Below are 60,948 nucleotides of genomic sequence, written 5' to 3'. Positions count from 1 at the left end.
CTTACCAACATGGGCATTTTGACATAATCTTTGTGTGAACTTGTCCATTCAAGCACAATACTTCAGAGAGAGCTTAATATTTGTGCGTGTTCTGAGGCGCAGGTTTGCGCGCTTCTGATGAGCGCACACACTAATCTTCTCACAGCGCGTGCGAGTTCGCATCCTCTGGCTCCTAAATGTTTAAACTGGCAAAGCTTACCGTTGAACCGCGGTCCTAGCGGTTTCTCCGCGGTCCTTTCTCCAGTTTCTCTGAATCTTTTGATGATGTTATGCACTGTAGATGATGAGATTTGCAAAGCCTTTGCAATTTCACATTGAGGAACGTTGTTTTTAAAGTATTCCACAATCTTTTTACACACTCTTTCACAGATTGGAGAGCCTCTGCCCATCTTTACTTCTGAGAGACTCTGTTTCTCTAAGACATCCCTTTTATAGCTAATCATGTTACAGACCTGATGTCAATTAACTTAATTAGTTGCTAGATGTTCTCCCAGCTGAATCTTTTCAAAATGTCTTGCTTTTTCAGCCCTTTGCTGCCCCAGCGTGCCAACTTTTTTGAGACCTGTAGCAGGCATCAAATTTGAAATGAGCTCATTTAGTGGATAAAAGTGTCAAATTTCTCCATTTAAACATTTATGTTCTTTATGTTCTATTGTGAATAAAATATTGGCTCATGTGATTTCAAAGTCTTTTAGTTTTCATTTCATTCGAATTTAAAAAACGTCCCAACATTTCCAACAATTCGGGTTGTATTAGCATGCATATTACTAGCATATTGACTGTTTATTAGTATTTATAAATCACATATTAATGCCTTATTCTGCATCACCATCCCTCTTACTCCATACCTAAAATTACAACTACCTTACTAACTATTAATAAGAAGCAAATTAGGAGTTTATTGAGGCAAAAGTCATAGTTATTAATAGTGAGAATTGGTCCCCAATTATACTTATAATGCTTTATATTTATTCTATACAATAAATTCAGTTTGAGACAGTCTGCCATGCTTCTAAACCGCTCTGGGTTAAAGCAGGGTCAGTGTTTATTTGTGTGTAGGTGCGGATGTGGGAACAGTGATGCAGGTTCTGCTACATGTACTGTGTGTAACTGGGTGCCAGTGGAGAGAGCAGAGCAGCAGAGAGGGTGAGAGAAGTGTGCTCATGAGGTGTGAGTGCTGGTGTCAGCCTCAGATGAGAGCAGAGGTGTGATGCTTGTGTAGACGTGAGAATGACTGGGTCACTGGAATGAACATCACTGGACACTCTGACCCTGAGCAGAGGTCAGCCTTATGATGGATGATCTTAAACATTTCATTTTTTCAGTGGCTACCTGTCATGATAATAATGTAATTGACCTTTGTCAGGGTCGCATTTTGTTTAAGTTTTGACAGGAGTGAAAATGAGGCTGAGAGTGATAAGAGTACAGTGTATTTAATGGATTTGTACTATAGTTCATCAACATGCCAATTGTTTATCTGGGAAATCATCTTCCCTAAGAAACTTTCAGTAGACAAACAGTCCATGAAACAGTTTTGAAAGTTGTGAGTTTTAAAAATGATGTGATCTAACTTTATACAGTATGTACTATTGGGAAGACTGTAACATTGACATAAAGTTCAATATGGCATCTGCCCTGACTAAAGTCTATGATAATCTAATAATGTCATCCAGGTTTTAAATCAAATATACAATTTCTCTGAGATGAAATTTTTGCACACAAAAGAAGAAATGACTCAAAAATGAACATTCATTCATCATTTATTCACCGTAATTATCCCTGTAATTATCACTATTTAGTTATTTCTGTGGAACACAAAAATAAATGTTCTGAAGAATGTTCGTGCTGCGCTTTCTTATACAATGAACATATATTGTAACCATTCCAAAGAGAATGAAAAAAGTATTATAAAACTACCATAAATGTAATCCATATAACTTGCATGATATATTCCAAAATCCCCTGAAGGTTTTTGTGAGGAACACATAATTTCAGCTCTTCTTTGTGAGTAAATTCCGGTTAACTCTTAACCTCATTATTGTGGCTTTAAAGTTGAAAGTATTGCTTCCACATCTGTGTTATAACACATATAAAACTAGTGATCTTTGATGTCATTGATGGCACATGTATGAATAGCTGTAGTCACCAGATTTTTGAATGAACCATTCCATTCCGAGCCTTACTGCAGATGGCTAAAAACAGAAATAAATAAAAAACATAAAATAATCATTTCAAACATTATCTGACAAAAAACTAAATGATAATAAACCATTAGATAGATTTTTTGTGTTCATATGGTTTAAAAGGATCCTAAAAACAAAGGATTTCAACAGTCATTTTGAGCAGACGGCCTGCCCCCTTTTGGATGTTTTTCTAATTACATTAACTTCATTCACTACATTGGCTTTGATTCAGCTTCAGGGCTCTGTCATTCTACTGTTAAATGAATGAAGAATGTGGATCAGTGAGGTTCAGAGTTGAGAAGTGAGAATGTTGGTCTGATGTGGGAACACTGAGGCTGGTCCTGGAACATGGACGTGTGGATGTGAGAATGACTGGGTCACTGGAATGAACATCGCTGGACACTCTGAGAAAAGGTCAGCCTGGACCATGAAATATTTAGTAGCACTGTTTTAAAAATGTTTTACTGTGAGTTTTCTGAATTAGTGGTACATTTATTTGATTAGATACAGTTTTGTATTTATGTTGATTCAATTAAACAGACCCATTTAAATTTGTTTAAGAGTGAAAAGGTCATAATTTTATTCACAAGATGTTGGTAACATTTGTTAAACATTCTAAATTGCACTTTTTCACTAGTCAGATGACAGGAGACATGCATCAGTAGGTAAGGAAACAGCTCTAGTTCATTTGTCGGGATCAAGAGTCAATAGGACTATTTAACTTATATAGGCAACTAAACTAATCTGAAATGCTTATAGTTGCACTAAAATGTAGTTTTACTGTAATAAAAAGGTTTTAATTGACAATGCATCTAAAGAATCTTCTGTAGCTAATAATAATGCTATGGGATAATGAGGAATGTTGGCCCTTTAGAGGACTGATGAGGATCTGTAGCTTTAAGAAGAGCAATAAACACTGAATGCTCAAGCACTGTATTTAATGCAATAGTTTAAGGTTTGTTTGAAACTGACAATATTGTGAACACTGAAGTAATACTGCATCAGTCAAGTAACTATTTAAATATAAAAAGGCAAGTGAAATATTTAAAAAGAAGACATTCTTTGATTTATATAATGTTGTACATAAAAGTAATTTGTTTTTAATTAATTTTTTACTTTTACGTCAGAATACAAACTGCAAAAAAATGTAAAAGGAAGACATATACAAATGCATACAAAAATATTTTCCAGTTATTTCCTCATGTAGTTTAAATGAAGTTTAACAAGTGAATTTATTCTTTAAAAAGGCAAGTGAAATATTTCTAAAGGAGGCATTGCAATAGCAGTGTGTTTTTTTAGTAAGTCTGAGATGTGAGAAATCGGTTAACATTTAAATAAGCCAAGGAATTTCCTCTGAAATAATCCATTACGTGTATTTTGGAATTTACCAGTGCTGTGATCTAAATGATTAAGTCAATCTTGGCTTGGGGGAAAGGTTATGTGCCGGTCACTGCATTATTAAAATATTTTTAAATATTACACCAATCAATCAATCAGAACATTAAAAGAAATACTTTTTAACACGGTTTGTTAGCGAGCTAGACGCTAACTTTAAAATAGACTGTTTAAACTGACACTTTAGTGTCATGTATTAGTCACATATCAGTTGATATTTTTCATAAAAAAGAAAGACAGAAGAAATGTATTTGACTCTGCAGTACAAGAACAAGACAAAACAACAAATCTTCACTTAAATAAATAAAGATCTTCACTTTTGTTGAATTCTTGGGGAGAACTGATATATAATGCGTGCTCTAACTAATCCATTTCTTGTTATTTTAAATTAAAGATTCGTGTTGACTTGCTTAAAAAAAACACATTGGTCAGGCTTGGGGAGCAGTGGGCTGGTGATTACTGACATTCCTGACCATGGGGGAGAAGATTTTTAAGAGCTGTTAGTGGCAGGGGGTTTCCAAGACTCTGAGATCAGCAAATGTTAAAACAGACTGGGACTAGACAGACCCCCATAAGCCAGAACACTCCCAAATGAACAGAATAAACAACATACCACCCTCACTGTCTGCTGCTCTGTGCTTTAGAGGATCTGTCTATCTATCTATGCTATGATCCTTTAAATTACTTTAATTAGTCTAATCTGTGGCCTATAGAATAGACTCGTTTATTTTACATAGGCCTATCTCATGTCTTTGAGGAAATTAACTCTTTCCCATCTATCTGTAAGACTACGTTTGTCCGTCACATCGTTTTCTAATTAAATTAAAGTGAACGACAACACAACCGTTAATTGATTCATTGCATTATCTATTATCTCAACTGTATGTTTAAGCAATTGCTCGCCGTTATCTTGAGTTGAACATTTGTGCCTTTTGCCTGACTCGGGTCAGTTTGCTGGCGCTATAGGAGGTCGGAGTAACGCAGTCTAGCAAATTTGCTCCTCCAAATGGAGCGTCGAAGTCCATCAAGCCCCTATTAGGACCTCATTAAATTCGCTTAGTGAGATATTTTGCACCCTTCTTAACGGGCTGAAGCGTGAGCGCGTGCTTTTAGACAAACAGCGCGAGACGCCCTCGAACTGACCGCGGATCGGCTTTAGTTCTTAAGCTTCTGGTGACTCCTGCAAGTCTTACAAGTTTACAGCTGTTTTAAGATCAGTTTTTGAAGGCAATAACTAAAGGAGCCACAGACAGCAGAGACGGGTCCATTAGAAAATCAAAATAAAAGTAGGGTTAGGCCTACGTCATTAAAAATATATTTTAAGATAAAGATTTTAAACATTTTGGCTAATTAGGCAAAGAGAGTGACGTTAAATGTTAACAAACTGTTACAATCTTAAGCTAAAAAATAGCCTATAGGTCTGTGTTGAGTAGTTATGCCTTTAAAAGAATAGTTTACAGGTATCCCATGCTACTATGGTGTTTATTATTATAGCCTAATAAAAAAAGAGATTAGAATTTAGAGAATACATTTCGGTTTTGCAGTCGGTTGCTGTACAAAATCAAAAACGGGTAAAAGAAACCTAATAAAATTCAATATGTTTTTATCGATTCATTTTATTTACATAATTTTAACAAGAATCCAGGAGACAGAACTTAAAGTCTAAAAAAAAAAACTAAAAAAAGACTAATATAGCCTACAGAGAATTAATAATAACGTTGTATTTCCCTATAGCCTATAGTAAGGATAGGGCACACGTTTTGGGTTTTATGTTGCCTATGATTTGATCACGCCTGCGTAGACCTAATTAATGTAGCCTCGAAATCTTATAACTAACTAACTAGCCTATATTATATATGGCTCCACTCCTGTGTCGCCCCCCGTCGTCTTTCTCGCAGATGGTGTGTAAGTTTGCCCCTCCGTGTTGTTGCAAAAACCTCACAGTACCAGATTTCTCACCCTCACGCTGGGGCGCACTGTTTATACAACTGGAGAAGTCTTCACACCAAAATGTCCATAGCAGTCTCTATCCCCATCATTTGGCAAACAGCACCAAACCCCCTCTTAAAACAACCTCAGATCATTTGGCGACGGCACCATCCTCCAGACCCGCCCCTGCAGCTCCAGCTCCATAAAAACCCCGACAGCGACTCTCCTTCATTCATTCGCTTCCCTCCGGAGGATAACGACTCATCCAAGGCGTCCATCGCTCGGCGATCTTCCAAAACAGGATTATTTGGGAATATCGCCCAGCAAAAAAAGAGAAATGAATTCCGTGTGCGTTGCCGCTCCTCTTTCCAATACAATGAACACTGACATCCAGTCTAGCAGGTGAGCATTCTATTCTATTCTATTCTATTCTATTCTATTCTATTCTATTCTATTCTATTCTATTCTTTATTTATTTAGAGGTTTACCTGTTTGATGCACATCTAAAATATTCCTGTCATTCGATCCACAGCCCATCTTCCCTGTGGAGACCGTGGCTCATGACAAGAAAGGATGCACAAACTGAACGCCGGAGAACCAAGTTGGCTTGTGTAAGTTTTTTTTCCACCACTGCAGTTCTGATATTTCAATAGAATTTCCATCTGTTGGCTATAGGAATGTTATTAAGCTCAGATAACACATGATACAGTTATGAACTCCTGTAGTGCTATTTATTAGGCTGCGGGTTAATTCAACCTAACAGCACAGAAAATGTCAATTTGTTGTATGGCATACAGGTTTTTTTTTTTTTTAGAGCAGCAGGTAGCTTTAGAGTGACAGACAGGCATGTGGTGAGCATTAGGCAGCAGATTGTGTGACTGCGGAGGTGTTTCGTTGACACCAAGCCATTCAGTGACGCAAAGGCAAATTGAGCAGCTCTAGCGCTGAGACACTTAGACATATGGCACCACTGTCTGAGTGTGAACACTGAGTCTGTGCCCAGAGACGAGGTGTAGGGGAAAACAGCTCTCAGAGAGCAAGCGATCACTTGCCAAGATTTAAGCAGACACCTCTAGGTTTGGGAAAGGGAGTTGGAGCCAGTTTCCCACAAACACGTTAGCCTGACACCCTCCATGTCACAGCTTTTGCATCCTGCCCAGGGTGTTTTACACCCACGAAGCTGGCAGTGATATCACCTCATAAACACTGGACAGGAAGCATTGTTTGAATTGTGTTTCGTGCATGTGGTCTTACACGTCTTTTCTCACTCTTTCCAGCCTTACTCCAGGCCAGAAGTGCCCAGTAACACTACAACAGATGGCAAAATGCAGTCTTTCCAGCACCCTGTCAGGTCAGTCAGCATTTAATTTGGTTTTGTTGTACAATGGTTTTGTTTTATAACATGCTTTTATTTTGGCTCTAAAACCCTAATCCGTTCCAAATAAGGCTTATTTTACCATGCAAAAAAAATGCATTTGCGTAGTTTGTATTTACCCATTTATTTCTTCATACTTTAGACTGTATTGGCCCAGATCGAAATCCTACGACTACCTCTTCAGCGATGGCGAGACCCTGCTCAGAAATTTCCCGGTTCAGGCCACCATAAACTTCTACGATGAGTCAGACAGCGAGGAAGAGGAGGACAGCTGTGATGAAGATGATGACAGCGACGCTGAGGAGTGTCTTAAACTTAACAGTCACTTCACTAGTTACAACTGAATGTTCATCCTTCTTTGCAACGGTGACTATACACTGAGGAAAAGATCATAAATTTAACATCAACACTGGATAATGCCACATCGCGCTCTATTAGAGAAGTTGTGCCATCTATAATTCAGTACATGGACATGGTGTTTCTTATGAGCATCTAGAGCACAACCAGAGTGATTTTACTGATTGTTTTATGCAGGAAACATCAAATACATGAATGCAGATTCAGATAAGTCCTGCATAAAAGTAATTCCTGTTAAAAACAGTGAAAATGCAATCCCACATTGGGAAATGTTGTTTCAGAGCGATCTCAGGGTTCTTACCTTCTTTTGTATATAAAAATATATTTGTATTCTATTACCCGTCCCTAATTTAATAATATGATTTATGTACATTTTATGTATATATATGTATTTATGGCATATTTTTTTTACTTTTGTACTTTTGATCTAAAATAAAATCTATATTTAAATGAGTGCAAACCTTGTCTGTTTGGGATTTGTGCTTCTGATAAGTCTCTTTTTTTCTACTCACTTGAGTCCTTTGATGTTCTCTGAGCCTATCTGTTGACTAGAAGGGGTTCTGCTGTTTGTCCAGGTTTCAAACAAAGGAGCTTTGATAAAGGACACTGTCTGCTATGACAATGTCCCCTTAAGAATGTTGGATTTTCAAGATTGGACTCTTTCTGTTAAAGTCACAGGTCAGCAGAGACCTGACTTGATAGCTTTGCTACTTTTATAATAGGAGAAAAGGCAGTTTCTTATTGGAGGACATTAAAGTGGTTACACCTACCAATGGGCCAGAAAAAGATCAGAACAGTCAGAACATGTTGTCTATGGAAAGCCTCTAACACTTCTAAGATATATATTTGTTCAGTACATAAAATCCATAAAAGTGTTATTGTATACTGCTATGAAACCCTTGAGAAAAAGAACGACATGTTAGCATATTTAAAAAATGAGCAATTATTACAGAAATAATAGTACATGCAATTTCATAATGTACTCCCGAATGTACTAAGCATGCAGTTTAGTACATTTAAAATGTATTAACTTTGAGTTAACTTTTACTAACTGTAAGTACTTTATAAGTGCTTTAGTTTTTTTTTAGTTAACAAAAATAAAAAACATAAGATTATTAAAACATAGTAATTAAATAATTTTCACTTTCTACAAGTGTACTTAAGTGTGTAGCGAAATAGGGTTATACTTTAAGGTGTCCTTGTTACAGTGTAATTATACATTTAAGTACTGAGTAATATTAATTAACTACATGTACTATAGGGTTAGGGTTAGGATTAGGGTTTGGCTTCGGGTTACTTGCATGTAATTATGCATAATTTATTATTATAATAGTAAGTACATGTAGCGTGTGTAACAAGGACACCTTAAAATAAACCATTACCAAATATACTAATGAATGTGCCCTCTCTTTAAGTACACTTGGGAACTTTTATTTAATTAATTTAAAAATGATCTTTTACAATTGCATGTACACAAGTGTGCATTTAATACACTTATGTGCACTTATTTTTCAGAAGAGAAAGAGTGAGTTTAAAACTGAGAAACACATTACAGCATAACAAGAGTTACATCAGGGGTTTTCAACAGGGGGTCTGTGACCCCTAGAGGGACTTTGGTGGTACTGCAGGGTGTCTATGGGTTATTGTACATAGGATAGGCCTATGTAAATAAATATATAAATAAGTTCACTTTAGCTAAGTAAGCTAAGTTCATCTAAATGTAATGTATATGACTCATTAATGATTATTTTAATGGCTTGTGAGCATCATAAAGTATGTAAACTTATTAATATGTTACTTCAATATTATATGTTGGCTATGGTTACAATGCAATGCTTAATTTCTATAATATGCAGCAGGGAATACCTGCTTCATATCTCTGTTCTCGATGGTCCCTGGACTGAAAGCCTACCGCTTAGCCTACTCCTCCATTACAGTAGTGCATTAATAAAAAAATAAAATAACAATGCCAGGGAATGCCAGAGAAATTAGCTTCAGTACGCAGTTTGCTATGTCTAATTTATCCAACATGTTTTATTTACTAGAAATGCATGTTAATGTAGGCCACTATTAAGACATTTAGGATGGTACAGCTTAATTTGGTTGCTACATTTAAATGTGAGTTTTAAGGTCGTTTTGCAACCTTGTGGCTTACAAAAATCGGCAAGAAAGAGTTAAAAAAGGAGCGGTTCAGCATTGTGGGTAATGCTGTCTTTTAACTCAAGGCGTGGCATCGAGAGAGACCCCTGACTCTTTCATCCTCTTTCTCAAATTAAAATGTCACTTGATGGCACTCCGCGTCCATAACGATAGGAATAAAACATTAATGTCTGGGCATAAACATGCAAGGGTTTCTAGAAACTGTGTCGGAGAAGTGTATACGTGTGCACAGACAGACTACACTACCCAGCTTATTTTTCCCCATTCCCCAAGAAGCATGACTTTGCGTGTACGAAATCAACGGTAAAATTTCATTGGACAATCAGGGGGAATCCGTGACTCCTATTGGTCCATCCGCACGTCAATCAAACGGCATCCGTGACTGCTGTGAGTGCTCTCTAGCTGGAAACAGGGATGGAATGGACTAGCAATTGCAACAGCCTGGAAGGTAGGCTTTATTATTATTTTGCATCTCCCTCTAAGTTACAAATGTACACATAATTTTGTATTGTTCGTAGGCAACTAAAAATGTCGCTATGTTTATAAATACATCTTTAATCGAACTGAGAGCCCCTCTGAGGAGTCTGTCAGCTGCTATAGTAAAACTGAATATGTGCCACTTATTATTTTATTCGCTTTTAAGACAGCAATTTGCCGTAGGAAATGTAACTACATCAAGCTGTTTTGTCAATATTTTCTAAAAACACTTGCACTTTGCATCTAGCATTTCAAGTATGCGTTGTATGTCTTATTTTTCTTACTCGTGTTATCTGTTATTTTTTTTATTCGATGCGGTTTTTAGACATCATTAAACTTGAAATTGCGTTGGAATGGTATTTTTCGTGTGCGATAAAGCCATAGTAACTTGCGAATTAAATTAATTCGTTAAGGAGTGATCTCGAGTGATATAAATTTAGCTCGCGCGTCTCTCTAGCTACCCTCTCCGTTACTATGGGAACCTCCTCCCCCGCCCCTCCTCCTCCTCCATCAGCATATTTTAGACGGGCAAGAGATTATATAGATTTATATAGTAAAGATATCAGCTTCATGATTGCAGTCTTTTTTTATATGTAATATTTTAGAATATTTAAGGTATGCCAATAGCCTGGAGTTCACATTTGATTCTCACAGTTCATTTGTTGTTTTGTCTGTCATTTGATAAAAACAAATGGCTAATTATGATGAATAACATCAAGTGTGCACATAAGAAAACTTTTTCCAACCCTTTAAATGCATTTTTTCATCTCCACAGGTCAAAATACTTCAGATTGAGTTCTCTTGTGGTAGTATGGCAGCAGGTAAGGGCCAGTTTTCAACAACTTCATCATAAAATGTTGAAGTTGGAATAGGGTCCATTCATATTTCTGTCTGATCTAAAAATAGTGCAGTAGTTCTTGACACGCCTTGTTAAATGACATAAAACCTTGATGTAATAGATGATGTGTCAAAGCTCTTTGGGTTCCTTAGGCCCTTCTTGAAATGTGCTGCACTCATTTCAGCATTGATATTGGTGCCTATTAATTTAGTCTGCATGAAATAACCCTATCTATTTTCTAAATGTGCGTTATAGGTGAACATTTTTGTGTGAATATGCTTCAGTTTTTTATTGTTTTGACTTTGAGATGCAGAGTGATAAATGGATGGAAAATGATGATCAGAATAATAATAATAATAAAGATTTTTCTATCAGTAATTGCAATAAATAACAAAAAACATTTTGAGTAAATGACAGGCCTAATCCATTGGCAAATGCATGAACTGGCAAACATACGTATATTACTCACAGGAACAAACAGAGAAACACCTTTGCCCCCAATAAAACATACAGATGTCTTCCGATCTTTCAGCGTTCCTAGATGGCAAGGATGCAAACTCTCTCCTCAAACGTTTTCCACGGGCTAATGGCTTCCTGGAGGAGTTCCGGCCAGGCAACATTGAGAGGGAGTGTTCCGAGGAGAGCTGCAGCTTTGAGGAGGCCAATGAAGTGTTTGAAAATAAGGAGCGAACGGTAAATCCTGTCTTCATCAGCAAAAGATGTAAACAAATTAGATTTCCTGTGTTTGTTTGCTTTTTGTTTGTCAATGCAATTTAATATTAAAGGGGTGATGACATGGATTTTTTAATTATTTTAATATGTTCCTTGATGTTTACTTACAATATTAATGAAGTTTTTGCCCAAAAAAACTAATAAATATGTGTAAAAATTATTATTTTCAACCCTCATTCTGAAACTCTCTCTGAAGCAACCTGCTTTTAAGGGGCGTATCCTAATCAGCCACTGTTATGATTGGCTAACGTCATCGCATAGGAAACAGTATCAACGCCCCCTCGCTATTGCGTTATGACAACATGATCAAAATAAAACAGTAATTTTCAAACAAAGCATTATGAAATAATTTTCTTATGGATTGTGATGCAGGTGCAGTCAGATATAGTACCGCTTCATCTTTCAACAAATGTTTGTTTGTGAACTCTCCATGACACTGTGCCTCATTTACAAAACAAAATGTTCCGACCAATCCCCTGACATGATCTGGGATGCCAATAAAAATAAACTATCCACTTGTTTCTTACACTGGGATCCTTCTGATATCTGTACAGAGACGCGAACGAGCTGTTTAACCCAAACGTGAGTGTTACGTGTCAAGTCGTTAAGCGACTGAACTCCAGTGGGCATGGTCTATGGTAAGAAGATGACTATTTGTTAATGCCTTGCTCTGGAGGCAGTGTTTATGCACACGACTACGCCCAGATAACATCACTTTGCCCCTCGGATCCAAAACGGGCTGCTTTTGGAGCTTGATTAAATAAATGCTTTGTTTACAATGAGGAGGACATTTTAAGCTATGGAATTTTGGAGGATGTTTTAATGATACAAAGACCTCTTATATTCTAACAGATCGAGGCAAATTTGATTTCTCATGTCATGACCCCTTTAATGCAAGTCTACTGCTTTACACATACAGATTGTTCCTTTTAGAGAGGTTGTCAAAATACCAGCAAATCAGTTTCAGCAATTTGCTGAAACAGTGCCGTATTATTAGAGTGAACAATATGTGTGAACAAGCACTTGCCAGGTTTGGATGCATTTACGTAAGAAATCTGCTGTCACAGAATTTGAGCCAGCTGCAAAGTTCTTGTGAACGAAAGCAATTACTCCACAGTCCACACGCTTTACCGACAGGCAAACATGACATACAGATCTATAATTCATAAGAGGGTGTTTCTATTAGGTGTTACTTTTGGCCCTGTAGACTTTTAGAAAATGAACTCTATTATTACTTATTTTTGTAATTTCTTGGACATTTTTTTTTATCTCAGGTCCATTTCCATCACATTGTCAATTACATTTTGTGTTTAATGGCATTCTGTGGTGGAAAAAAAGCAATGTGTATCACATTTTACACTTTTTTTTACAATAAAATGGCCTAATGACTAGCTTAGCTAGCATTTATGTATCCTAAATATACACAATTTATTAATATTAATATAGTTTATGTTCATAATTTTACTGAATTACAGCTTTAGTGATATCTTAGTTTTTTTCACACACATTTTTATTGACACTGTTGTCTCCTTGGTAAACAAGTATACTAACTGATTTAAAATTATTAAGACTAAAATAGAGTGCAGTTGGGTTTTAGAAATAAAAATCCTCTAAATCTAAAATCAATTTCCTCGATAGGCAAACTGGTAAAGAGAGACCGAGTATGATTTTCAAGGTTGTTAATTGATGGTATATGCTTTTGGTGAAGCCATCTAGCATTATTTTAACATTATTTTAAAAAGATTTAACAGCAGAAAATAAAAAAAGTAAAAATAACATTGGTGGAAAAGATGGCAAAACTGTGGAATGGTGTTATGGTGGTGGTGTGTGAATGCTAGCAAGAAGTATAAAACACAGAAGGCCACTGCAATTTAACAGTTTCATGTGTGCAAGTGGCTTATATCATTTATCACTTCATTCATAGATGGAGTTCTGGAAAAACCGCAGCATCTACACAGTGAACAGCAATGCTGATTCCCGCTCAGAGCGCCCAGACACTGTGTACATGGTGGTGCCTCTACTGGGCGTGGCTCTTCTCATCATCATTGCGCTCTTCCTCATCTGGCGCTGTCAACTGCAGAAGGCCACGCGCCGGCGTCCGGCCTACACCCAGAACCGCTATCTGGCTAACCGGAACGCCCGCAGCCTCCCGCGCATCCTGGTGCACCGTGACCCTCCCTTGCATTCAGAGAACTCTCATGCCAATGACAGGCCCAGCGTGGTGGTCAGCAGTGGCGAGAGGGGCGGGGCTTCGGTCACGCCCATCATCACAGACGCCCATCATCACACCAGCCACTCTCAGAACAATCGCTCCCTGTATGTACAAGATTCGTCTTTGTCCGTGGCTTCCCACCTGTCCGGGGCGACCCCACCGCCATCCTACGAGGAGGTTACGGGACACTTAGAGAGCAGCAGCGATGAGACGACAGCCCCTTACAGTGATCCTCCACCCAAATATGAGGAGATAGTGCTAGAAAAGTGAGAGCTTTCATAAAAGAGGACACATATAGCTATAACCAAACATTAGGGATGCACTGGTTCCCAAGCACTCATCCTGATGTGGCTCTCACTCTGAACAGAGTGTGCAGGCTATGTATGTGACGGTCTCCTTGTGTCGTTGATCGGTTTGTGGGCTGCACTGGTAAACGTGGTTGTTTTTCAAGTCGCAAAGGGTCCTCCTGCCTTCACACTCATGCAACCTTCTCACCATTTCCATGTACCTTTTCACTCCTCCTTCGACCTCTCACACCACAACCCATGGCGGCAGTGGCTGCCCTTCAGAAAGAAAAATTATAGAAGTAAGTAAAGAAGAGATATATCCCTCACCGAGAGTTGCCAAGTTGTGCGCTGCATAGTAATCGCATCAGGCATCAAGCTTCGGAGCCTGCTAGGAATCGAAAGGAGCGTTCATGCGGGAAAACACGATGATGTGCCAAATCTAATTGGTGTATCGTAGAAATGTTCAGACACACTGAATATTTATAGTGTGTGCGTGCTGTCCTTTCTTGTGTTCATAAAGTCATGATTTCACCACATATACTAATTCCTGTGAAACCTTATACCAGCGGTATCTCTGATCCATGCCAACGTCCTTAGAATTAGTAATACACTCTTACATGTAAATTGTAACACTGATGGGGACAAAACAAATGCAACACACAACATCTAAATCACATATCTGTAAAATTAAAGACCGTTGTATGGAAAATGCACTCACAGGTATGCACACAATTCGATTGTTTATAGACACACAGAAATGTACACAGAATGTAATGCGTTTGTTTCATGTGGAGCTAGGCCTTAGAAACATGTAAGGATAGTCAATCAAATCGTCTACTCATGTTGCTTGTGATTTTACGGTTATTGAGAGATTTTACCTGTAACGCTGTGCACACACAATCACTCTCTCCCAAAACACAAATGCACAAAAACTCACACATAAAAAAACCTGTTTGGGGCCCAATCATTGGGTAATACAACATTCCAGGCCCTCGATTTTCTTGTTTTGTTGTTCTCCCCGTTGTTCTCAAACTGTTTACAATGTGTTTTATTACCCTTTTTTAATAATAGCGTAAAAACTGTGTGAATTTGTACAAAACTTTCTGTGGCTTTTGACTTCACCAGGTGCTATACTGTACTATAATGCTGCTTGTTCTCACCTTGTTTCCCTCCTCATCACTATCTCTCTGTGTATACGGCTTGTGCTCTAACTAGTCAACCAAACTGCCCATCTATTACATGCAGCTGAATCATGTTTTCCAGCTCAGGTTTAAGCCAATGAACTGCTGCCATTGTAGTAAATGTGTAAATAATCTCTCACACTGCCAACTTTTGAGCGACTGGGATATTCGACTGATCAAGGATCAATGAAATGCAGTTATTTGCGCTGAGGGCGTAAGATTTCCTTAAGCAGATTTCACATCGTTCACTCAAATTAGCCGCTTTGACCACAAAATTTCGCAAATGTGACCAGACTTTAGCGCTGTGATGGGAATATCGCTGTATCAATCCAATATAAATGTAAAAGTGACATTGCAAGGCGTCAGTGGGTTGTTGGGCAAAGCACTAAAATTAATAAAGCCTTAATATAGTTGTGCTGAAATCACTGTATTATAAAATGCTAATGCAAAAAAAGTTAGAACTGTAACATGACCAAACGCTTTCATCCAAACAGTAGATCGAACAGATCGAATATATATACAAGCACAGTATTTGAAAGATGCACTGGGGAAGTGGGGTTTGACCTTGCTTCTGCTCATTGAAAATGAAGGAATTGCAAACTGCTTACTTGGCTTGGGGCTCGACTCAGGTCTCTTGGGCCTCTTACTCCAGCCGCAACAATCAATCCCACAATGCCCTGACAGACTGTCTTTTGCTCTGATGGAGCACCCAGCTCAGTAGACGGCTTTGATAAAGGCTGGCACGGACTGCAGATCAGTTTCAGGCTTGGTTGCTGTTGAAAGACTGATAAGAGAATAGCATAGACAACTCACTATAGCAGATGATGAGCGTTAAGAGTTGTAAGTTATGGCTGAATGTCACAATGCCACATAAAGCAACAGGTTTCTATTGTAACAACATCATGTCAGAGGTAGCAAGAGCTGAAGATAATTTCAAGTGTGGTTTATCTTTGTGTTTATTTTAGACCAAGAGAGAACTGTGTGCGTGAAGAAATGTGTCAGAGAATAGTGTGTTGTATATGTGTTCATATCTATGCCTGTTGCCAGCACTCATGTTCCTGTCTAGCGTTTGTGCTAGTAAGAATGTGCCACAGAAGCCACAGGCTTTGGTTTATATGCTAAATATGTGTTATATCCTAAACCAAAATATAATACATCATTGTTGTTCTTCAAGCCAAATTGCATGATTTTTTTATCATTCATGATATGTTTTTTTTTTCTTTTCCCATTTATATATATATTTTCCACCTTTGCTCTAATTATCTTAGATCTGTTTGTGCTGGTTACAACAATTTTGCATTTAAATGTAAACACATTTTATGAACATAAGCACTGGTAATTCATAATTATGACATAATTGTACATTTGTGTATGTCTCATATCAAATTTCCTTCATTTCATGACAATTTCTATACCAAATGGATATGATATACTCAAATATCCATTTAGTGGGAATATACATTGCATATAATCAGTTGCACATGAATGTCAGTTGCGTAAATAGTAAACTGATGCATGAATCCAGTTTTATTTTTATTTTGCTTCAGAAATATTTCTTCATGTTTAAGCTTGAATATAATTAGGAAAAAAATGATTACAGCTCTGTGAGCTCAGTTTTATTGATGTTGAGCGCTTTGTGTTTTGCCACACAGACTTGTTAAAAGTGAACTATCAATGAAGTATCTCACCCAAAGAAAATTATTGTTAATAGCTCTTTATTAGGCGTTAATTGTGTTTAATAGACCACTGACTTTAAAAACAGCCAGAAGTCTCTATAGAGTCTTCCATAACAAATCAATATAGCCTTTCTTTAAAGATTTGTCTCACATGGATCTTAACAGAGCTTCCAATGAGATTGATATGTTTTGAAAAATGATGTTGTTCCTGTTCTGTCACAAACATCATATGTGAATCGGTTCATTAAATTTACATTTACAGTACATATCATATTTGCTTAATGGAAGAGTTGTGATTAGAGAACTTATTTTAGTATCACTGACGTACTATTATAGTTTGTTCATATTTTAAATTAGTTTTCCATTTTAATAATTTAGCGTTTTTGTCATTTAGCCTTATTATTTTTTTAATATGTCTGCATGGTTTTATAGTACACTCAATATAGGTTTTAGTTTTGTTTATTTTAGTGCATTAACAAGCTGAAATATTTTTTTAATGTTTAATAACCCTGTTAGAAAAACTACATGTTTACATTTTGCTCAGAAATGTGGATTTATGGACACCTGTATTTGTTAAATAAAGGGAGATAAAACAACATTTCACATGTATGTTACTTCTGAGAAATGTTTTCCTTTCCCTGAGATCACACTGTTAACTGAATGTTCCAAGTGCCAATTTCCTTTTTGTGAAAGCACCGATGTTCTTGAATAATAGTCTATTAATTAAAGAACGAAAACACTCTATATAGCCTATGTCTGTTTATTTTTTTGACAAAGAACATGAATTTGCTAGCTGTCACACTCACAGGATATATTAAGTAAATTGCTATATTTAGAAGGAAAATTTGATGCTTAGTATTTTTAAAAGTCGCAATTGCTCTAAAATTAAATTTACAATAGCTTTACTTTTTATCTTACTGAGAGAAAACGCATGCCACGCCCACATTTGCTCGCAGTCATATGACGTCACGTACGTCAGTCGACGTGAACTGCATGAAGGTGGGTATAGTATAACGGCTTGTTGGAAGTTTAAAGAAGTGTTTTTAGTAAGCCAAAAACACTTAAACGCTCTGTTTACTGTTTGCTATTGTATCGCTAGGAGATATTTGAAGGTCTGAGTGGAGAAACGAAACCAAACCGCTTAGTTCAAGCCGTGGACATTACCATGTAACGTTATGAGTTGACAAATTTAGCCCCGCGAGCTGTAATCAACAGGTGTCTGTTTAACAGTGTGTTGCTGTATAGAAATGTTAAACTGCTTAGTATTGACGTCTGTCTAGGAGACTATAGGTCATAAGGGAACAGTCTTTATGGCTGACCTCTATCTGAACACACATGACCGCTCACTTTGAATAGATAATTACAAGCAACAAATTGCTTACCATCACTTTATTTTGTAATCTATTTCAGTCCTTGTGCTTGTTTTGTTCACGTAACGCAGCTTAACATTTGATGTTGTGCCATGCGGTCAGTTCTAATTCCCTTTATTGGCATTAGGCTGGTTATGGCTTCTCCTGGGTATTTTGGTGATGGTCCTCCGATGCGCGAGCGTGACCCCTACTTCACCGAGGTCATAAGCCAGAGGATGCGCGTGCCCGAGCGGCTGAGGGTCGGTCCATCGCCTCACGCGCACGAGCCTGCAGACCAAAGACGTGAAGAGCTACCTGCTGCCTACAGCATGCACATCCCAGACAGACTGGCCTTAACAGGTAGACTGCATATTGGTCATAGTTCTATTTTCAGTAATGAGTTACAGGTCAGATATGTGACCCTGGACCACAAAACCAGTCGTAAGTAGCACAGTATATTTGTAGCAATAGCCAACAATACATTGTATAGGTCAAAATGATCGATTTTTCTTTTATGCCAAAAGTCATTAGCATATTAAGTAAAGATCATGAAGATATTTAGTAAATATTTTCTACCATAAATATCAAAACTTTATTTTTGATTAGTAATATGCATTGCTAAGGATTTTCTCAATATTTTTAATTTTTTTACACCCTCAGATTCCAGATATTCAAATAGTTGTATCTCAGGCAAATATTGTCCTATTCTAACAAACCATACATCAATGGAAAGCTTTCAGATGTATAAATCTCAGTTTCAAAAACTGGACGCTTATGACTGGTTTTGTGGTCCAGGGTCACACATATGAATGTGTAGTTGATTTATTTGATCAAAAATACTGTAAAAACAGTGATGTGAAATTAAAGACATTTATGACATTAAAAAAGATTTCTATATGAAATAAATGTTGTTCATTGAACCGTCATCAATGAATCCTGAAAAAAGTATCACAGTTTCCACAAAAATATTCAAAGCAGAAACTCTTTTCAACATTGATTATAAGAAGAACCATTATAAGTAATTGTACACCAATTATAATTGAGCCACCAAATCAGCATATTAGAATGAATTCTGAAATATATGACATTGAAGACTAGAGTAATAGCAAAGCTGAATTTTTAATAGCCATCACAGGAGTAAATTACATTTTAAAATATATTAATAATAAAATATATAAAAAAATACTTAAATTGACAACTCTTAAATTGTACTAATATTTCACAACATTACTGCTTTCATTGTGTTTTTGCTCTGATAAATGCAAGATTCCTGAGCATAAGCTACTGCTTTCAAAAACATAATAATAATAATTACAATTAGTGTATATTTTTCCAAAATTATTTTTCTTAAATCTTTTACGTTTTTCATCAGATGCTCCTGATCTGAGTCCACGATCTCTCTTCACTAAACACCCTTCATCAATGTGGGACCTGCATCACGGGTCCTGGGACAGGCAGGCGTTCATGAGAGAGCCTGTCCAGGTAGTCTCACATAACCAAACCCTTGACTAAGTGGCAAAAGCGACATAAATTGGGGCGTGAAGTGTCCAATCACAATTTGTTTTGTTTTTATGTGATGTGTAGAGAAAAGTTTATATTACATTAATAATAGAAAGGTGTAAAAAGGTTATTGGATGACTTGAGCTATTTAAAAAATGTATATAAATGTCAGTAAGGGTCATAAATGGATTCATTCCAGTTCATGATATTGCTTGTAATGTGTCACAGAGTCCACTGCGAAGGTCTTACAGTGACCAGGCCTTTGGTCGAACCCCACCTGGAACCCCCACACACTCCAGACAAACACTCCACTCTCAGTCTCTGTAAGTCCAGTTCACTGTTTGCTTGAGTGCTGAAGCACTTTGTGGGAATCATATTATTATAGTTATAATGCTCTGTCATTTATAAATATATGAAGAAGCTGACAAATATTAATGACCAGAATAGTACACAATATATACAGTGGGGGAAAAAATATTTGATCCCCTGCTGATTTTGTACGTTTGCCCACTGACAAAGAAATAATCCGTCTATAACTTTAATGGTAGGCTTATTTGAACAGTGAGAGACAGAATAACAAAACAAAAAAATCCAGAAGAACGCATTTCAAAGAAGTTATAAATTGATTTGCGTCTTGAGTCAAATAAGTATTTGACCCCCTCACAAAACATGACTTAGTACTTGGTGGCAAAACCCTTTTTGGCAATCACAGAGGTCAGACGTTTCTTGTAGCTGGCCAATGTTTGCACACATCTCAGGAGGGATTTTGTCTTACCCCTCTCTGCAGATCATCTCCAAGTCATTAAGGTTTCGAGGCTGACGTTTGGCAACTCAAACCTTCAGCTCCCTCCACAGATTTTCTATGGGATTAAGGTCTGGAGACTGGCTAGGCCACTCCAGGACCTTAATGTGCTTCTTCTTGAGCCACTCCTTTGTTGCCTTGGCCGTGTGTTTTGGGTCATTGTCATGCTGGAATGGCCCCGTCCATTGTCCCTTTGATGCGGTGCAGTTGTCCTGTCCCCTTAGCAGAAAAACACCCCCAAAGCACAATGTTTCCACCTCCATGTTTGACGGTTGGGATGGTGTTCTTGCGGTCATAGGCAGCATTCCTCCTCCTCCAAACACGTTGAGTTGAGTTGATGCCAAAGAGCTCCATATTGGTCTCATCTGACCACAACACTTTCATCCAGTTCTCCACGGAATCATTGGCAAGCTTCAGAAGGCCTGTACATGTGCTTTCTTGAGCAGGGGGACCTTGCGGGCGCTGCAGGATTTCAGTCCTTCACGGCGTAGTGTGTTACCAATTGTTTTCTTGGTGACTATGGTCCCAGCTGCCCTGAGATCATTGACAAGATCCTCCCGTGTAGTTCTAGGCTGATTCCTCACCGTTCTCATGATCACTGAAACTCCACGAGGTGAGATCTTGCATGGAGCCGCAGTCCGAGGGAAATTGACAGTTTTGTGTTTCTTCCATTTGCGAATAATCGCACCAACTGTTGTCACCTTCTCACCAAGCTGCTTGACGATGGTCTTGTAGCCCATTCCAGCCTTGTGTAGGGCTACAATCTTGTCCCTGACATCCTTGGACAGCTCTCTTTAGTGATTATCGTCAATTTGATTTCACAGATACCATTTAAACTAAACTGAGCTAGACGATTTCATCACTGAATTCAATAATGAAATGCCTTTAACTGAAGATTGAGTGTTTAATCTTATTATTATACACTACTGACACTCTATCCTCCAATTTGATACTATTAAGTGCTTTGACACAATCTGTATTGTTAAAAGCGCTAAATAAATAAAGGTGACTTGACTTGACTCTTTGGTCTTGGCCGTGGTGGAGAGTTTGGAATCTGATTGATTGATTGCTTCTGTTGTCTTTTATACAGGTAACAAACTGAGGGGATCAAATAACCCCCCCCCCCCCCCGTATATTTACTGTACTACATATATGTATAGTACAATAAATATATATATATATATATATATATTATAGGGCTGTATACCTTGGAGAACCTGGCGATACGATACATACCTCGATACACAGGTCACGATTCGATACGTACCTCGATACAGAGCTGTCTCGATACGATTTGATACAATGTGACACGATTCGATACGATTCAATAAAAATACATGGGCCAGAGCCAATTAGTTAATGCTGAACACATTTACTCAACAAACAGAACTCTGCATTTTTCTTCAATTTATTGAAGACAAAAGTGCATTATAACAAAGTGCATTTTGCTTAAATATTTGCAACTTTAAGTGCTCTGATTAATTGTACACAAATTGTATTAATCTGGAAATTACCACAAGTCAACATTTAACTTTCCAAGGGTACAGTCTGAGCTCACACAAGCACAAAATCTTCTTCTTATTATTCTTAACTTCTTATTAAATCTTCTTATAATTCTTTTTTGTGACACCATGTACTGCCATAACATATTTCACTATGAAATCACTTAAATGCTACATCTTGCTTTAACATTTTCCATGAGTTTTTTTGAAACTCGCGGGCGCCGCTGCGCCCCCTAATGGCTGGGCGGAGTATCGATACTAAGGGCTAGAATATCGATACTGTATCTTTTTTTATTATATCGGTATGTATCTAAGAATCGATATTTTGAGCACACCCCTAATATATTATATATATATAATTATAATTTATATATTTTTTTTTTACTGTAATGACTAAGCTGGATTCTTAGCAGTTATTATTGCCACATGAACCTTTAGAAATCATTCTTATATGACTTTGAGCTCCGTTATTATTTTTTTCTTTGTTTTCAGTTATTAATAATGGTTCAGCATTATCAGTGTTGACAACAGTTTTTTTGCTGCTTACAATTTTTTAATCATTTTTTTGCAGGATTCTTTTGTGTTTTGTAACAAATGCCCCTGCTGTCAAATATACATATCTTTTATATTTTATTTGAAAATATAAAGAAGAAAAAATTTTGCACTGTACATTTTTCAATATGTATATTGGTGTATATCCTTAAAACATATTTTGGATTACATGAATACAGTGTACATAATACATTAATTTACAAATTGGTGGTTGATACTATCCTACATAGTCTTTTATTCTCAACACCAAGATTCTAAGTTAAATTGTATGAGCAAAAGTGTATATTTTAGGTCCTGTAACTGATCAACAGGTTCAAAGTTTTTAATCACAATTTTAGCCTTTTCTTGTTCATTTTTAAATGGTCCAGGTGTGACAGATACAAAAAGTACAACTATTAGTCTCTTTGTTAATGAGCTTATAAAAGTGGCATGATTGTAAAATATTGTTTTAAATTTAGATTCAAAATGTATTTCATTGTCAGCTACCCTAATACAAAATTTTCCAGATATTTTCCCAGAGAATTACATTATGTATACATTTTATAGCCTTTATATACATGTCTCACTACCACTAAACAGCCTCTAGAGGGCAGGAGAGATTGGTTGTTGCATTTGGTCAGTTCACCTCCTCCTGTGCTAAATGAGAAGCTTATTTACCAGACTCATTTATCTGATGAGACATTTATTATTTAAACAAACCCATTCAAATGAAGCGTGTCAGGTTTGTGTGATACAGCTAGTGTGAGTCTTAGTATCAGTCTTTAAATAACAGCGGTGCTCCTCTATGTCCGTACTCTCCCACCCTGTCCGCAATAGCCGCAGTATTGGACGTCCACCTGTCATGCATGCAGACCCATCCCCACCCCCGGGACTCCCCTCCATCCCACCCAACCTGCTGTCCCCACAGAGCATGCTGCAGGCCGCCAAGGAGCTGGGCCAGCAGGCGTCTCAGAAACTCCTCCAGACCGTCACCAAAAAATACTCCTCCAGGTGACACGGATCATCCTACACGCCCTGCTTGTCCCCTTCCTGCGGTTGTGGGCTCTAACTAACCTGGGAAATTCAGCTGTTTGGTCTGACCTTTGAATCCCTGTTTAGTTTGCTTGTTTCTGATGGAGCTGCCTCAGACTAGGCTTCCTGTCAGGATCTTCGAGCTGGTGCACCTTTCATGCCTGCAAATTCACATCAGAGCTTTGGGCTTTGATTGAATTCACTGCTATTGCTTTACCTGAGCAACTAACAAGAACCTTAAGCATTCTAAAACTGAGCTTTGAGCTTTTAGTTCCCCCTTTCTTCTCATTTTGAATGGAATTGTTCACAAAATCATGTTCATTGTGGACTGCTGTGGTCCCTGGTGTCTCTCTTGTGTTTTAAGGTTTGGTTACCCAGAAAACCATCCCTCTCAGGCTGTGGAGGTTCAACCTGATCAAAGCAGGACAAGGTGACAGTGGCTCATGCAATTTCCATGCATACAATAATGGAATGCTGCTGTACGGCGATCTAAGAGCAAGCAAACACTTCCTGTTTAGTTGTTAATGTAAGGTTTTTAACATAACAGATTGTGTTGGAAGCCCGTTGAATTAAGTAAATCAGTCAGTGATGTAAGGCTATGTATGTTTCAGTGGAAAGATGTTGAGGCTTTTGTTAACATCTATTTTTGTCCCACAGTGCCTCACAGGAGTTCTGGCTCAGTCCTGAAGAGGACACAGGTACTGCTGTCGAGCTCATGGTGCTCCGCAGACAGGTGAGCACTGGAGCTTCACACAGACCACAAGTTCAGATTTCACTGAGAAACAATGCCCTCATTCATGCTCAGATTTTTTTCTATTGTGCAGTCTTGTATGCACCTAACACAATATATTACAATGTTTTTACATGTGGTTTGTATGTATACACTCAATGTTACAGGGACTAATTGTTACGTATATTTTAGTTAAAGTATAGTTAAAGTAAAAAAAAAATCCAACTAAAATATTGACTGCTATTAATTGACATGGTGATATTTCTGTCTGTGTTTAGACAATTAGCTTTTGGTCAACAGTGATTTTCTTAGTTGGGAGTTTGTAATGTTGCCAAATTATTAATAAAATCATGTTTGGTTTAAAAATAATAATAATAATTTTTGGATCTTTTTTCTCCTTAAAATATTGGTTGATTGGCTTTTTTGGTAACTAACCTAAATCTAGTATCTTAAAAAAAAAAGTTATTTTATACACAAACTGTTCAAAAGTGGCAGTAAAGACATGTACAGTTAACACTTCTTTTTTTTTCTGTGAAAGTACAAAGAATCCTGAAAAAAATGTATGACTGTTTACTCAATAAATATATTAAGTAGCAAAAACATTTTCAATTTTGATGAGAACCATTGTTCATAATTGAGCAGCAAATCAGAATATTAGAATGATTTCTGGAGGATCATGTGACACTGAAGACTGGAATAATGCTGCGGAAAATTCAGCTTTACAGTCACAGCAATAAATGACATTTTAAAATATATTCAAAACCATTTAGTTTAAATTGTAATCATATTTTACAACATTACTGTCTTTACTATATTTTTTATCAACAAAATGCAGCCTTAGTGAGCATGAGACTTCTTTCAAAAATATATTAATAACAGTAGACAGTATGTATAGTGTGGATGACATTGATTTGACTGGTTCAGGTGGTGAAGATGAGCAGGAGGATAGCAGGGCTGGAGAGACAGAACGCAGAGCACAGACAGACGGAGCTGGTGCTGTTCTCTCTGTTACTGTCCGCCTGTCTGATCAACGGCTGGCTGTGGATGCGCAGATGACACCTCACTAAACTGACAGCACTACAAGAGCAGCGGAGCGCTTTACTGGGAAGTACAGAACTGCACATATTTCTATAAAGATTTACTGTTTTCATCGAAATTATGGTAAATGGATGGTTTAGAAACCACTCTTATAGAAGACTGTCATCAGCATGAGGCATTAATCTCCGAACCTTTCACTCGGATGCGTCACATCACATGATCACGATAGTTACAAGTGATTTGAGGAACTCGGGCATGTTTTTCTCCTTGTGAGTTTCACTAATGTCATTCAGGAATGCAGTCCCTCTGGCTGTTTTGATCAGACTAGTAGCTAGTTTTTTGTATTTGATTTATTCTGCAAATTATGTAAATGCATGCTTTACAAACCTTTACAAGTATTTATGAAAGTGTAAATGTGAATATTTGTTTGCTTTTTTTTTTTTTTTTTTCTTCAGTTAGGCATTTGAATAGCCTTCATCCGTTTTAACTAATTTTCCCAGCCTGATGTATGATGAATATTTAAAATAATAAAAATTGTAATTAGTCTCAGATGCCTCGTTCTCTCAATGTCAACATTAAATTAGCAAAATGTTCATTCACATGATGCCTGACAAAGAACAACTAAACACTGCAAATGGATCAGTTTATTAAAAAATTAAATTAAGGAAAAAGTTATTGAAACGCTTTAGACTATAAACCAAATGAAAAATGCAAAGCCTTATACAAAATCTGCATGAGATAAGATATGATGAACAGGAATACAACTTAATTCAAATTAATCATCATTGCACAGTAATAACATTGTCAAGCAGCAGCTAGAGTGACATACTAGTGAAATGAACGTGAAAACATTCCTCGTGAGGAAAAAAAACTAAACATAAAATGCCCATTAATTGGGACACAAGGATACATACTATACAAAATAATACAAAAACACATTCTCGTAATTCGTCCTGAGATGGACCGACACATTCTTCTTTAGAAACTCAGACTATACAGTATCAAATGTAGCAAGACCATCAAGATTAGTTTAGATAAGACTGAGGCTTCAGGTGGAACAAACTGATAAATGTGGTAATGAAATCTTGACCAATACAGTTAAACTCTTGAGGGTTTTTTCTGTATGTAGACTAGTTTAAAGCATTGTAATAGGGACAGTATCGGTTTGCATTCAGGGAACTGTATTTGAAATGTAATGAGCTTGTTTATCAGTATTTTGTTCCACCTTTGGCTCAGTCCACTCTTTGGTCCATTGTCTTAGTTTGTGCCCAAATTAGATTAGTGCTCTTCAAACTTGCTGAAACTGTCCTAAATACACAGCTGTTGAGCATTGACAATGGGTGATCTAACAATGCTGGAAATGTTTCTTTCAGATTTTATCCAAAAAAGAAAGACAGGAAGGACGAAAAATAACTAGCTTCTATCTCTCAAGCAAATGAGAAAAGACTGATTGTGTACAAAATGTCAAGTACCGACGCACACAATGTGCTGAACTGAGACTGACTGCTCAAATACTTGATTACTTGCAAATGAATTTGGTCCATGTTTCCAAAAAAAATAAAAATCAGGTTTGATTCTATTGGAATTTTATGTGCTTGTCTCTTAACCAAAAACTATGAAACGGCTATGTTGCACCTTCTTTCTTTAGCTCTGTATTTTCGAATCATCACATAATGGCTCCACATTAGTCACATGGCATTTCCTGCACCATGCTGACCCCATAAGAGGAATGGGTTTTATACTGTAATGATTTGTGTGTCCTACAGGGGGCAAAATGTGCTTAGTGCCAAGTTTAACGGTTCAAAAGTTTAGGGTTAGTAAGATTTTTATTTTTTTTGTACTTTTATCTAGCAGAAATAAATATTCCGAACATATTATACAAAAGAAATGTTAAGCAGCACATCTGTGTTCAACATTTATATAAAAAATGTTTCTTAAGGACCAAATCGACAAATTAGAATGATTTCTAAAGGATCATGTGACGGCTGATGAGAATTCGGCTTTGCCATCACAGGATTAAACTACATCAAATTTATTAAAGATATAGAAAGCAGTTATTTTAAATTGTTTTGATCAAACATATGTAGACTCGGTGAGCATAAGACAAACTAAAAATCTTACCAATCCCAAACTTTTGAATGGTATTGTAAATATGAATACAAAATACTAAAATTTTGAACATCTAGAATCATTAATCTTAAATTTTGAGTTCTTTGACACGATGACCTTGCGTTTGAATGTTTATTAATTCAGAAATGACAAAAACCCCAGGTAACACACTGCAAGACATCTTTGAGACTATCATATGTGTGTATAAGCACCTGAGAATCCTGAATTACGTTAGACCCTCTAAATAATGAGGATCGTTGCTTGGCCCTGCTTTATTTGCGTATAATGTCTTTTTTTTTTTTTTACGGATTCCTTTGGTCAAGAGCTAAATGTCTGTCTTGCAATCACGAGACTGGAAAAAAAGCTAATTTGTTATCTACAAAATAAAACAAGGATTTACTATCACATTGAAACAACAGATTTGGAGGCTTTGCAAACGGTGAAAGGACAGACCGGGAAATCCAGGACCCATGGCTACCACCACACGCTAAGTGTGGTACCTCTCACTCAAAGCACGTTGTGGCTGCTGTAGCTCTACTGGAATGATGGACCTCAGTTCTGATTGGAAAACTACAGACTCTCACACAGACAAACCCAAAACCAGTTGGGTCACTCATACTTTCACATACGGATACATGAGCTTGTGGACAGGTAAACGCTTGTTGGTCCATTGCTCTTCAACAGTGCGAGGTGAACCGTACAGTACGTGCTGTACAGACAATGCGTCCTAGAATACAAAAGGCCCTACGACATTCAGTTTTACAGTATTCTGATTCAGTATTTACACGTAACAACTGTTCGGCTAGTCACCATATCGCTTGATACTCAAGTGCCACATTTGTATTATTACATATACACAACAAAACAATTGCATACCCAAAAGAAATATGTAAAAACAAACACAAAGTAGTGCAATAAATGTAAAAAAAGAAATTATTCCAATATATTTGGTCCGAGGGTCTAGAGGGGGAAAAAAGACCACCAGACAATACTGTACAAAAAAGTCTTGATTGTAAATGACGTTGTATTATTCGCAGATTTGAATGCATTCCTAAGCATCCTGACAATCTTGATCTGAAAGTAACGGAGAGAAGAGAAGTGCATGGATTCCTGCACCTGCTTAGAGTTGTTTCATTATCAATGTGTGTGTGATCAGATGAGTATCTCCACCATCTCGCTGTCCACGTCCTGTGCTGGGAGCGGTGGCGGCGGAAGGCTCTGCTGCGGGAGCGACTGCACAGGCACTCTCCTCTCTAATGTACTGCTGTGAAACACTGGCACATCTGTACAGACAAAGAAACATGCAAATGTTTAGGGTCACGTTATGGTAAAAAGAGTGTCATGTTAGGGTAAAAGGTAAAAAACTTAAATGTACTTTTTGTATTCATCTTGGGTTCATATGTCATGTGATGTAACTTTATTTTCCTTGAATACATGTACACACACACTTATTTACACTTTAAATAAAGCATTAAACTAGTCATGCTGGGTTAGTTTCTCATTATAAAAACAAAGCACTAGTTTATTATCGGTAATATGTGATTTTGTGTGTGTGCTGTACCGGCGATGCGGTCGGGTATGTAGACTGGGCTCGGGCTGCTGATCCTGCTCGGTCCGGATACGCTCTGCAGGGCAGGTGTGCTTGGCTTGCTGGCCTCCTGACCCTTTTCCGTCTGGGTGCAGCTGTCTCTGCTGCCGGTCTTTGAGTGTGTGGCGGTTGGCATGGGGGTGGAGGGCAGGACTGGAGATGGAGAGGAGGAGATGGACTCTGTCCTCAGAGAGTCACCTCTGAACTCTGGGCCGAGCAGAACACCTGGAACATGAAGAACGTGAACAATTCAGATGTGAGTGAATAAAAAGACATACATTAATACATTGTACTATATTATGGTTGCAAATACAGTTATTGGTTAAGTGAATTTACTACAATTTCTCACTAAAAACTGCATCAAAAATGGAAAGAACTAACCATCAACTACAACTTTCAGACACCATCTTTATTTTTTAGTTCAAATGTTACAGAATCAGCCAAACATTTTATTTTGATGAAATGTAGAGCAAAAGATGCTTTTTTTGTTTTTGATTTAACACATTTAGTAAAACTATAGGGCTGTCAGTCGATAAATTTTATTTATCTAATTAATTACATTGTCAATTAATCACAAAATAAATTTGACTGAAAATACCCATAAAAGATTATTTAAAGCTATTTTGTGTTAAATGAGAAAGTATCAAGCAGACATTACAAATTGTAGCTTTAGAAAGAAATGTTTTATTTGATTCAACATAAAACTTATTACACAATCATTTAGGCTACAACATCCTAACATAAATTATGGAACAAAAAAGATGATGATTTCAGATGGAGCGGCATTTAACACACGGCGCCGTAGTTCGCTGACAAGCCACGCAAAATCACGTTCATAATCGCTGATAAATCACATTCGATTATGAACGTGATTTTGCGTGGCTTGTCAGCGAACATGTATTAAATGCCGCTCCATCTGAAAGCAGGTGATGGAGATTTACATCTAATCAAAGAACTGGCTTTACTGACGAGATGCACATGACAATCGCATGCGATTAATCGTGCAGCCCTAATAAGTTTTATGAAATCAGTTTTAACAAGATTACATTATCTCAAAAAAACTATTTTTTCAGCTTGTTGACATTTATACAGACTCAAAGCCTCATCTCCTCAGCCACAGCACAAAGGAACAAAATATATCCAACACAATAAATCAGTACAAATAATTTTAAGAAAGTGCAGTTTTCAGTTTACACATCTGTTAGGCTACATTTACACTAGTGCGTGTTCGTTTTAAAACGCATAGCTCAGACAAAATCATAATTTCTATTCATTTATTCTAGGTTGTTAAAATACTTATATATATATATATATATTTACCCACCCCATAAGTGGGTGTTTTATTTTCTTTCACCATATGTTTTATTATTACTAATTATGGTGTACTATGTCTAATTATTTGAATGCATAAAAACAACTTTAATTTATTCTAAAAATAGCCTTATGAAATGTTTTATTTTTCCTCAGAAATTCTGAGTTCTGTATCTGGTTTTCAAATGAAGGCATAAAAAATTAATTAAATTTATCTTTAAATTATTGAAAATCAAAGTTTATTTATTTTGGCAAACAAAGGGTGTTTACAATTAAAATTAAAACATGGAAGAAATGTTGTGTGATCATTACTAAAAAAATTATAAAAAAAAGTAATTTTAATAGTAGCAGTATGTAGGCTACTGTCTGCTGAAAAATAGTAATATATTTCGGCCGCAGTGTCTTCCACATTAAACTGAACGTTTATTTTGACGGGTTTCCCGTAAATACCTTTACAGTTCTGTGTGTAGATGATATGACGCTAGTTTTACTCAAATCAAATGTAAAATGCTCATGAAGTGACTCTCTGAGCAGTTCTGGAGATGTTGTTCATGTGTTTATGTCCTCATTTAGTGAGACGGCAGATGCTGAAATCACCGCGAGACTGCCCCGTACACTTTCGAATCGCTCTCGCGGATGTCAAACACAGATCAATCTGCGCGTCCGCCGTGTCGCCGTTTCTAGTCGAACACACCTAGTACTGCAGGCTTATTGGCTCACTGACGTTGATGAGATTAACTCCTTATGTATCGAAATATGGTACCGAACGACAAGACGTTTTTCGATACTCGGTGGTATCGAGGCAATTTGGTCGGTGCCTAAAAAGTTTTGAACTCGATACCCAACCCTACCCACCAGTAATGCATTTCAGATCTCTTTCTCATGCACCTACCAAGGCTGCCCTTCCAGCTGCGGTCTTCCCTGCGCTCCTCCGTGATGGGGCTGCTTCCGCTGAGACCCAGAGAGTGTGACAGCAGCCCAGAGCCGCTGGAGCTACCGGTGCCCATAGCTATGGACATGAGAGACTTGGAGGGCCTCATGGCAGGGGCGTCTAATTTGCTGGCTGGCTCTTTCCGCGAGCGCTGATGCAGTACCTTTATCATGGCGTCCTTCTCTATGATCTGAGCATGTAGGTTCTTGATCCTGCTCTCCATGTCCAGACAGCGGCGGTTAGCCATGAGTATCTCCTCTTCTTCTTTCTGGATGCGTGCCTCCACCGAAGTGTCGTAGCTGCTGCTTGGGGAATGGCTGATGATGGAAGAGGACGTGTCTCTGGATAGGTTAGAAAATAAACAAATATAAAAACCAACGAGGAACTGAGTAGCTTTTCAGTAAATTTTCACGAGTTACTTTTATTTGTAGTTTGCTTTCAATTTCAATTTCAGTTCAAGTTTCAGTTTCTATTAATGATCATAGATAATTTTCCTTCTGTTTTTGTCTAATAGTAATTCCAACTTTTAGTTTTATGTTATATAGTTTCAGTATTCGTATAGTAATCATTAATGAATAAATGTTCTATTTTTCGCATTTGTACTGCAGTGCACTATAGTTTCAGTTGAATGTAATTGTTATACAAACTCACAATTTTGTGTTTGAATTTATTTATTAGGATTAACCCCTTGAGATGTACCATCTCATTTTCGAGGGGGTCCCATATGTCTATTTATGCATTTCAGGTCCAATAATGTCCATTTCAGGTAAAAATATATTTTCATTGTTAGTTTTCAGGATGACAATGTTGAGAAATCTTAAATGACTTTCTATATTCCTGCTTTGTAGGCTTAGTGTATAGTAGTGAACTTGTGTACCTCTGTGTGGCCACAGAAGCAGCGGCGTCCAGCGCGAACTGTCTCATGACGCTCTCCTCCAGGTATTTCTGCTCCCATTTGGTCATGTCGGCCTCCAGGGCCAAAATCCTCTCCTCTTTTTCTCTCAGGTGCTCCATCAGAGCCGCTGTGCTGAACTCAGGACTAACTGGGTTCTGAGAACCACCCTGCCTCTGTGAGAATGAGAGAGAGAGAGAGAGACAGAAAGAACCATTAATAAATCTTAGTTAAGTATATCAATTCTGAATTTCATTAAAAATACATATGTTTCCCCATTTAAGCTAGTTAAAATAGCCAACTGGCTTAGACTAAAAATCAACTAAGGTTAAAATCAATGCAATCCACTGAAAAATGTGTTTTATGCCTATTGAGCACCAAGCAATACTAAGCATAGCTTAGCAACATGCTAACATCAAACTTTATCAGAATCAATCTGTAGAAGTGTCGAGTCTTTTATAGAAAGTAACAGTAAAAAAATAAATCAGACTATATGTAATTAAAATCAACAATTTTACAAAATATTTGCATATGCTGTCTACTTTTAGACTTTGACTTCCACACCAGTACCTTAGCAACAGGCTAACATCAGACTAATTGCAATCCATTTTTTCCCAAATCAGTAAACCTGCCTACACAGCTGCTTCTAAAGATTGCATTAGTCATGTCATTCACAGTGCTGATTGCCTACACAACAAAAATAATAACCCTTAACCTTAGCTCATCCTGATAGATAGCGTTACTTGGCCACATACACAATATTTCTGAACTCTAAACTAAATCCATGAAGTCTGAACTTTTCTTGACTGATGACTGAGGTGATTGAGTCTATGAGGCAGAATTTGCACTGAACTTGTTGAGGTCCCTGAGTGGAAAAGTCCAGTGTTTTGTTAGAGCTGTGTATTTTATGCTTATTAAGAGTAGTGCGCTGTTAGTTTAGCAACATGCTAACATTCAACTCTATTTTAATCACTCGTGAGTTGAGTATTCTCTGTGTGGAATGCTATGTGTAAGATGCATTTACACTTGTCCAGTTTCGTCTATATTGCGTCCCAGACCACCTCCTGAATTGGTTTGAGAGATCGGATTTAAATCAGTCTCAAAAGCGTTTCAGAGGGCATTCACACATGGTCTTTTCATGATCCATGCAATCAGAGAAAACGCCTGAAGTGACCAGCTGTAAACAGGCTCTATGATTTGAGTACTGCTGATCTGAAGTATTTTAATCTCATCTGAAGGTTGTTTCAGGTGTCTTGGTTGAAGGAACACCACAGAGGAAGGATGTCCAGTGTCTGGGCCCCTAATGAAGAATACAGCTGTCTGCTACTCCTCCTCCTCTTTGCTCAACACACACATTAACATAGGAGGGTGAGCTGCAACCTTTCCTTCCAGATTAGGGGTCAGTAAAAATTGGACACACAGGAAGAGGGTACACAAGGAAACGGTTCATCTCCACAATGACAGCATGAGCTCCTGCTGCCTGCAGCTGAGACTCATCCATGTATGACTGCATGTAGAAAAAATAATTGGTTGCACTTATTGCAGTTTAAAGGGTTTTCAAACTGGGGTCCAATGAAATATATATAGCTGTCGAGATCACAAACAGTTCTGGGCCAGAATGTGGTCAAATTTTTATTGAAAGTCAAAAGTTTAAGTGAGAATAGCATGTGCATCTCTTACCTGTTGCATTCGCAGTGATTCGAGCTCTCTCTCCAGTCGAGTGCGTAGCCGATGCTCAAGCTGTTCTCTCTTCTCACAAGCAGCCTGAAGCTGTGCTAGAGCCTGCTGCATCCGCTCCACTTTCTCCACATATACCTGCTTTTTCTTCAGCTGTACAAACACAGAGAATGCAAGTCAGACACCGCTGCTCACATCGCAACCAAAAGACCCCATCCACCTTACAATGCCTCCTTGTATCCTTCGACCTCTCTTTCTCTTCATCTCTCAAATCCACCAGTGGTCGTAATTGCAGCCAAAATGAATGCCCCAGTTTAGCTCGGGGGGGGGGGGTGGGGGGGGGGGGGGGGGGCAACAGTTAGAGAGAGAGCACAGAAGTGTTTGGCTCCCGTTTGGAAGCGGTGGGTGGATAGGGCAAGAATTCAGCCATCTTCAAGTCCTTTCATGGCAGACAACTCAAGAGGCTTTGTTAGGGGGAACAAGCGGGCGTTTGTGACAGGGCAGAACAAAAGTGGAACGGCCTGGTGCATTTTGGGACGCAAGGGTGCGTGTCCCGTTCAGCGATAGCCAAAAGGCCATCTGGCAGAACGCCAAAAGTGCTCAACCACAGACTCCAACTGTTACAAACACTCAAGAGTGGAGTTCAGAAACGTAAATGCTACTTGGGTTAGAAGGCTTTTTTCTCGCTTTCTCTCCATATTGAAGCTTTTTTTTAGCCTCAGTAAAGGTTGTGTGGTTTCAGAGAAAGTTGCAGCCAACGGTTCACTTGAGCTTTAAGATCTTAACTGCAGCAATGAGGAACTGACGGGAAGAACTTCAAAGAACTTAAGAAGGTTGAGCTTAAACATTGTGGTGGAGTACCACAGGGATGTGTTTGAGGGTAACTGGGTTGTGACTGGATGAAATGTTATTAATGTTATTGTGATTAAATGAAATGTTCATTTAATGCTGGTTTCGATAAAGTACACCCACAACTTGTTTATCAACAATAAGACACTCATAAGCAGAAAATATATACAGATGTTAATTTATTTCCTAAAACTCAATCTGTTCTGCTATATTGTTCAACGGTCAGAGCATTCTTAAAGCAATTTGTGAAGTATCTGGAATAGATCAAGCCCTATCTAAAATCTGCCCAGTGAAAGGCTGCCAAACAGGCAAACTGCCTCAGCCCTTCTTCTGGATGGCAGTATGATTCAGCAACTCCCTGGCCAAAAAAAAAAAAAAAAACACTCACTTTTGAGATTTCCTTAGCTCTGAAAGAGCAACATACAATGTGACCACAAGGGGGAACACATATACATACATATGGTCACAGAAATCATAGAAAATGTAAATAAATTTTCTTGACATGAAGGTAATTAAATTAACACCAGAAGAACACCTGATCTGATTTCAAATCTATGCTTTTTTTTTTAAATGTGCATATATCTATGTAAATTTAAAAACACTATGGCGTGAATAAAAGCATGTAAAATTAATTCCTAAAAGTGTACAAGGGTACCATTGGTTATCAATGAGCTTTACCTCCTCCTCCAGTTTGACCACTTTGGCTTGGGCGTTATTCAAGGCCTGGTCACGGATCTCTATGTGTCTGCGCTGGTCCTCGTTGGTGGAGCGAAGTGAATTAAACTCGATATCCTGCTTCTCCTTCTCTCTTTGAATCTCTTTAACTGATAAATGAGTAAAATGTACATTCAGCATTTCCTTTTCCAATATATTACAACTAATGGATATTTCAAAACAAATCTATGGTTAATTTAAATGATCACATTGGCTTCAAGGAAGTTCTAGCTAGATTTTTCTAGATTTAGAGTTCCGCTCACTCTGAACCAGAAGCTGTGAGATGGTTTTGCGATTGTCCTCGGTGCCTTCACACTCTTTTGCAGCAAGCTGCTTGTTGGACGTTTCCATTCGCTCTATTGAAAGAAAGAGACAATACAATCATACTTTCCCCTAATTTTGTGGTTCAAAAATATCACAATGCTTCATAAAGTTATGTGCGAGAGATTAAATCAGTGTTAGAAAACAGGATACCAAAACCAGACCATCTGTGTCAAACAGATTTTATATGTGGATGTATTCATGTGAAAGTTTATATGACCTCTCATTACAAAATGTGGTTTTGTAACGACAAAGCCTTTTCAAAATGCTAATACCAAAATAAAAATATTGAATTTTCTTCATGCATTCAATAAATGCAACAAACAGCTGTAATTGTTTTAACAGAGGCTTTGTGGAATATTCTCCATCCTACCAAAACACCCTAAAATATGAAGCTCATATTCCAGGCCTCTTCTCACAAATGATATACCACTGGGACTGGTTGCTCAGCAAATTGGAAAACAAGAATCTAACAAATATTTTATATGTGCCCAGTTCCCAAAGAGTGGTCTTGACATATGTCTTGATGTGTTGTTAAAACTGGCCCAGATAAAAAGGCCATTATATAGTAGGGGTTGCTAGTTTTTTGCAATGGCAAACCATTCATCAGGGAAGCAGGCCAAACGTTAAAACAATATTTCCCCCTGTGTTAAGTCAACCAGACTGTGAGATGAGCATTCCAGAATCAAATGCCTTTCCCCCACTGCGCCTTAGTGCCTCTCAAAAGAATTAATATTCTAATCTAGATTTGAAATGTAGCATAATTTTCTACTTTCTCATCTATAAGTGGATACCATGCAAAAAAGTAACAGCACTCTTCAACTTGTTTTGTTCACAGCACAAACATATTAGGAAAAAGTATACACCGAAGTTTAACAGTTAAGATCGGGGGTTTGTTGAAATCCCCGACCCTCAAAATGAGCAAGAGAAATAATGATGGATGCCTTCGCAAACAACACTAATTATTGATTGTAAGAAATCTACTTTGCTTGAACAATAGCAAAAGTTGTATATCAAGCTACAGAAAATCTGAGAAACATGGGGTGAAAGAAAGAAGGGCAGGAGAGAGAAGAAAAATTTGCTGTAAAACTCTGGGAGCTCCCTGTGGATTTAAAAGTCTGGGCATACAGCCATACATCAGGGTTTCTCTGTTGGACTAAAGAACACAGTGAGGCATGATCGTAGAGGTGGCCACACTCAGGCAGAGTGGGCCTGCTGACAGCAGCAGAGGAATGAGAGCGAGAAACTGTTGCTTTGGTTTGGACTCCAAAAGATACAATACAGAGCCATGAGATATCACACAGAAGAAAACAAACTAATTAAATTAAAATGCTTTGAACTTGAATAAGAATAAGGAGCCTCTTTGAATGGAAAGGATAGAATGTTGCAGCCAGGTGGGACCACCGCAACATTTTCATTTACAGACTCCATAGAGTTTCTCCATTGGATTTTCATACACATCCAAAGTTCTGTCATAAAACTCAAGATGGCGCAGTCCGATTCTAACTCAATCTGACATACTCGGCTAGTGCTTGCTGTAGCAGTTGCAGCGCCCTTCAGAAACCCTCCACCTTCCCCTATCCTACGGGGTGAAATCATGTATGTTACATATGGGGTGTTATTTCATATGTGTTATATGTGCAGCAGCAGTATTTCTTACATGCTCACAACAGCATGTCTGTGGATGTATTGGCAGTAACAAGTCATAGTACTTGCTCTGCAGCAGCAGCATAGCAGATCTATTCTGCCAAGATGAAAAATATTATTTTCGTGTTCATTACAATGCTAGGTTGCATGACAGAAATAATATTAAGTCTTGAAGCTCTACTGCAACCTGGTATATCTGACTGTGATCCAGTAATCCATTCCACTCTGTCAGCCATAAACACATCTACACTTACTGATTTCTCAAGCATATTACCAAATAAAAATCAATAACAGTTTACATCAAATTGATGCACTATTTAATAAGAACAACACAAATATGCTTTGGAGTCATCGCTTATTCATAGGATTGTGATACAGTAGCAAGGTACACTTCATGAACACTACTTTTATAATAAATCTATTACTCTTTTAAACCAATTTTTTCATTTAATTGCCTTGTTTTGTTCTCACCTCTTAGATCCCTGTTGAAGTCGTGCATCCTGCGCACCTCCATCTCCAGCTTATTTCTCATGGTCTTCTCAAGAGCTTCCCTCTTTGTGGATGATTTGGCCAGGTTCTCATAGGCTTCAGACACCATCTGGATCTCAGTCTCCAGCTGCAGAATTAAGAGAGAGCTTTGTTGTAACCTTTGTTACAGAATAATTATTTAGTTTTCTTAAAGCGTTAAGTGGGGACGTAAGCATCATTTGTCCATCTGTGAGCAAAATGACAAGCAGTCTGATGTTAACCATGACAGTGCAGAAGATAGTAACACTAGCTCTGAAGCTGTAGCCTCATCGGTGTCGAGCACTGCGAAAACAAGGGCTGATGGGCAAACCACTGTACTGCTTCAGACAGTTAAAGCGTGGATAGTGGGTCCGACAGGAAGAAAATTAGTACGTTGCTTGTTGGATGAGGCAGTCAAAGAAGTTTTGTGCAAGAAAGTCTAGTGAAGGCACTAGAATTACCAGTGCTAAATAGAGAGAAGCTGAATCTTCACACTTTCGGAGCTGAGTGTCCTGTAATTGCGTAACGTAACATTGTGAAGTTGACACTTGAAAGTGTATGGAATACGAATCAAAGAATAGAAAATCACAGCAATTGGAACTCCTCAAGTTCCTACAAGATTATTTACAGAAAGGCATTTGTGAACATGTTCCACTAACTGACTTGAAAGCAGAAAAAACAGATGCTGTTGAATACTATTTGCCACATATGCTGTGCTTCGAGAAGACAAAACAACAACTAAACTAAGGGTAGTATTTGATGCATCCTCACACGAGGAGGGTTGGCTATCACTAAACCACTGCTTGCTTGCTGGACTAAACTTGAATCCTGATTTGCTAGATGTGCTTATCAACTTCCGATTGCACAAAATTGCATTCACTGCTGACATGACCAAAGCGTTCTTGCAGATTGCTCTGGCAGAAAAGGAAAAGGGTGCTGTCAGGTTTCTGTGGCTACATGGTCCGCCATCTCCATAAAAATGAGTTGCGCATTATGCAAATGTGTAGAGTGGTTTTTGGAGCTTCCCCAAGCCCGTTTCTATTAGCCACAACTATTAGACACCACATTCAACAAAATGAGTCAGAACAGCCTAAGGCAGTGGAAGCCTTAAAGGTGGGGTATGTCATTTTTCAAAATGCTTTAGAAAACTAAAGTCGGGCCGAGTACCAAAACAAACTTGTAGCCAATCAGCAGTAAGGGGCGTGTCTACTCGTGATGTGGAAGAGAGCGTTCAGTGCACAGCCGAGCCGAGAGACAGAAAGATAGATATGGCGAATAAAAAACAAACGTCTGCGGAACGATAAGGCAAGAAGTAGGACTCGTGTAAATATCGGATCAGCTTTTCAGCGCTGGAGAGAACTCAAGGAGTGGAAGGCCTGCGATCGGACGCCGAGATTGCTTTGTTTCTTCCCAATAGGTGAGTAACACAGTGTCTACACCGGACATGCCGTGCCGCAACAGCTAAAGTCGGTCTACACTAGACGTTTTGCTTTATTTCACAGAACTAATCGTTGCCTGGGTTGCGTAGACTACGTATGTGTGGGGCGGAGCTATCAAAATAGGGGCGAGACTCTTTTGGGTTAGGGGTGTGTTTGTTTTGGTGATTTCAAATATCAACATTGGCTACCAGAAATAGGACATAATCTGCTTTGTCTCTTGAAGCTAGAAAAGCATCAAATTCAAATGTGGACAGTTTCAGTACTTGTCTTACATTGGATTCAGAGCTCTGCACAAAAATGGAAACCATTTGTAGCTAATAGAGTAGCTGAGATTCAGAATCACAAAAATCCAGAATTGTGGTCACATTGTAACGGAAAAAACAATCCAGCTGATTTAGCTACTCTCGGAAAGAGTGCAGAGGAACTCATACACAGTAAACTCTAGTGGTATGGCCCAGCATCGTTAGTTCCTGATCATCCGGAAGAGCCTGAAAAAAGTTCTGTTTCTGAAAAGAACATTGAGTTAAGATCCAAACTTCAGGTCACCTTGCAGTTTAGCAGCATTGCACCAACAGAACCTATTTTGGATTTAACTAAATATAGTAGACTGAAAACAGTGCTGCGAATAACAGCATGGATAAAGAGATTCTTAAACAATGCTCAATCCAGATGCAAAATCCAAGGTGAACTCACCCTTTGAAATTACTGACGTGGATTTTGCTGGCCCCTTATACGTAAAATCAAATGAGTCATCAAAAAAGGCATACATTGCACTTTTTACATGTGCTGTTACTTGGAGCGGTGCATTTAGAATTAGTGTCAGATCAGACCACAGAGAAATTTCTCCTCGCTCTGAAAAGATTTATAGCAAGAAGAGGTCTGTGCAAAGTAATATACTCGGACAACGCAAACACATTCAAAAGGGCAGACAAAGATTTGAAAAAACTGTGGAAGTCCTTTAAAATCTCTAAGCTTATGTATTTCTTTTCTTCAAGGTTTATTACTTGGAAATTTATTGAGGAGCGTGCAGCTTGGTGAGGAGGCTTTTGAGAGAGACTTGTTAGATCAGTAAAGAATTGTCTGAAAAAGATCTTGGGAAAAGCCTCACTAAACTTTGAAGAGATAACTACTATATATTGACAGAAGTGGAAGCAGTTTTGAATTCTAGACCACTTTCATACATACACAGTGATGCAGATGAGCCCCAACCTTTAACACCTTCATATTTCTTGATAGGAAAAAGACTCTGCCACCCAAAACTGTGGTCTCAGTGTCTACTTCCTCAAATCTAATCAAAGATAATGCTGTTCGCCAGTAGAAATACAGACAGACTCCTGACTACCTTTTGGAACCGTTGGCGTAAGGACTATTTGCTGGACTTAAAGTCCATAAGAAAAGTGCATAAAGGTGATTTCATAAAAGCTACTATGCTGATGTTGTCCTAATTGGAGAAGACAAGGTACCTCGTCAAACTTGTAAAATGGGAACAATTGAAAAACTGAATTCAGGCCATGATGGCCTGGTGAGCTCATGCAATATTCGTACTACTTCAAGCAGTGTGTTAAGAAGACATGTGCAACATATATATCCCTTAGAATTGTGTTAATTAAACATCCTTAGAATAAGTATTGATGAACCTAGTTCATTGGGTGGGAGGATGTTGTAACCTTTGTTACAGAATAATTAATTTGTTTTCTGAATAGAGGTAAATACTAAGTGTGCTCAGAACGTTGTTTTAAATTTTAGCCTTGTCACGTTCTCCTGTCGCTGCTTTCCTTTTTTTTATTCTGAAGTAAACAAGTTTTTCGACATGACCTCCATGTAAGCATCTCAATTCCTTGAACTTTCACTAACAATCTTTAACACTGCTGAGGTCTCACAGAAAAAAAATATAAATGTATATGTGTTTGGAATTCAAAAGGATATAGTATGGAAAGCTGCCTTGCATGAAATAACTCCAAATCTTCTACACTTTTATACCAAAATGGTGTTGGTTCTCATATCCGAGTTGGTGCTGGGCAATCTGGGAGCCTATTACGGTGTTTCCCAACCCTGTTCCTGGAGGCATACCAATACTAAACACTTTCGAACTCTTCCTAATTAAACACACCTGATTCAACTCATCAGCTCTTTATTAGAGACTTCAAGCCCAGAAATAGTTCAGACATATAAGAGAGACATTCAAAATGTTTACTGTTGGTGTGCCTCCAAGAACAAGATTAGGAAACACTGGCCTATTGTGAACAGAAATTTCCACGACTTGAGAACAACAAAATTACCTTTTGTAGTTTGGACACCTTCTCCCCACACACTTCCAGCTCTTGCTTAAGCAAGCGGTTTTCTTCGGACAGCATATCCACCATCTGCTGGGCACGGGCTAACATGGCGTAAGGATCTCCCTGCATGGAGTGTGGATGTGGGTAGTGTTGTCCTGGACTCTGTTGCTGCTGCTGGGGGCCCTGTTGGTGGTACTGGTGCTGATGCATGTGGAGGCCCCTGGGAGCTGACCCATAAGGATCATGAGGAAACGCGTGGCTCCGCTGATGGGGAGGGTGACCTGGACCGTATGGATCCCCCTGGTGGGAACCAGGCCCCTGGTGACCCATAGGTGGAGGAGGGTGGAAAGAGGCCATGATGCTGCTGAGAGTGGAGGACTGAGCACGGGAGAGAGAGCCCCCTGACGTAACAGAAGATGAAGGGCTGTGGTGATGGACAGACCTTTGAGAGTGACTTGAACTCTCCTTATTTGACCTAATGAGAGCAGACCAACAAATTATATTCACATTTTGATTGATTACAAAAGTCTAAACATACAAAATAACATTAAAGAGAACTTTTGTTGACCTACAAATAAATTAGGCTGATTTAGACTTGCATAACCAACGGCTTCTTGTAAGAGATTAAATCACATTTGGAAAACAATGGTTTGTCCAAAGTGGAAACTATGCAATGCATTCCAACCGTTCATAAAAAATATTTTTTAACAGGTCAACATTCCTGGTTCTCTGAAACATAATGAAGAAACTGTCATGTTGTGACATGTTGTAGATGATTATTAGAATTTGATATGCATTCTTTTGCTATATGCCACACACTGGCTCTGAGGTGAATGAATTCAGGGAAACAGGCAAAACTGGCTTTTCCCATAACTGGTTTCCTGACAACATGTCCCAGCATCTAAGGGAAGGGCTGTTTTTTAAAACTCATCATTTGGAATTTTTTAACTGAAGAGTCAAGGAATGCAATTTGCGTTTCAAGGTGTATCGCTCTAGTTCCTAAAAAAAAAAATTCCCAAACTCAGCCCACACTGGAGCCTTTAAGGTACACTCACCGGAAAGAGCCATATTCAGGTGGTGGCTGGTACCGTACATGAGGAATGTCAGCTCTGGCTGGCTGGCTTGTGCCACGGTGGTCTGGATAGAAGTGCCCAGGCTCCTGGTGCTGAGGCTGATGGTGCTGAGGCTGATGGTGCTGAGGCTGATGGTGCTGCTGCTGTTTGGGTGGAGAGGGCATTCCTTTAAAAGGGTAGTCTGGAGGTGGGCCTCTGTGTGGGGGCCCAGAGGGTTTATAGTAGTCTCCAGGAAGTCCAGGTGGAGGCAGCTGGGGAGAAAGTGGTGAACTGGTAACAGGCGCATGAGCCTTGACCCCACTGGTAGCCAGCGAGAGCTGCATTAGTCTTTCGCTGAGTGAACGTACATGGCCTTGTTTAAGATCCTTGAGCCCGTCATCTTGGTGCACTTTGCCTCCATTCACTCTTTGTACCGTGGGCCTACCCTCTGGGGGTCGCACCTTAGGGTTGCTGACACCAGTCACATAAAATGCAGCACCTACTGATGGGGGTATTTGTGGTTGAGGCTGCTGGGGCTGATGGCCACGGAAATACTGCGACTGCACCTTGGCTTGGTCATAGGTGGGCAAGTCTTCAGGATTCTGCCCTTGTCCGCTCAAACAGCTTCCACCACCTGACCCCGTGCCTCCACTGCCACCACCTCCTCCTCCTGCAGTGCGTGTGCTAAGCTTCTCCATGCCACTGTCGGCCTGCAGCTCCTGGCCCTGAGGCTCCTGCCTCGCAATGTGAGAGACCATCGAGTGCTCGTCCCCTGGGCTGCCAGGGCCCGGGTATCCACTTACTGGACCTTGTTGTTGTTGCTGCTGCTGTTGTTGTTGTTGTTGCTGCTGCAAGGCAAGATAATTTCGGCCCTCGCCATAGCGCATTTGCTCCTGTAAGAGCCGTTGCAGAACTGTATGGCCACTACCGCTACTGCTGCTAGCAGATGTGTCCTCGGAAACTGAGGCTGCCGCCCTCATTTCCAGCTCCCGTGACCTGCCTACCTCATGGAAGGAGGAGCTTCGGGCACGGTCCACACTCCCTGCACAAAACACCAATGAATGATAAGTGATAAGTTCAGCCACTAACTTTTATCATAGGCTGAACCATAAGTGTATCAAGCTGAAAATGAATGAAAACAGACTGAAGGAGCCTGACGAATCTTTTGCATGTTTTTAGAGAAATGCCTGAAGTCTCAGATCCCAACTGTCCCAGACTCTTCACACATTGACATCTGGGCACCACAGTGATGAAGTTTAACAATTTATGACACCAGTTCCCAGTTTTAATGGGACAAAGGAGAATTACCACTACTAATTACTATTAAAATGTAAATCAGGGATTAAAGTTTCTGCATTGTAAAGAACAGGAGCCCAGGGTCAAGGTGTTGAAGTCCACCAATAAACATGTTACCAGTACCATATATACACTACATCTCTGTACAACTGCTCCATTTCTTTAACATGCATTGCATTTGAGTCATCTGATTATCCAAAGCTTATGTCCTAGTTCAAAGCTTAAACCCCAATATCCCTACTGTAGGCTTGAGCTGTAGACACTTAGAAATCACACAGAGCAATTTAAAACAACAGTGAGCTGTTAAAGCATACAAAGCCATTAGGTGAAAACCATTCCATAACATTAGCGCCAATGTGGGGTGTAATGTGTAGTGCCTCTATATCACTATCACTATATGGTTACTGTCATATACATTGTTTCTCTAAATGGTGTTAATCTGGAATGGTTGCCACTACTGGCCTTGAACAGAGTTTGTAGTTTAGTGGTTATACCATCTAAAAAGTAATGAAGGGGAACTTATTACGTCTATTGCTTTCTGATATTCCTCGCATTCTCAAGGAGGATGAGGCTTTTTTCCGAAACATCTGTGGTGAATAAATAAATAAACGTAAAATGAGTCAGAAACAGAGCCATCAGTGTACAACTGCTTTCCAACCTGGAAAGCCAGAGAAAGTGGAGACAGAGAGAGTGAAAGAAAAAAGAAAAATACAGTTCATAGTGGCCCGCCCCCAACCCCCCATACTTTAGCTTCCACTTCCTGACATTCTCCAATCTTTCGCTCACTGAGACCTCCTCAGAGGTGACAGGGATGGCCACAAACAAAAGCAGGATGAGAATTTGAAATGCCGAGGTCACAAAAAAATGGTTTTACTGTAGATGGAGAAATGGCACTTCATATAATCAAAAACTGTCAACAGATTTATTTTACATGTGTTTACACACATCAGTTTTTTACTGCGACCTTCATCCAGAGTAATTAAATAAAATTTGTCATTGCTTTTATTAATCCCTTTAAATGTAAAATACATATCACAGGACTTTTAAAGTGATAAAATTATACGCAAAGAGGTTCTACATTTTGGTAGCTGGAATCACAGGGTAGGACAGAGCCAAGCCAAGCTGAACTGGACTAACCTATAACATTTAGTACTTCTTTTTGTCCCATTGATGTCCACCCCACCCATCTAGGCTCTGGTGTTCTCCAATCACTGTGTAATTCATTACTGTGTAATTCATGTAATTCATTACTGTATATTTGACAAGGTCACCTACCTGTGTGGCTGTTGTAGACGCTGTCGTGTGACACTACTGGCTGTTCATGGTGCTGACAATCGCTTGGGTCACTGAACTGAAGAAGCTCCTCAAGTTGTTCCAAAACACACAGCCGGTCCGCAAGGTCCCGAAAAACGCCAAGCCACTCTAGAACAGGAAGGCACTCTGGCGAGTTAGAACAATGGGGGTGGGGTCCAAAGACAACCAGAGGGGCTTTTTTTGGATTGTAGAGAGAAATATATTTCATGTGAAAGATAGGGGACGTGAGGTACGTTTATTTCCTGATTGAGACAGAACAAGAAATTCTGACACACAGATAAAATAGTTTAAGGGAATGAAGCTGGTTCCTGATCAGCTGGAAAAGATGGCAGTGGTTCAAGTCAAACTGTATGTAAGGATATGCATAGTTTTAAGGGACTGGCATTAGCTACATAATACCAAAGAAGCTTGTAACATCTTATTAAAGTGTGTGAAATTTTGATGCTTTAGGGACTGACAAAAGTCTTTAAAAGTATTTCCCAAAATGGATATACTCAAAACAGGTCAGCAACATGTTTCACAAACCCAAAAACCAAGAAAATTTATTTTCCACAAATCTAAAGCCTCTTTTTAAGGCCATTAAGATGTATTTGTACTGTGACATATTCATTCAAATGAAGCACAATTCCCACAAATTTCTCATTACTGTAACACATAATGTTTTGCTTTTGAGTTTACCTTTTTTTTACAGTATTACATTAAAAGTTAGAGTAAAAGGTTAGGGCTGTCAAATTTGTGGTAATGTGTGTGATGCATAAATGTTTTAAATATATTGCTTTATTATTTAATTCCCATCCATAATTTTCTTCAAGCAAAATATAATTATTTATTTTGAACATGTCCAGGTCAGAGTGAAATATGACAGGATATATTCTTGACAAGTTTTGTGTTTCACTCATTTTTGTCTGTTGACAAAAACCTAGAAACTCCTTCTTTCAGACAACAAATTTTTAAAAGAAAACTCACTACAAGAACTCTTGAATCACTCACATACCAAAAAGTCTCATTGCTATGAAACAGTCTGAATCATGCAATAAACCAGACCCCTCTCTAATACGACCCAACCTCGGCAAAAACAGAAATAGACTACAGATGCCTCCTCCCCTTACACCCCTGCTGACGCTTGAACTTCAAGTTCCTTGACTGTTTCAGATAAACAGTTTATTCCATGGCCAGAGTGCCCAGAAGTGAATTCAGGGAATCTGACATGCCTAAAAGTCCACAGATAGGTCTCCTAACAAACGTTTCCAAAGTCTCTGACCTCGGAGTCTCCCCATGATTGTGTCAGTGATACAATCTGTTCACAGTTTAAGTCCTGACCAAGGTATGAAGCATGTCAAGCATGATTCCCAGAACTACAAAACTGGGAGAATGTTTATCTATCCTCTTAACTTCATGAACACATTCCCTTTAAATTTACTACCTACAATGTCCATGCAGCAAATGCCTCTTTTGTCTAGACTTTGAATAAAGTTCAAGCATTATCATACTAGGTGATTTTGTACTATAAAACGGATGCAAAATTCTTCAATCAAGACAAGAAAATTAAGCTATTAAAAAGATTAAATATACATCCAACACAAATTCAACTCACAGATATCCACCTCCTTTCCACCAAAGACGTCTTGGATGAGAAAACTCCACTGAACTCTTCTCAACCGTTGACCATTTGTCTTGAGCCGTACTCCTTTGTTCACACGCTTAACGACACTGCTGCAGTAAGCTCGTACACTGAATTAACTAATGCATTCCATCAGGTGTGGCTGTAAGGATAGGTGAGCTGGATCACTGCCAGTTATCTACACCCCTTCAAACCTGCCTGCTACTGTTAACACTCCAACTTACATCAAAATGAGTAGAGCTAATTATCAGAGACTGGGTGTGCGATACAGATCTGAAATCTGACTAATATAACAGTTGAAAAAAAGTAATTGTGGTTTATACATTTTTTTCTCACTATTATGCTTGCCCGAAACCTCAAAAGTGTCCAGTTTTACTAAATCCAGATTATTGGGTTTGGGTTTTGGAGTTTACTGCTTCTGATCTTGTTTAGCGTGCTAAGAAGTTTGACCCATTACTCTTCAATTTCTGTATGCTACAATAATCCAAAAATGAATTATTAGTTGAGATGATGACATAAACATTGATGAGCTAACAAACCTTCCTTGGGGTAGACGCCAGACGCAAATGAAAACAAGACATGGGATGAATGTACATGGGACATTGCATGCAAAAACTGCTGGACAGAGAGTTAGTGACTGTATAACATCTACATTTGATTACATTTATGCATTTGACCTTTTTTTCATTATAGAGGGGGGGGGGGGGGGGGTCAAAAGGGATCATCATATTAGGAGGCATTAGTCAGTTGTTGGAGGACTAGCTGATTAGTTGACCATCGTGAACCATCAATAACCCTAACATGTTGTCAACAGACAAATCCAGGTCAAATTGAGCAAAGGATCCACCTGCTAGGAAAAGTTGACTAATGTAGAAACAGGTGGAAAACCGCAAGTCCTCTGATAAGAAACTAAAACACCTGGCTTGCCCTAACACAGACAGCAATTATTCCTTCCTCATATTTCTAACCGCTGCCATCCATGTCTCTTTCAAGAGCAACTAAACTGAGCCAAGAGCAACATGGGTACTGAGCAACAGCTTGCTGTCAAGCAATCTGAAAGACTGCAATTCATTAAAAAAAGACTTCATGCTCATTAATTTTTTTTTGTTGTTGAAGAAATGGCAGTGTTCAATAAACATGTAAGCCATATAAAATTATCTCTGCTGGTGTGCAATAATCTGACGATGAAGTTGAGAGAACGTTCTCATTTATTAGAATCTCACTTCCTTGACAAAAAATGATTTGGTTATATAAATCCTCAAAGCAGTTTCAAAATGTCTGATTTTAAATTGCAGTCATAGCTGTACTGGGAAATATCAGATCATTCAAAATAGATGTATTCCACTAACTGAAACCTGATTTCTGATTGTCCGGAGCATTCTGAATGGATGCTGACATTGTCTAAATATTTACGTTTCATGCACAAGTTTCCCAAGGCCCCCATGCAGACAGTGTTTACTCGGGTAATACATCAGGAATGTGGCCCAGGGTAGGCTTGAGTACGGGCCCGATGCTGGCAGTCTATCAAACAGCCTCTGACAGTACGGTCCATTCCTGCCCTCATTATGCTGACACACTCCAGGTTCTCAGTACAGCGCTGACAGATGTTCATGTTAATATCTGATCCAGGACCGATGTTAATGCTTAACTTGTTAAAAGTTAACTTTTGGAATTGAATACAAAAACTGTTTCTTAACTATTACTTTAGGACATGCTTGCTAAACTTCAAAACTATTTCCAAAAATGAAGTTTGGTTTAAAGGGTGACTAATACCATCACATCTAGTCTTTCAACACACGTCTCCTTTCACATTTAAAGTCTTTTTAGTCATTTTTACCAGAAGCTGACAATAGAATTAATCACCAAATGGATTTGATTTGAAGTTTTGAACCTATGGAAGTCTAAAGAGAACGATATGTAGTGGTGTTGTTTTTAGCCAATTAGTGAAAAAATGTCCATAAAAAATTAATCTAGTTTAAAACACGAGTTCTTAGAAACATAATGTTTGTGTTTAAAATTAATGACACATTTTACATTGTGTGACCATCAAGCAAAAAGTAAGCATTTTCCTTACACCTTGAAAACATGTCAGCCTACACAGCTTACTCATGTTTTTTTAGAACAAATATTTATATTTCATAAATATAATGAACTTTTTCTTGTCATAAAAATGTCAAAATATCTGATATTTTTTAATATTACAAAATACAGTAAAGCGGTTTTGTTAAAATATTTTTCCAACAATTATTAGTAGAATATTTTACCAAACTGCTTGCTTATCAAACTTTTCTTTGAAAAAAAAAAAAAGTCATTTTAAAGAGACTTTTTTTCTTCATCATAATATCAGAAGGACAACTGTATCACCCTGATATTTGTTAACTTGCGCAGACCAAAGTAATTGGAAAATATAAAATATGCTCATCATCCAAGTCACTGTATGAATTCCATTTTAAAAAAGTTTTAAATATAATGACAGATGTGGACACAAAAATTAGCGTTGTGTCACGCATATTACTATAGGCAAGAAGTTTACCACTTTTTAGAGAATTGTGACAGAAGAAAGCAAGTTTTTCCATCGCATTTTCTTGTCTTACTTCCCGACCTCTGATGAATATTGCCGCTGGCAACAACGGTAAACCGTCTAACGCTGACGAGTGGAAGGGCAGCATTCCACAAGGGGTAGAGTTTCACCAGTACAACCTCCTGACATCAAAACTTAAAAGCGGGAAATATCAGCAAGGTGACCTTAGAAAATGCCTGTTAAGGAAGAGCGAGCAGCCCTCTGAATGTTAAAAAAAATGCCACCCCCAACTTTCACAAGCACTGTTTACATAACAGGGGAGCATTAGTGGAACATTTCCAGGGGTTTAATGAACTCCAGAGAGCTCGTCCATGTTAAGAGTTCTTTTATGCTTTATGTAGGACATGATAACACTGACAATACTGTTATGGGTGAAGGAGGAGCTAAAACAGAATAAAGTTTGTGTGTGTTTGAAGAGATACTAAAGAGAACAAGATGAGGCCACAAGAATGGCATAAAGGCAAAAGATGAAATGTTTATGAGGAATTAAGATGACAGTGAAAGATCACTGAGAATCTAAGAAAGACGGCTGAAATGTGTCTTTTTAATGAACGGTTAACAAACTAGGGCTGTTAGTTGGTGGTCTGCCTGAACGAATAGTCGAATAATTGACAATAAAGTATTAAATGTGCTTGATCACAGTTTTCTTTCCAGGTTTTTTTTTTTGTTTTTGTTTTGATTTAAGCAGTTATGACCCACAAATCTGCGACATGCTATTGCTAGTCAGTTACAGGTGCTATTTAGTGGGAGGGACGATCTCAATTTAGAGATCTAATGTAATTGGATAAAAATACTCTAATTGCATTTAATTGGATAAAAATCTACGTAGTCATCAATAATTTTGGTTTGGTTACATGGAAAAGAAAAAGTGTACATTTAAAACACAATTATCTGAAAAAGTAATTTTGTCAAAGTTTAGGATTCCACTAGCATATACGTGTCAAAACCAAAAGACACGGACTAAAACCTTTCATTTGGACTTCATGGGGTTTTTAAGGAACAAAAAGAGATGCACCCCAAACCATAAACTATTCTCACACACAAATTTGATTAATCTTTCAGCATGCATCCAACGAGTGGATGAGACGGTGACAAAGGAACAGTCCGAGAACAAAGACGCATGCAGATACAGAGATTAAGGCAGAAGGGGGAATTGAGAAACACATGGCAGGAACTGAGCAGGAAACGCAACATTCCATTCTGGAAAGGTCTGGCGCTGCAACCGTGTCCATTACTCCCAGCTCGGCGAGATTCTCACACTGCAGGACTGGAAAAGAAATAGGCCAAGAAACTCTGACACATCTGCTCCTTCTCTCTACCTCGGTTTCCATGTTCGTCGCAATATGTCTTCGCCGCATTAATTCACCTCCTCCCTCAATTGTGCTGCTTTCTTGGAATTCAACCGTGATTCATTTCAAGGGATTACGTTCTTTTAAACATGTGAGGGGCCTGATGGGAAGTCAGCGCTGAGACAAACAAGAGGACAGCACTTGGGGGTACAACACTTCAGCACACAGTGGACTGAAGACAGAATACACTTCCAAAATATCACGCTTTATTGGATACAGTTGTATAGCAATATCATGTTGAATTGGTGATATATATAATATAAATATATACATAATAAAAAAAAATATAAACATTTACATGTGTGAACATATCACATATGGATATGTAAATACATGTAAATATTTTCGAAATATATGCATGCATGTGTGTGTATTTATACACAAAATAAATATACACAGAATACGCACATATATTATGCAAACAAAAACTTTTCATTTGGATGCGATTAATCACAATTATTCGTTTGACTTCACTACTACCATTATACCATGGTACTCTATGAAGTATAACTGAATACGATGTGAAACCATACATTTATGCAATACATTTCCATAGGTAAATCTGTGCATCTAATGTCCAGGTAAAAATGACAAGAAAATAAATTAAATCATTTTACATAAAGAAAATTAAGCCTGTTTTAGGACCATAATTTTACATTATTATCATTAAGCATATTTATTCAACAAATACCACCATGATGACTAGGGTTGGGAATCGAAAACTGATTCCAATTCCAGAATCGGACACTTAAGGTCAGGAATCGGATACTTGTTGTCAAATTAGAATTTCAATTCCGGCTATCGATTCCTATGTGTTTTTTTGTCTTCATCAACCTAGCGATCTGCCAGGACCTTGTTTGCTAATCTAAGCGCTCCAAAGTTTGGCTACATTTGCGATCAGAAGCCAAAAAAGCCAAGTATAATATCTGTGATAGCTAAACATCTCACAAGAAAGGTGTCACCACCAACACGACAAAGCACTTTAATAAAGCAATAACCCCCAAGAAGCTGTGGTTTACAGTGAATTTATAACAGCTAAGGGCCGTTGTTAGGCACGACGAAGCGATACCCAATGATGACATATAAATAATTCAAATAACACATTAATTTTAAAGTACGGTAAATTTGTTTTCATTAAGGCAATGAGATTTTGATGCATGAATGTGCGTAACTGTCATGAAAATAATGCCACAATGCCTTGACATAAATTAATTGCTATCCAGTTATATTGCTGGTATGTTTAGTGAGATTTACCCATATCTCAATATTACCCATATCTCAAGCACAGTATTATTCTCCAATACCATCACTGTAACATGGTTCCACCACAGCATATTTTGTAAAAATAAAAGCAATTATACGCCACATTAACTTTCAAACAAAGGTATATTATTGATGTTTCATTAATCAGAGATAAGCCTTTAATAACAACTGAGCTTGAGGAAATACTGTTATCCTAAAGGTCACTCTTTTATAATCTTTATTCAACTATAGAAGTAAAAGAAAGAGCTGCAAAGGGGCCCTGCAAACCTGTGTGCCATTATGGCAGAAAAAAAATCCAACATGAGTCACAGAATAACTCCCTCTATTTCTTCTCTTCCTCCATACTCCAACTGCAACAAGGTCTCTATAATGTGGTTTTCTTCCCCCACAAGTCCCAAGTATTTGGAAACACAGCGCTGCTCCCCTCGACTCTAGCTCAACCCCCACCCACTCTTCCATCCAAAGCCTTAATGAAAAGCATGTGCTAGAGATGCTTCATCTTTGCCACTGAAGCTCTGCACCAGTTTCATTCCCTCAGTAGGGGGGAAAAAAGACATACTGAGCACCCCCCATTCCCATTTTGTGACAGAAAAAAAGTCACATCTATAAAATCTGAAATTTATGACCAAAGTGACAATTCGGTCATGTACGACAGATGTGGGGGATGCAAGCAGCAAGATATCGGTCAAACATATTGAGTGCCTATACAATTTTAATATCTTTGTACTGTCTTTGTTAATAATCAGGAAGGTTCAAAATGTATTTTAAGATAACAGCAGCACAATTCAATTTGATTTTTACATTTTAAATTGGTAAATCACACCTATTTTTAAATATTTCAAATGTATTAAAGGTGTAAATCAGATGGTTTGTCACGATACGATATCCATTCTCACACCCAGCTATACGATATCTGCCGATACCTAAAAAAAAAAATCTATGATACAATTAAATTCAGGAGTATATCGATCGATTTATCGATATTAGTATATACCTATCCTTTACACAAGCTACATTTTTATTTACTCACAAATGCATCCAAAACATATAACATGAATACTTATCTTAAATTTGCACATATTGTACCCCAACTAGGACATTCACAACAAAAATACCCTTTTTGTAAATAATAAAGAAAAATAAATAACTGAAAAAAGCCACACATGATATCAGTAATCTTATGACCTGACAACAGTCAAGAAAGTCTTTCATGCTGTGCTAAAATGTGCAATATGATTTTAAATATATATACAGTATGTGCTGTCAAACGATTAATCGAGATTAATCGCATCCAAAATAAAAGTTTTTGTTTACATGTGTGTACTGTGTATATTTATTATGTATATATAAATACACACATGCATGTATATTTCAGAAAAATATGTCAAGTTTATATATATTAAATATATTTATTTATAATACAAATTATATGACTATAAATATAGACATGTAAATATTTTCAAAATATATACTGTATGTATTTATATATACATACATAAAATATACACAGAACACACACATATATTATGCAAACAAAAACTTATTTTGGATGCGATTAATCGTTTGACTGCACTAAGGTTATTATAGTTTTGAATTTTTTAATTAGTTTTATTTTAATATCGTTTTCAAATTTGCTAAGAAATTCAGTTTAGTTTTTATTAGTTTCATTAATATTTATGTTAGGTTTAGTTTTTATTTTGTGAACATTTTTATTTAGTTTTTATATAGTTTAGTTTCCGTTTTAGTTTCAGTTTGAATGAAAGTTTAGCAGAATCAACAGATTTAGCGTGTGTATGATGTGATTTAGCCTATGCATATTTATTTGTTCTAAAGTTTGGCAGTGATCACAAGATGCTAGGGCAAGTTTTGTATTGTTTACAGACAGGTGCGTTCTCATCTTTCTTTTTTCTTCTGTTAATTATCATGTTGCTTGTCTGTTTTTCTTCAAAGCACCAACTTGCCTAATGTTGGTTTGATCGCTTGTGTTAGATGAGAAAATAAATAAGTTTGCCTTCCTGATGTTGTAGATTAGCCTAAAGCGACTCTCGGTTCTGGTCTGGTAGGCTACAGAAATAAATGAGTGCTGCTGTCGGATAACGGGTTGGGTGTTCTGTTAAGTACTGCTGGTGCATGTTTACCAAACAGGACCCGTTCAGAACTTTAAACCGCTTTGTGTCTCTCCGTCAGAGATGCGCCATTTACAGGTATTTCCCTAAACCGCCACACAGCTCGTATATTTTTCAGCCAAGGGGTGAGAACGTAATGATTACGAAAACGATTATTTATTTTTGTTAATTATCATTTTATTTCAGTTAGTTTTTCAATAACTGTTGTTAGTTTCATTTCAGTTTTTTAAATAATTTGACATTTTAATTTTATTTCAGTTTACTAAATTGTTTTTTCATCAATCGTTTTCGTCTTAGTTTACGAAAATAACCTTGGACAGCACTTATATTAGAGATGCACCAATAGCCGATTATTCAGAATGATATCGGCCGATATCATTCTGAATAATCGGCACATCTCTAATATATATATATATATTGACTTGGTCGCATTTGTGCCAGTGCATGGTCTGCGCTGCTCCAAAACATCTGCTCCGCTCCATGCATAAAGCGCGCGCTGCAGAGCCGCCGCACAGTGCAGCAGGAGTAAGATTTCGGATCATGTGAAGAGAGTGAGAGAGGCCAGGGACGTAGTTTGTGGGGGGGGTCTTCGGCGCTTTTATAAGCGCTAACCTCACGTACGAACCGAACGGAGCACTTATCAGCACAACGTGACTGAAGCGCAGTTCTTTTAATTGTGCACATGAATGTATATATACACACACACACACGTAATATAATATTTATACAAAGAAAGCAACACCACTAATGAATCAGAAAACAGAAGGCATTATATACCTCATTTGACCATCTGGAGTCGAATCATTGTCTGACTTGTTGTGGCTTCCCCCCGTTTCTGACGTTTTACATGACACATCCGGCTTAAGCAATTAACAAATATGAGCGAATGGCAAGACAATGTACCTCACCCATGTGACTGTGTCTGAAATTTAGTGACACGTTCCACCACAGGGCTGTCTGACTTTACTGCCCTGAGGTAAGCAGGTACACATCATACTGGGGCATTGGGTTACACAAGACACTGTCAATGATACGACTAATTTAGCACTAGTAGAGACGCAACTTTTTTTGAAAAAACCTTTTGAACCTGAATGTTTATAAACAAAGACATATTACAAAATATTACAATTATACCAGGCAGTTTTCAGTTCACAGTCAGTTTGAAAAATGTTGCTTATGAATATTAATTACATAATGTCCACCAACCAGAGGACCTTGATCGTTGGATTACCCTTTACTGACACTACTGCATGGTAGAAGCTTTTGTTTAGCCTAATCACCGTTTTACACATTCAGTTATTTTACTTTATTTTTGCACTGCAACCAAGCAAAATTAATATCTTAAAGGTTCAGTACAGACCCAAATAACCAACAACGGAATTTGTCGTCAACTTTTCATTATCTGTTTCATCAACATTCCTTAGTTAGCATCATGTCCTTTTACTCATGTCTTTTAATGGGAGTTTTTGTATTATATGGACAAAGCAGATTCCCTCGAGGGGAACAGGAGATGCGGTGTTCTCAGTTGGACACAACATAACTGTATAACTTAAGGACTGCAGGCTTTTTGGACTTCCAAAAACCTCAGTGGAAAAGGCAATTGGGTGATTTGGAGGCTGAGTCAGCAAGCAGAACTTTGGCCTCTCTGAAAAAAGAAAAAAAAGAGGAGGGAGGCAGGGGGCAAAGGAAGTGAGGGATGGAAAGATGGAGAGAGGAGGGAAAAGTGAAAGAGAGCTGACATTCCTGCACTGTGAGTCAACGCCGCTAGGCACTTTTCTGGCAATAGTTCACTACCTTTACAACAAAAAGCAATTGCTTTCCATGGCACTGTTCGGATAACAGGAAGAGAGAGGAGAGCATCCGAATGCTGAGCGTCCAGCTAATAAAGCTGTGGGTTCGTTCTGGAAGTGCGACGGACATTTCTTGGAATGTTGTCCATGGCTACCCCAGTAACCCTTTTGGAAGTCTGAGTAAACAAGACCTCCCTACATTCACTTAAATGCAAAGCACTCAATGAAAGCATTATGAGGCAGGCCCTGTACAATTTCTAGCAATGTTTAAGTAGTAACGGGCAATTAGTTTCACCTAATAAAGTCTGAGCTTTCCTCATAACTTGGCCTCTTGCTTTGATTTCCAATAACACATGACTGCATTCCTGCCCTATGTAGGGTGCATATCTGTGTCCTGCTCCCCCTCGGCCCTGGGCGGCATTCCTCAGAGGAGTGGGGTGACATCCGTCAGCAGGGCCTCTAATGATCCCGTGCAGCCTAATTCATTACTTAACATTACAATTGAAAACTAAGAACAATGGAAAAGTAAATAGGGTTGACAGCTATAATGAATCTTCAAAAAAATGTGCCTTTTCAACAATCAGTTAGCATATAGGCCTACCCTACATATTGTTTCTGCAGGACAAATATACCTTTTAGTAGCTTACATTCATGTATTATTAACAGTACACACAGCGTTCATGTATGTCTTAAGGCCATATGGAACAGGTTGACTTGTAGCAAATACGTCAGCATTGCGCATGTCATTATAGCGTCCTATCAACAAAGTAACAGCCATGCAGATTTCTCATTCACTGCAAGAGGATGCAAACCATGCGCAGTCTGCATAATCAAAAACTAATATACTTATTTAATTAAATGTCTTTAGGTTTTCAAAGCACGACTTTAAATAGTTTTATACAAGAGTAAGCGTCATATTTACAGTCGCATAAATACGTTTTGGTGAAGCTTCTGCAGGCTAAATAAACCTCGCTCTCTTCAATAAGAACCAATGTAATTCGAATTAAATAATGATCGTTTATATTAAATGATCTGCTAAAAGGTATTTACCTTCATAAGTTTTCGCCAAGTCCCGCTTTATTTCGATCTGCAGCCGGTTTTGTGCGTCCTACTAAATCCGATACAAGTTTCCTGTTGATCCCAAAGCTTTGCTCACGCTTCACAGATCGTCAATCCGAGGGGACTTTCCGATAATCTTTGCACTTTTCTTCACACAAAATGTGTTCCCTCTTCCCTGTGTCATTTTTGGAGCTGGTGAAATGTGTTTTCCAGTAGAAGTGTGCTGTGAGGGGAAGGACTAGGACTGCCCTCCTGTGTGTGAAATTACTCAAGAGTTGCGAGGAGAAAAAACTGCTCCCCTTTGCAGAGAACTATAAGAGAATCAAAAGGACTTTTTAAAGCCAGGAGAGCCCTCCTTCTGAGAGTTTGTCGATTGTTCCTGTTCTTCTGTTGGCCTTGAGGAACGTCGCTCAAGCAAGAAAATGACAAAAAGCTTTTGTGTGTCTTTAAGATCAGGAGCCTGTCAAAGAGTCTTGTGTGTAGCACAACCCACAGCAGTGACTTCAGAGGAACATGATTCAAAGATTTACAATTCTTGCTTTACTCCACAATAGATAATTGTCTATAATATATCTCTTAAGCATTAATGTTAAAATAAAATAATGACTGATAACTTTATCTTGACTTAGCCTACATTAAACAAGCCAAAGTAGACCAGGAGTCGACAGCTTTAATGCATTTAAAATTTGGCAAAAAGTCATATAAGTTGCCAAATATATTTTAAAAGACAATGCGTATTTAATTTTACTGTAAACAGTTTTTACAAAGTATAAATTACCCAATCATTTATATTACTGCAGATGCTGGACAATCAGATTTTGATGAATGTAGAGTCATCATGTGGCTTTTCATTGTACCATCTTTATCATCAATACATTTTTATAGTAACAAATTGATTTGAATAGCTCAAATAGGTTGGTATAGCCTATTAATCTTACATAATTTAATGGCATACAGTTAGGAGCTGTAAAATATAAAGACAAAATCTCTTAGTTTTGACAACCACAAGAAAAAAAACTGTTTACTGTATTATTGTTAATATTTCAGAACAGAACAGCTGCAGAACAATATCCATTGACTGCATTTGCAAAAGCTTAATGATAATGGCATGACATCAGGCGGTGCTTAAAAGATGCCTTTCTACTAAATAAACATAGCACACCCTATAATGCCTCTATCCTTTCTTACTTTCTAAGATGAATAGCTCCACATTTGTTTGAAGTAATGGTAAATGTTCAAATGGAAGTGTTTATTTTGGGGTTTTGAATACAACAAAGGATTGTTACTAACAGGCTGTACAATAAATATATTACCAGTCCCTACCGTACTGAGAAACGGACTACGATATGACAAAAATATTGAGATATTTTTGCCTGTGGTTGCAACAATTACTCATGTAAATTAATTCACACATATGCATTGACATTGTGTCAAGGCAGGTGATAAAAAAAAAGGTTAAAACCATACATGAAAGTGTCTTTTAGTTTATAAAATATGAAAGACGCAAAAAAGTCTTACCTAAAACTGAGCCAGTGACTTCCAAAAGATCTAATCCAGAAACTCAATTTTCTGTGAAGACATGAATATGTAAAACTAGGTACTCTGTTAATCTTTTGATAAGTAAACATGGGGGGGAAATCATATTGATGAGTATATAGTATATAAAAATTGTGTTTGAGGCAGAAATATAATAGTATCACAACACTGTGAATCATGAGAGTTTAACAAAAAAAAAAAAAAAAAAAAAAAAAAAAGTTAGGCTACTTGATGTCTACTAAAAGTCTTTAGATGTTCGATAAAAATGAATCCCCTCACACAAAACTCTGCTCATATTGAGGAAATCCAATATGCTTTATCCATGTGGACACTTAGGACTGAAATCATGCTTGCATTTACAATCCCTCCTTCTGCATCGTTTTTTCCTTAGAAAACACATTACACAAGGAACGGATATAACATACAAACAATAAACAACTCACTAATATAAAGACTTTGACTTCAGGTTGTTTACCAAATTTACTGCTTGAAGTGGAGTATAAAATCCTATGAAATCCATTTCATTGGATCAACGCCATGTACAGTAAGCTATTAATCTGATCTCCATCTTCCACTGCTGCATGTCCTAAGAAAGAGACGCCCACAGTCTTTACTGACTCATTGTTCAGTAAAGTCTTTACTGACTCATAGTTCACGTGTGCACGGTCCTATATAACAGATTACTGCGGCTAAAAAGAACAAAACATATTTTAGCTTAATCCCAAAACAACCCAGATAGCACACGTACGTCTGCAAGATGTCTGTTAAAGATCTCTTGATCCGGAAAGCATCTACTGTCTACAAACGTCTGACAGATGTCTTTAAGATGTCCGTTTTACATACATTCTAAATCATAAACATCTTAAAGACATCTAATAAACATCTATTTGACATCTAAAAGGAAACGTCCTATAGACATATTGCAGATGAGCAAACACCCTAAAAAATACGTCTTGCAGATGTAAATGCAGACGTCAAATAGATGTCTCCGAGATTTATGTGTGCTATCAGGGAACGCTTGCACTTTTCGCTCACAGCTGTTGTTGAATGACGCATACACACCTCGGCAGGTGAGGGCGGAGCTAAGACAGTGCCGTGCATTATGGGAAATGTAGTTTAGAGTCTACTAGTTGCAACAACAGCTTAATCACGCGAACAGCCATGAAGTACGACAGAACATTAAGACATCTTTCTAGGTTAGTTTCAAAGGTTCAAAGAAAGTTCAGTGTAGTACAGCTGTTTTGCTCACTCAAAAGAATAATGAAGACTCATATAACGGTAAAAAAAATAATCAAACATTTGAGATAAAGTTGGACAGGACAAGAACAAAATTATGAATGCAGCACTTTTGTTTTTGCCCCCATTTTTCATGAGCTGAACTCAAAGATCTAAGACTTTTTCTATATAAACAAAAGGCCTATTTCTCTCAAATATTGTTCACAAATCTGTCTAAATCTGTGTTAGTGAGCACTTCTCCTTTGCCGAGATAATCCATCCAGGTGTGGCATATCAAGATGCTGATTAGACAGCATGATTATTGCACAGGTGTGCCTTAGGCTGGCCACAATAAAAGGCCACTCTAAAATGTGCAGTTTTATCACACAGCACAATGCCACAAGTTTTGAGGGAGCGTGCAATTGGCATGCTGACTGCAGGAATGTCCACCAGAGCTGTTGCCCGTGAATTGAATGCTCATTTCTCTACCATAAGCCATCTCCAAAGGTGTTTCAGAGAATTTGGCAGTACATCCAACCGGCCTCACAACCGCAGACCACGTGTAACCACACCAGCCCAGAACCTCCACATCCAGCATCTTCACCTCCAAGATCGCCTGAGACCAGCCAGCTGGACAGCTGCTGCAACAATCGGTTTGCATAACCAAGGAATTTCTGCACAAACTGTTAGAAACCGTCTCAGGGAAGCTCATCTGCATGCTCGTCGTCCTCATCGGGACACAGGTACATTTTATTGATGGCATTTTGAATGCACAGATATACCGTGATGAGATCTTTGTAACCCTGTTCCTGGCGATCAACTGTCCTGCAAAGTTTAGCTCCAACTCTAATCAAACACACCTGAAGCAACTAATTAAGGTCTTCAGGATCGCATGAAAATTAAAGGCAGCTGTGTTTGATTAGAGCTGGAGCTAAACTTTGCAGGACAGTTGATCACCAGGAACAGGGTTGATCACCAGGAACAGGGTTGGGCACCCCTGACCTATTGGGTGCAGACACATAAAAATTGACTTGAAACAATGAAAAAAAAAAAAGTTTGAGTTATTTTTCATTTTTATTATTATTTTCTTCATTCTTACTCGACGACAGGTCGCCTGGGTCTAACATTAGCCCATCATAATAATTCCAGTGCGAAACATTCATCTCATAAGCTGCAGGTCTAGGATGACAAGTGCAATA

General features: G+C 38.1%; 5 protein-coding genes across 13 annotated transcripts in view; 3 read left to right on the top strand and 2 right to left on the bottom strand.

Moving 5' to 3' along the window:
- Positions 1-6,042: 6,042 nt before the first annotated feature.
- Positions 6,043-7,696, top strand: LOC306862481 (protein ripply1). Its single transcript, XM_079405297.1, has 3 exons — positions 6,043-6,118; positions 6,785-6,858; positions 7,025-7,696. The coding sequence occupies exons 1-3, from the start codon at positions 6,068-6,070 to the stop codon at positions 7,224-7,226; spliced, it is 327 nt and encodes a 108-aa protein (XP_079261423.1). The 5' UTR covers positions 6,043-6,067; the 3' UTR covers positions 7,227-7,696.
- A 1,814-nt stretch (positions 7,697-9,510) lies between these two features.
- On the top strand, positions 9,511-17,549 carry LOC306862501 (transmembrane gamma-carboxyglutamic acid protein 3-like). Its single transcript, XM_079405330.1, has 4 exons — positions 9,511-9,847; positions 10,652-10,697; positions 11,247-11,407; positions 13,371-17,549. The coding sequence occupies exons 2-4, from the start codon at positions 10,688-10,690 to the stop codon at positions 13,926-13,928; spliced, it is 729 nt and encodes a 242-aa protein (XP_079261456.1). The 5' UTR covers positions 9,511-9,847; positions 10,652-10,687; the 3' UTR covers positions 13,929-17,549.
- Positions 17,550-17,760: 211 nt separating this feature from the next.
- Positions 17,761-25,836, top strand: LOC306862499 (mitochondrial fission factor homolog B-like). 6 transcript variants are annotated; one of them, XM_079405323.1, is made up of 8 exons: positions 17,761-17,801; positions 18,300-18,511; positions 19,524-19,633; positions 19,880-19,974; positions 23,324-23,497; positions 23,883-23,948; positions 24,176-24,251; positions 25,173-25,836. In XM_079405323.1, exons 2-8 carry the CDS (start codon positions 18,307-18,309, stop codon positions 25,302-25,304), a joined length of 858 nt encoding a protein of 285 aa, XP_079261449.1. In that variant the 5' UTR covers positions 17,761-17,801; positions 18,300-18,306; the 3' UTR covers positions 25,305-25,836. The 6 variants fall into 6 exon arrangements, with proteins under 6 accessions (XP_079261449.1, XP_079261451.1, XP_079261453.1 ...); XM_079405324.1 differs by having other exon boundaries at positions 17,798-17,848; XM_079405325.1 differs by lacking the exon at positions 23,324-23,497.
- Positions 25,739-57,282, bottom strand: LOC306862498 (angiomotin-like). 4 transcript variants are annotated; one of them, XM_079405321.1, is made up of 13 exons: positions 56,990-57,282; positions 45,171-45,317; positions 44,422-44,482; positions 42,603-43,641; positions 41,551-42,022; positions 37,797-37,941; positions 35,621-35,713; positions 35,322-35,467; positions 33,798-33,947; positions 32,103-32,293; positions 31,187-31,566; positions 28,957-29,208; positions 25,739-28,678 (listed from the first exon to the last, which is right to left on the bottom strand). In XM_079405321.1, the coding sequence occupies exons 3-13, from the start codon at positions 44,480-44,482 to the stop codon at positions 28,548-28,550; spliced, it is 3,060 nt and encodes a 1,019-aa protein (XP_079261447.1). In that variant the 5' UTR covers positions 45,171-45,317; positions 56,990-57,282; the 3' UTR covers positions 25,739-28,547. The 4 variants fall into 4 exon arrangements, with proteins under 4 accessions (XP_079261447.1, XP_079261446.1, XP_079261448.1 ...); XM_079405320.1 differs by lacking the exon at positions 56,990-57,282 and adding an exon at positions 46,804-46,945; XM_079405322.1 differs by lacking the exon at positions 44,422-44,482 and having other exon boundaries at positions 56,990-57,223.
- Positions 57,283-60,463: 3,181 nt separating this feature from the next.
- The window catches only part of LOC306862590 (phosphoglycerate kinase 1), a 9,797-nt gene continuing 9,312 nt past the window's right edge, over positions 60,464-60,948 (bottom strand). The window contains exon 10 of the mRNA XM_079405481.1: positions 60,464-60,948. This exon is cut by the window's right edge and continues 608 nt beyond it. The gene's annotated coding sequence lies outside the window, so the exon portion shown is untranslated.

Source organism: Barbus barbus (assembly GCF_936440315.1).
Source record: "Barbus barbus genome assembly, chromosome: 43".
Classification (NCBI taxonomy): Eukaryota; Metazoa; Chordata; class Actinopteri; order Cypriniformes; family Cyprinidae; genus Barbus; species Barbus barbus.
This window is presented reverse-complemented; position numbering and strand designations above follow the sequence as displayed.

Bases quoted from the DNA above. Each gene is read 5' to 3' on its own strand.
- LOC306862481 (XM_079405297.1), top strand. From the start codon at position 6,068: ATGACAAGAAAGGATGCACAAACTGAACGCCGGAGAACCAAGTTGGCT. The intron at 6,119-6,784 runs GTAAGTTTTTTT...CACTCTTTCCAG, and splicing joins GGAGAACCAAGTTGGCTTGT to CCTTACTCCAGGCCAGAAGT. The intron at 6,859-7,024 runs GTCAGTCAGCAT...TTCATACTTTAG, and splicing joins TCTTTCCAGCACCCTGTCAG to ACTGTATTGGCCCAGATCGA.
- LOC306862501 (XM_079405330.1), top strand. The intron at 11,408-13,370 runs GTAAATCCTGTC...CTTCATTCATAG, and splicing joins TTGAAAATAAGGAGCGAACG to ATGGAGTTCTGGAAAAACCG.
- LOC306862499 (XM_079405323.1), top strand. From the start codon at position 18,307: ATGGCTTCTCCTGGGTATTTTGGTGATGGTCCTCCGATGCGCGAGCGT. The intron at 23,498-23,882 runs GTGACACGGATC...TTGTGTTTTAAG, and splicing joins ACCAAAAAATACTCCTCCAG to GTTTGGTTACCCAGAAAACC. The intron at 23,949-24,175 runs GTGACAGTGGCT...TTTGTCCCACAG, and splicing joins CCTGATCAAAGCAGGACAAG to TGCCTCACAGGAGTTCTGGC.
- LOC306862498 (XM_079405319.1), bottom strand. From the start codon at position 45,417: ATGAAATATATTTCTCTCTACAATCCAAAAAAAGCCCCTCTGGTTGTC. The intron at 42,023-42,602 runs GTGAGTGTACCT...TGCTCTCATTAG, and splicing joins CCTGAATATGGCTCTTTCCG to GTCAAATAAGGAGAGTTCAA. The intron at 28,679-28,956 runs GTACAGCACACA...TTGTCTGTACAG, and splicing joins CATACCCGACCGCATCGCCG to ATGTGCCAGTGTTTCACAGC.